This window comes from Loxodonta africana, chromosome 2, assembly GCF_030014295.1.
Source record: "Loxodonta africana isolate mLoxAfr1 chromosome 2, mLoxAfr1.hap2, whole genome shotgun sequence".
Taxonomy (NCBI): domain Eukaryota; kingdom Metazoa; phylum Chordata; class Mammalia; order Proboscidea; family Elephantidae; genus Loxodonta; species Loxodonta africana.
This window is the reverse complement of record NC_087343.1, coordinates 165,467,870-165,539,958: the sequence shown is the minus strand read 5'-3', so window position 1 is coordinate 165,539,958 and position 72,089 is coordinate 165,467,870. Positions and strand designations below refer to the sequence as shown.

Below are 72,089 nucleotides of genomic sequence, written 5' to 3'. Positions count from 1 at the left end.
GAATTGGAGGCTGCCAAAGTTTTCATGAAAGGAGAGACTGGAAGGGCTGACTCATTAGGGGGAGAGCAAGTGGGAGTAAGGAGTAAGATGTATATTAACTTATATGTGACAGACTGACTTGATTTGTAAAAGTTCACTTGAAGCTCAATAAAAGTTAATTAAAAAAAAAAAAATCATTAACATGATTGCGTTGTCTGTGGGGCCAGGGAAGTGACTTGAATAATTTTACTGGCCAATTTAAAATATGTATAGGTATATGTGGAGTGATAAGATTAGGAAAAATTTGAAATGTTATCAGAGAAAAGACAAACGGATTGTAAGGAAGCTTTATGGTCAGCATACATTAAACATCTGATTCTTTTGAGAAATTAAGCAGTCATGACAGAAACAGTCACCACAATCTATGTCTGTATCTTTCTTCTTCCACAGAAATAATACATGGATAATTTTAAGTATTGTCTTAACTGTGTTCTGCATTTCCATGATTGTTTCCTCCATCATGGTGCAAGGAAAACCTAAAAGTAAGTGGATAGCGGAAAGGTGATGATTGTCACATGTGTTTGTCCATTGTGGGGGCCTGGTAGAGTAAGATGATTATCTAGAAGAGTAAAATACTCTGTACATGAAAGAGACTGGCCATGTGAGAAGCTGGAATATGAAGGGTCATATTTTTAGCGTGACTACAATTAGGAATCTTGGCTTTATCTTGGTACTGAATGGAGTGTTATTCTCAGTCTTTTTACTGTGGAAAGATGTTACTTTAAATGACTTCCGCATAATAACGGTATTGACATTACATGTAACAGAAATTATGGGCCATAAGGAATTAAAGAGGAAGAAAGACAGATGGAAAGATTAATCATGCAGAAAAGAGAAAACTAGAGCATGATCATGTCTATTATAACTTAGGTGTAATTGTTGTGAACTAAAAAAAAAATATTTTCGACATTGGGTCTACCACAAAAAGGATGAAGAAAAGTGGTCATAAGTAAGGCAGTAAATTAGTATTTTTCCAGACACACAGTTTCCAAGGTTCTTTTGGGGTACAGTCCTCAAGACGGAAAGTGTATTTTGTCTTTACTTTCATAGACAGACAAAAAGATAGGTAAACAGTTAGGTACATAAATATACAGATGTCCCTACATGTCCTAATTCAAGTTTTGGGTAAGCAGACCAATACATACATTTTTAAATTTATTTACTTATTGGATAGAAGGGTGGATGAGAGTTAAAATATTAAGAGATATTGTTCTCAATATGTTTATGAATATTCATACTGGAATATAAGTGTTGGAAAACTATTGTTCATGGGTCTCCCCATTTCTGCATGTCTTGTGACAGCTTCTGTTCTGAATTATCTTTTCAATGATGTTTGTCTAGCAAACAGCTGGTTTTTCAGAAAGAGAAAAGCTCTGTCTATAAATTTATATAGAAAAGCATAGGACCTAATCTTGACAAAGAAAAAGAAAATTTGAGGGAGGCTTCATATATACCCATAGTAACCAATCGGTGCAGTATTAACAGAGAGACACATAGATCAATGGAACAGAATAGAAGCCATAAAAATACTCCCAACTGATTTTTGCCAAAGATGAAAAACCAATTCACTGAAGGAAGGATAGTCTTTTCAACAAATAGTGTTGGAGCAATTGAGGATCTACAGGCAAAAAAAAGTGAACCTCAACCTACATCTAACACCGTACACAAAAGTGAACTAAAAAATGAATTACAGACTGAAATGCAAAAGGTAAAATTATAAAAACCTTTAGGGGAAAAAAAAAGGAGAAAGTCTTCAGTACCTATGGCTAAATTAAGGGTTTTTAGACTTGACACCAAAAACACAATCCATAAAAGGTAAACTGATCAATCAGATCTCATCAAAATTAGAGCTCTTTCTCTGCAAGTAACCCTATGAAGATGATGAAAAGAAAGTACAGTCTGAAGGAAAATATTTTCAAACTATGCATCAGCCAAATATTCCAATATATGAAGAACTCTCAAAACTCAATAAAAAATTTCAATTAAAAAGTGGGCAAAAGAGATGAACAAATAGTTTACTAAAGAGACCACATAGATGGCAAATAAGCACATGAAACAATGTTCAACACCATCAACCAGTAGGGAACTGCATGTTAAAACATGAGATACCATTACACAACTATTAAGTGACTAAAATAAAAAATACTGACAACAAGAAATGCCCATGAGTATGCAGAGAACCTTTATCCTCTGCATGAGAGAGAACTCACACACTGCTGGTGGGAATCGAAAACTACAGCCACTCTGTAAAATAGTTTGGCAGTTTCTTATAAAACTAAGCATGTGATTGTCATATATACCAGGAATTGCACTCCTTGGTATTTATCCCAGAGAGATGAAAATGTAAGTTTAGAAAAAAACTGTACACAAATGTTCATAGCAGCTTTATTTGTAGTAGCCCAAAACTGAAATAAGCCCAGATGTCCTTCAACAGATGAATGGATGAAAAATCTGTGGTATATATATTTTGTGGAATACTACTCAGCAATAAAAAGAGACAAACTATTGACACACACAACGTGACTATGTCTCCTGGGAATTAAGCTGATTGATAAAAATGTTCTATTGCCCAGAGTAACTTGGTTTCCACAATGGGGCAAAGGAAATGTCCAGCAGTAAAATGTAGGACACCACTGTGTACACTGCAGAAAAAAGTAAAAAAAAGTTATAGGCCTGCAAGGAGAAGTTCACAAATCTACAATTACATCAGATTTCAGTAACAATATTTCAGTAATTTATAGAAGAGAAATAAAATGAATGAGGACATAGTAGATGTAAGACTCTCAACCTACTCCACCTGACATACAACAGTCTACAAAACAACAGCAGAATATACATTTTTCTCAAGTGCACAGAGATCATTTACCAAGATAGACCATGTTCCGTACCATAAAATTAAGATACAGTTCAACAAAATGCAAGGTATGGACCTGGGTTATATGCTCATTAGTATGAACCTAATGGGGGGGGGAAGAGATAAGACAGCGAATGTAACTTAGTTACTGAAATATTAAGGAATGATAGTTAATTTTTGTAGTAATGGTATTATGGATGTGTCTTTTTTTAAGTCCACATCTTGCAGAGATAAATAATGAACTTTTACTGGATGAAGTGGTTCTATGTCTTGGATTTGCTTTATAATAGTTGAGTTTGTGGCGAGGTGAGTGGTGGTATAAATGAAACCGGGTTAGTTATAGTAGAACATGGTAGTGTAAGATAGCAGAGATAAGGGAGCCATGGCGTTCATCATTTTAGTGGTTTCTCTACTTTTGTATATGTTGTAAATTTTTCATAATAAAAATTTTAGAATGTAAGGGTCAGGGTTTCTGTTCTGGTTAAGAAGAAGTAAGAATGACATACCTTGTCTCCCGCCCACTGAATGTAAATAAAAACCCTGCACAGAACGCACGGAGCAGTTTTCTGTGGACTCAGTGAAAATGGCAGCAGGTGGATTGGAGAAGGAAAACAGATTCTGAAGTTCCCCTGAATAGGCATACGTTTCCTTTCTTTTTTTTTTTTTTTTTTTTAATTCCAGTCTCTACCAGTCTGGATTAAAAGGCAGCTCAAATCCCAGAGCTTTACACCAGTTCAGAAAGAAGGAGCTCTAATAGCAGTCCTCTATTTCTGGACTCAGAAACCGGAAAGAGGCCCCTCTGGTTCAAGGAGAATGCAGGAGAGGGAGGAGGATCCCATCTTCATTCTTTCCCATGACCCACACAGGCACCTGAGCTCTGGAGAAAAAGTGGCATCCTCATTGAGCTTTTGATCTCTGTCCCTCATCACTTGATAACGGAGGCAGAAGCATTCGAGGAAAATGCAAAACAGAGCAGAGAAACTACAGTTCCAGCTTCTATTCAGAAGACCAGAAAAAGGGACACCAGGATGGGAGAAGGTGTAGCTGAGATAAGGAAGTTAAAGAATGCAGTCCCATGAAGTTGTGTTTGAACTTCGGGGCTCATCCCCAAACCGCAGATGTGTGACTCTGAACAACAACAACAACAAAAAAAAAAAAACCCAGTGCCGTCAAGTCAATTCCAACTCATAGCAACCCTCCCTAATAGGACAGAGTAGAACTGCCCCATAGAGTTTCCAAGGAGCGCCTGGCGAATTCGAACTGCCAACCCTTTGGTTAGCAGCTGTAGCACTTAACCACTATGCCACCAGGGTTTACTCTGAATAAAATAGTAAACAGAAAATGAAAGATTTTGAGAACAGAGCTATGCAGCAGGCAACCAAACAGGCACCAAACTCTGCTAGGTGGTACAAATCTGAGACAGCTCCAAATAGCACTCAAAAGCTTTGAAAATTAAACTGACAGCCCACAGATGACAGGTAGGAACTATGACTGCACTTAACTGAATCAAATGGAAACTAAAACCAAGAAATCAACATCTCCATTGGGTCTATACAAGACTCAGAGTCTCATAATATTGAAAATGTCCAGAATACAATTCAAAATTACCAAACGTGTGAAGAACTGGGAAAATCATGCCATCTCACAAGGGAAAGATAATCAGTAGACTTTTAAAAAATTAAAAATTTTGTTCTGCAAAAGACATTGTTAGGAATATGAAAAGACAAACTACAGACTGGGAGAAAAGGTTTGCAAATCACGTGTCAGACAAAGGACTTTTATTCATAATACATAAACAACCCAATTTTTAAAAAATAGCCAAAAGACTTAGACACTTCACCAAGAAGATATACAGATGCCAAATAAGTATATGAGAATACATTCAACACTAGGGAAATCCAAATTAAAAGCCACATATTAATACCACTACACAATTATCAGAATTAAAAAAAAAATGACAATTCCAAGTATTATTGGGGATGCTAGGCAAGTGTTAACTGCTGCTGCTGCCCCTTTGTAAGACCTCTGTATGTTTCGAGATCACAAGAGAAAGTGTGTTTCAATTCCCCGCTTAACTCCAGGGAGGAGGCAGGGAAAATAGAAGATAAATTGGGAATAGATTATGGTGCCAGAAAGTGCTCAAGAAAAGATGGCTTGTGAAAGGATCACAGGAGCTTCTAATGGCCAAAGCTTGAATAATTTAAGCAACAATAATATTGGATTATAACCCATAGAACGAAAAAAAAATGTATGAGTCCATGCTGACATAAACAAATAATTGAATAAATAAATAAATGAGAAAGGACAGCTCTTCCTTATAGTAGCATTCCAATTAATACATGTATAAAGAACGAGAGTAAAAAAAATCACCTTAGGCAAACACTGCAGAAGTAATTGCTGCAGACAAGATCCACTGATGAATACTAAAAGTAGTGAGCAAAAGGTTGGGGAGAAATGGGTTGACACATCTCAAAGTATCTCCTCCAAGTGAGCTTCTTGGCTCAAGAAGACACATGAGACTATGTGGGCAGCTCCTGTCTGGAGGCAACCTGAGAAGATAGAGGGGGACAGGAGCTGGCTGAATTTTCACAGGGAGTACAGAGTGGAGAGGAGGAGTGTGCTATCTCATTCGGGGCACAGCATCTAGGAGTACATAGCAAGGTGTATAGAAGTTTTTCTATGAGAGACTGACTTGATTTGTAAACTCTTAAAGCACAATAATTTTTTTAAAAAATCTGTAGGATAATTATTAATTGCAAAGGGAAATATCTTAACAGAGTAGAAAAACCCCTTAGAAATTCCTTTATCCAAGGCACCAAAGCTAACCCCACCAATAAGAAGACATGAACCCCATGATATGATGCCCTGAGAAGGACAGAAGAGTATTTCTGTGGTATTCTTGCCTAAAATGCACCACCTTGGACCAATCATTAAAAACCACTAGATGAACCAAAACTGAGGAACATTCAACAAAACAACTGATCAAGAATCTTCAAAAGTGGAGAGGCGGGGCCAAGATGGCAGACTAGGCAGACGCTATCTTGGATCCCTCTTGCAACAAAGACACGGAAAAACAAGTGAATCGATCACGTACATAACAATCTACGAACCCTGAACAACAAACACAGATTTAGAGACGGAGAAAGAACTAATACGGGGAAGCAGCAATTGTTTTCAGAGCCTGGAGCCAGCGTACCAGTCAGGTACGGCACAAGCACAGAGAGCTGCTCCAACCCCCTGAACTAACACCGGGAGGGGGCCCAGCCGGTTCGCGCAGGCGGCGTGGTGACGCAGCCGGTGTGAGAAGTCCCCGGGAGACAGTGACGGGTCTTGGAGCGGGGAGAGCAGCGTCCCAGCCAGGGAACTGTCCCGCCGGGATTTGGACTGGACGCAGGTACGGTATAAACACGGAGAGCTGCTCCAGCCCCCTGAACTAACCCCGGGAGGAGGCCCAGCCGGTTCGCTCGGGTGGCGTGGGACACAGCCAGTAGGAGAAGTCCCCGGGAGGCAACGGCTGGTATTGGAGCGGGGAGAGCAGCGTCCCAGCCGGGACACTCAGTCACGGCACAAGCACAGGGAGCTGCTCCACTCACCTGAACTAACCCCGGGAGGGAGCCCAGCTGGTTCGTAGAGGTGGCACGGCGACGCGGCTGGCAGGACGAGAAGTCCCCGGGAGGCAGTGACTGATTTTGGAGTCGAGAGTGCACTGTCCCAGCAGGGGAGCCTTGACCCTGGGTGTGGGGCTGGAAGCAGAGGATCTGACCGTGACTCCAGCGGGCGAGACCCCCTGGGGGCAATCTCCACACAGCCAGCATACATAGGCGACGCGCCCGCGGGAATCTCAGAGATAATAGTCATTCCAAGCAAGACAAGCAACTCTGGCTATATCCTGAGGTGCTACTCTCCTATCTCTCTGTTCCCTCCCCCACCCTCCCCAGGCGGCTTCATTAACATCCGAATAGCCTAAGCCAGAGGGAGAACTCTGATAGGGATCTGACTGCATTTTTTTTTTAGCGGATTTTCTGGAAAAACTAGTTTCCCAGTGATGGCTCGGAGACAGCAATCCATATCAAACCACTTAAAGAAGCAGACCATGACAGCTTCTACAACCCCCCAAACAAAAGAATCAAAATCTTTCCAAAATGAAGATACAATCCTGGAATTATCAGATACAGAATATAAAAAACTAATTTACAGAATGCTTCAAGACATCAGAAACGAAATAAGGCAAACTGCAGAAAAAGCCAAGGAACACACTGATAAAACAGTAGAAGAACTCAAAAAGATTATTCAAGAACATAGTGGAAAAATTAATAAGTTGCAAGAATCCATAGAGAGACAGCATGTAGAAATCCAAAAGATTAACAATAAAATTACAGAATTAGACAACGCAATAGGAAGTCAGAGGAGCAGACTCGAGCAATTAGAATGCAGACTGGGACATCTGGAGGACCAGGGAATCAACACCAACATAGCTGAAAAAAAATCAGATAAAAGAATTTAAAAAAATGAAGAAACCCTAAGAATCATGTGGGACTCTATCAAGAAGGATAACCTGCGGGTGATTGGAGTCCCAGAACAGGGAGAAGGGACAGAAAACACAGAGAAAATAGTTGAAGAACTCCTGACAGAAAACTTCCCTGACATCATGAAAGACGAAAGGATATCTATCCAAGATGCTCATCGAACCCCATTTAAGATTGATCCAAAAAGAAAAACACCAAGACATATTATCATCGAACTCGCCAAAACCAAAGATAAACAGAAAATTTTAAAAGCAGCCAGGGAAAAAAGAAAAGTTTCCTTCAAGGGAGAATCAATAAGAATAAGTTCAGACTACTCAGCAGAAACCATGCAGGCAAGAAGGGAATGGGACAACATATACAGAACACTGAAGGAGAAAAACTGCCAACCAAGGATCCTATATCCAGCAAAACTCTCTCTGAAATATGAAGGAGAAATTAAGATGTTTACAGATAAACACAAGTTTAGAGAATTTGCAAAAACCAAACCAAAGCTACAAGAAATACTAAAGGATATTGTTTGGTCAGAAAACCAATAATATCAGATATCAGCACAACACAAGGACACAAAACAGAACGTCCTGATATCAACTCAAATAGGGAAATCACAAAAACAAGCAAATTAAGATTAATTAAAAAAAAAATACACATAACAGGGAATCATGGAAGTCAATAGGTAAAAGATCACAATAATCAAAAAAGAGGGACTAAACACAGGAGGCACTGAACTGCCATATGGAGAGTGATACAAGGCGATATAGAACGATACAAGTTAGGTTTCTACTTAGAAAAATAGGGGTAAATAATAAGGTAACCACAAAAAGGTATAACAACTCTATAATTCAAGATAAAAGCCAAGAAAAACGTAACGACTCAACTAACATAAAGTCAAACACTATGAAGATGAGGATCTCACAATTTACTAAGAAAAACGTCTCAGTACAAAAAAGTATGTGGAAAAATGAAATTGTCAACAACACACATAAAAAGTCATCAAAATGACAGCACTAAAAACTTATTTATCTATAATTACGCTGAATGTAAATGGACTAAATGCAGCAATAAAGAGACAGAGAGTCACGGACTGGATAAAGAAACACGATCCATCTATATGCTGCCTACAAGAGACACACCTTAGACTTAGAGACACAAACAAACTAAAACTCAAAGGATGGAAAAAAATATATCAAGCAAACAATAAGCAAAAAAGAAGAGGAGTAGCAATATTAATTTCTGACAAAATAGACTTTAGACTTAAATCCACCACAAAGGATAAAGAAGGACACTACATAATGATAAAAGGGACAATTGATCAGGAAGACATAACCATATTAAATATTTATGCACCCAATGACAGGGCTGCAAGATACATAAATCAAATTTTAACAGAATTGAAAAGCGAGATAGATACCTCCACAATTATAGTAGGAGACTTCAACACACCACTTTCGGAGAAGGACAGGACATCCAGTAAGAAGCTCAATAGAGACACGGAAGACCTAATTACAACAATCAACCAACTTGACCTCATTGACTTATACAGAACTCTCCACCCAACTGCTGCAAAATATACTTCTTTTTCTAGCGCACATGGAACATTCTCTAGAATAGACCACATATTAGGTCATAAAACAAACCTTTGCAGAATCCAAAACATCGAAATATTACAAAGCATCTTCTCAGACCACAAGGCAATAAAACTAGAAATCAATAACAGAAAAACTAGGGAAAAGAAATCAAATACTTGGAAACTGAACAATACCCTCCTGAAAAAAGACTGGGTTATAGAAGACATCAAAGAGGGAATAAGGAAATTCATAGAAAGCAACGAGAATGAAAATACTTCCTATCAAAACCTCTGGGACACAGCAAAAGCAGTGCTCAGAGGCCAATTTATATCGATAAATGCACACATACAAAAAGAAGAAAGAGCCAAAATCAGAGAACTGTCCCTACAACTTGAACAAATAGAAAGTGAGCAACAAAAGAATCCATCAGGCACCAGAAGAAAACAAATAATACAAAATTAGAGCTGAACTAAATGAATTAGAGAACAGAAAAACAATTGAAAGAATTAACAAAGCCAAAAGCTGGTTCTCTGAAAAAATTAACAAAATTGATAAATCATTGGCTAGACTGACTAAAGAAATACAGGAAAGGAAACAAATAACCCGAATAAGAAACGAGAAGGACCACATCACAACAGAACCAAATGAAATTAAAAGAATCATTTCAGATTATTATGAAAAATTGTACTCTAATAAATTTGAAAACCTAGAAGAAATGGATGAATTCCTGGAAAAACACTACCTACCTAAACTAACACATTCAGAAGTAGAACAACTAAATAGACCCATAACAAAAAAAGAGATTGAAACGGTAATCAAAAAACTCCCAAGAAAAAAAAGCCCTGGCCCGGACCGCTTCACTGCAGAGTTCTACCAAACTTTCAGAGAAGAGTTAACACCACTACTTCTGAAGGTATTCCAAAGCATAGAAAATGACGGAATACTACCCAACTCGTTCTATGAAGCCACCATCTCCCTGATACCAAAACCAGGTAAAGACATTACAAAAAAAGAAAATTATAGACCTATATCCCTTATGAACATAGATGCAAAAATCCTCAACAAAATTCTAGCCAATAGAATCCAACAACACATCAAAAAAATAATTCACTATGATCAAGTGGGATTTATACCAGGTATGCAAGGCTGGTTTAATATCAGAAAAACCATTCATGTAATCCATCACATAAATAAAATAAAAGACAAAAACCACATGATCTTATCAATTGATGCAGAAAAGGCATTTGACAAAGTCCAACACCCATTTATGATAAAAACTCTTACCAAAATAGGAATTGAAGGAAAATTCCTCAACATAATAAAGGGCATCTATGCAAAGCCAACAGCCAATATCACTCTAAGTGGAGAGAACCCGAAAGCATTTCCCTTGAGAACGGGAACCAGACAAGGATGCCCTTTATCACCACTCTTATTCAACATCGTGCTGGAAGTCCTAGCCAGGGCAATTAGGCTAGACAAAGAAATAAAAGGTATCCGGATTGGCAAGGAGGAAGTAAAGTTATCACTATTTGCAGATGACATGATTATATACACAGAAAACCCTAAGGAATCCTCCAGAAAACTACTGAAACTAATAGAAGAGTTTGGCAGAGTCTCAGGTTATAAAATAAACATACAAAAATCACTAGGATTCCTCTACATCAACAAAAAGAACACCGAAGAGGAAATAATCAAATCAATACCATTCACAGTAGCCCCCAAGAAGATAAGATACATAGGAATAAATCTTACCAAGGATGTAAAAGACCTATACAAAGAAAACTACAAAGCTCTACTACAAGAAATTCAAAAGGACATACTTAAGTGGAAAAACATACCTTGTTCATGGATAGGAAGACTTAACATAGTAAAAATGTCTATTCTACCAAAAGCCCTCTATACATACAATGCACTTCGATCCAAATTCCAATGTCATTTTTTAATGTGTTGGAGAAACAAATCACCAACTTCATATGGAAGGGAAAGAAGCCTCGGATAAGTAAAGCATTACTGAAAAAGAAGAAGAAAGTGGGAGGTCTCACTCTACCTGATTTCAGAACCTATTATACAGCCACAGTAGTCAAAACAGCCTGGTACTAGTACAACAACAGGCACATAGACCAATGGAACAGAATCGAAAACCCAGATATAGATCCATCCACGTATGAGCAGCTGATATTTGACAAAGGACCAGTGTCAGTTAATTGGGGAAAAGATAGCCTTTTTAACAAATGGTGCTGGCATAACTGGATATCCATTTGCAAAAAAATGAAACAGGACTCATGCCTTACACCATGCACAAAAACTAACTCCAAGTGGATCAAAGACCTAAACATAAAGACTAAAACGATAAAGATCATGGAAGAAAAAATAGGGACAACCCTAGGAGCCCTAATACAAGGCATAAACAGAATACAAAACATTACCAAAAATGATGAAGAGAAACCCGATAACTGGGAGCTCCTAAAAATCAAATACCTATGCTCATCTAAAGACTTCACTAAAAGAGTAAAAAGACCACCTACAGACTGGGAAAGAATTTTCAGCTATGACATCTCCGACCAGCGCCTGATCTCTAAAATCTACATGATTCTGTCAAAACTCAACCACAAAAAGACAAACAACCCAATCAAAAAGTGGGCAAAGGATATGAACACACATTTCACTAAAGAAGGTATTCAGGCAGCCAACAGATATATGAGAAAATGCTCTCGATCATTAGCCATTAGAGAAATGCAAATTAAAACTACGATGAGATTCCATCTCACACCAACAAGGCTGGCATTAATCCAAAAAACACAAAATAATAAATGTTGGAGAGGCCGCGGAGAGATTGGAACTCTTATACACTGCTGGTGGGAATGTAAAATGGTACAACCATTTTGGAAATCTATCTGGCGTTATCTTAAACAGTTAGAAATAGAACTACCATACAACCCAGAAATCCCACTCCTCGGAATATACCCTAGAGAAACAAGAGCCTTCACACAAACAGATATATGCACACCCATGTTTATTGCAGCTCTGTTTACAATAGCAAAAAGTTGGAAGCAACCAAGGTGTCCATCAACGGATGAATGGGTAAATAAATTGTGGTATATTCACACAATGGAATACTATGCATCGATAAGGAACAGTGACGAATCTGTGAAACATTTCATAACATGGCGGAACCTGGAAGGCATTATGCTGAGTGAAATTAGTCAGAGGCAAAAGGACAAATATTGTATAAGACCACTATTATAAGATCTTGAGAAATAGTAAACCTGAGAAGAACACATACTTTTGTGGTTACGAGGAGGGGAGGGAGGGAGGGTGGGAGAGGGTTTTTTACTGAATAATCAGTAGATAAGAACTGCTTTAGGTGAAGGGAAAGACAACACTCAATACATGGAAGGTCAGCTCAATTGGACTGGACCAAAAGCAAAGAAGTTTCCGGGATAAAATGAATGCTTCAAAGGTCAGCGGAGCAGGGGCGGGGGTCTGGGGAACATGGTTTGCGGGGACTTCTAAGTCAATTGGCAAAATAATTCTATTATGAAATCATTCTGCATCCCACTTTGAAATGTGGCATCTGGGGTCTTAAATGCTAACAAGCGGCCATCTAAGATGCATCAATTGGTCTCAACCCACCTGGAGCAAAGGAAAATGAAGAACACCAAGGCCACATGACAACTAAGAGCCCAAGAGACAGAAAGGGCCACATGAACCAGAGACCTACATCACCCTGAGACCAGAAGAACTAGTTGGTGCCCGGCCACAATCGATGATTGCCCTGACAGGGAGCACAATAGAGAACCCCTGAGGGAGCAGGAGATCAGTGGGATGCAGACCCCAAATTCTCATAAAAAGACCAAACTTAATGGTCTGACTGAGACTAGAGGAATCCTGGCAGCCATGGTCCCCAGACCTTCTGTTGGCACCGGACAGGAACCATCCCCGAAGACAACTCATCAGACATGAAAGGGACTGGTCAGCGGGTGGGAGAGAGACGCTGATGAAGAGTGAGCTAATTATATCAGGTGGACACTTGAGATTGTGTTGGCAACTCTTGACTGGAGGGGGGATGGGAAGATAGAGAGAGAGGGAAGCCGACAAAATTCTCACGAAAGGAGAGACTGGAAGGGCTGACTCAAGAGGGGGAGAGCAAGTGGGAGTACGGAGTAAGATGTATGTAAACTTATATGTGACAGACTGATTGGATTTGTAAACGTTCACTTGAAGCTTAATAAAAGTTAATAAAAAAAAAAAGAATCTTCAAAAGTATCAAAGTTGTGAAAGAAAAGACTTAGATACTGTTACAGACTGAAGGGAGCTAAGGAGAAATAACAACTAAATGTAGTGGGAGATCCTGGATAGGATCCTGCAACAGAAAAAGGACATTCGTGGAAAGGCTGATGACAGGCAAGTAAGATTTTTAGCTCAGTTAATAATATTGTACCAATATTAAATTCCTGGCTCTGGTATATATGTTAGGGGGAGCTGAGTTAGGAATATAATGTAAGATATTTTAACTAAATAAAGGTATACCCATTTTCACCTCTTACATTAGCAATGAAAAGAAAGAATTTCCAGTTGCTGACAAAGAGCACTGGTTACATAACAAGAAAGACAGGCTTGAAATTCTGCCTCTGCCGTGCATCAGCCTGTGGGACTTGTGCAAGGTCCTCAAGTCCTCTGAACTTCCATTCTTTTCGTTTGTAAAACTGAGATGATGATGCCTCACTCATAAAACTGTTGTGAGCACTGGATATGCATGTTAAGTGCCAAGTACAGTGCCTGGTGCATAGTAGGTAAGCAGCAAGACTAAGTTTTTCTTGCAATAGGAGCCATTCAATTCACCACACAGTTGAGTTTGCCTACGTACCATGTCCCCATCCTTATGGAGCTCATAGCCCAGAGAGAAAAACAGCCAAACCAGTCTAATTTTATATGATTCCTTATGGTGCTTGTGCTATTCACAATTTAGCATTCATGATTCTCAGCGACCGGCAAAGAGAAAAACAGAAGTTGTGATCCATTCTGCTACGCTGTGAGCGCCTTGAGGAGAGAGTTACTGTTTCGCTGATCTTGATTCACCACACAGCCCCGAGTACAGGGACTTTCACAGGAAATGTTGAATTAAAAACAATAGAAAGTAAGAAGGGAAGGAAAATCTGTCCACCCACCTAGACTCCTTTGCAGTGGGACTAAGGCTGGTGTGTTGGTGGAAGGAGGAACTGTGACTTCAGCTCCCTGGGCTGCCTAGTGGTTCTATGGCCATCCAAGGACCAGCAGAATAATCATGCTAGGTTTGATGTGTCCAGCCCAGTCCTGTGGTAATGGGAATGCCGTTTATTGAGAGTTCTGCCATTTTCCTTTCTTTCCCTCTAGGCTTCAGCACTGTGTTGGAAGACTCGCTGGCTTCCATTCCGTTTACTCATGTTGCCTTCACTCTGCAAGGTTGGGATGAGGGGTTCACTACTGGACCTTTAGCTGTTTCTACAAGGGGCTTGCGGGCAGTCTCTGCTTCTGCAATCCCCACACTCGAGCTGCAGAGACTAGCGCCTTCTGCTGACATGCTGGAAATGGCCTCTGAGGACAAGAACATGCTTGCAGCACTTGCTACAACTATGTTAAGGACCTACAAGGATATGCTGGAAGTACCTGTCATGGCCGTGCTGGGTCTGCTTCCTCCTGGATCCATGAAGGCTGTTCCTGCCAGTGCTGAGTTTCTTTGGCCCAAGTCTGCACCCTTGGTTGCTGCCATGTCCGTAGCACCTGATGTGCCTGTTGTTACCGCTGCTGCTGCCCCTGCTGCTGCCCATTTGTAAGGCACTGTAGGTTTAGTGATTGGAAGAGAGTGTGCACTTCCACAAATACAATATGGGAGGCATGTTGGATTCCTCCCCACTCTTAGCATAAGCAGAAGAGATGGCCCCCAAACACCTCAGGGGCCATGTGAAGGCTCCTGATGCCGACCTGATCTTCATCCCCTTCTCCATGGAGCTCCATGGCCTATGCCAAGGGGGAGGAGAAACAAATGAAGTACAGAAGAAAGTAAGTGATACGGAAGAGATCTACTCCCCTCTCTTCCTGTAGCTGAACAACTCAAGGGCTCCTAATCAGAAGAACCTTTGAGGTCATCAAGTCCAATCTCCTGTTTGATGCAGGAATCCCCTCTATAGTAACCCCCCACTTCTGCCCCCAAAGGGGGTGCAAGTTTTGCTCAAACAGCTCCAGTGCTAAGGAGGAAGCTATTACAACTCACCAGGGAACATCCTCATACACTTTTATTTTACACTTGTGTTTTCATTTCTGTAGCACAGAGTCCTGGAAGTGAGCCTGCTGGTCAAGGGAGATGCATTTTTACATTTTGATAGCTACCGGCAAAGAATGCCCATGCACACAGGTTTGTTGCATTGCCACTGATGTATACAAAAATCAGGATGTGGCAGTCACAGGGAGACAGATTGTGGCTCAAATAAAGGAGGGACTTTCTAACAGTTAAATATGTCCCACAATGTATCAGACTATCTCAGTCGGGGTAGTAAATGTCTGAAAATAGACTGGATGGTCAGGGTGTTTTAGAAGGCATTACAACATTTGGTGTGAGATTGGAGGAGCTGAAATGATAGGGATCTCTGAAATTGAGCCTTGGAAAAACACTTTGTTGAAGCACTTTCTCAATTTGGAGAGGCCTCCAAATGGTGGCTTCTGTGGCCCTGAGCCCTTGCAAAAAAAAAAAAAAAAAAGGCAGTCGCTTTTCCAGGTAAGCCTAAGAGAGCATCGAATGCTCTGCAGGACCATTTTCAGTTGCTCTTCCAAAGCACCCTAACCCCATCTTCTAGAGTTTCTGCCAAGGCTTACTGCTGCACTGCTCTGGTCTTCTGTGGGTCCTCTGCTTGTCTCCAGCTGGGATAGCCTAGGTGTTGCTGTCACCCACTGCTGGCAGTCTCAGGAGGCAATGAGGTTTTCCCAACAAAAAAAGATATTCTTTTGCATCTGAAGTGGGGGACACAGTTGGAGGTTAAAAGAGCAACAAGCGGCAAGCTTAGGTGGAGATGTCGTTTTTCGCACTTATGGACTGATATCTTTATTAAGTTCAAAGGAAGCATCCTGCAGGGGGCTTAGGAATGGGAGATCAGGCTGGATAAATAGGAAAGAAAAGGGCTCTTAGTCCCTTGGCCCAGCCAGATACGCTCACTTTGGGTTACCAAATCCTGTCCATTCTATCTCAGCTCTATTAATATATTAAGTATATTTATAAATATTACTGATCTCATCATGCCTCAGTTCAAAATTCTTTAATGGCTCCCTAGGAAACACTGGTGGCATGCTGGTTAAGAGATACGGCTGTTAACCAAAAGGTCAGTGGTTTGAATCCACCAGGTGCTCCTTAGAAACTCTATGGGGGCAGTTCTACTCTGTCCTATAGGCTCACTATAAGTCAGAATCGACTCAATGGCAGTGGGTTTGGTTTTTTTGGTTCTGGTACTCCCTATCAAAAAGGTATATATAAACCCCTCATTCACTCTGGCAGACAAGGCCCTCCCACCCCCCTGTCTGGTGTTACTTCCCACAGCCCCCTCCCCCTTGCATTCTTCCCACAATGACCCTTATACAATCAGTGGCCACTTCCTCCCCTCCTCCCCTACCCCCATGGCTGTGTCTGATCTCTCCTCCCTTTGAATCTGCAGCACAGTCTTGCTGAGGAGGCCCCTCTCACTTTGGTTCTATGTCTCAGTGTATTGTCGTATCACTGTCTTGTTTCTGCTGTATATTTCATAAAGGGAGGAAGTGAAACGGACCCACCTGGTGAGCTCTAAGGTTTGTGGCCTCTTTTCCTGGGTGGCCTAGCTACATCTGGCACACTCCTCATGGTCGTGCCAGTAGCATAATGCCAGGTAGTGTGAGGCTGGAGCTGGTGAGAGTGATGCCACAGTCACCCTTCACACAGGGTTGGGCATGTCCATCCCTTCTCCTCCTCTGCTGATCTGCTGTGGAAAAGGATTCTCTGACATCCTTTTGTATCAGGCTTCCTTTTCTCCAACCCTAAATAAAGTGCCTAGCACAATGCTTGGTGTTCAGTAAAAACTCAAAAGGATGTTAGTTTCCCCACACATCCTAGTTCAAGGCCTGGACCACAGCAATAGGTCTGACTCATCTCCCTCTTCAATCTGATCCCACATAGGAGCCAGATACCACTTCCCCAGCCTACCTGTGATCATAGATAATCCCTGTTCACAAGTGCGTCTAATCAGTATCAAAATGACAAATGCTTATCTGCCCTTTAACCCAGCAAGTCCACCTCTGAGAATTCATGCTGTACACAGACACAAATGTATGTACAAGTTTTGCAGCTTTTTCCTATAGAACAGAGGTCAGCCCACTACCTGTTTTGTAAAGGGTGCTTTAGTTGAGAACAACCACATTCTTTCACATGTCATCTATGGCTGCTTGCATGCTACCACCACAGACTTGAGTAGTTGTTTTAGAGACCAGATGGCTCCCCAAAGCCTAAAATATACACTATTTGTCCCTTTACTGAAAGGTTGGCAACCCAGTCTGAGACCTTCATCAAGTTTCACTATGGGAGGTATCATCACTACCTGAGAACCTGTTTGTCCTTTATGTCTCCCACCCCCCACTCCCCACCCCCTACCCCCATCCCCATCCCCACCTACCATTTTCCTGAACTACCAGTGCACATAGTATGTGCTCCTAAGGGCGCAGCTCCTGGGGCCCAGCCGCCTGAGTGTGGAATCCCGCTTTGTGCCTTACTAGCTGCGTTAACCTTGGGTACCTCCCTTCGCTCGACTGAGTCAGAATGGACTGAATCGCAGTGGGTTTGGGTTTTTTCTTAAGATGAAGCTGGTAGTTGTTGCACAGATTACCCAGGTTAACACGCTCAGCATTGAGACTGACAGATCCTACATGATGTTAGGTAGATAAAAGTGGACTTCAGCATCCTCCTCTATATGAATCACAAGGCCTGGGTAGACCCCAGGTACCTAAGCGTCTGTGGATCTACACCCGAGGCAGGAAAAGCTGGGACTCTGCCACCTCCGTCCCCACCCTTTCTGAGTCTGCGACCGGGTCTCCGCCCGTCCTTAGCACACCTGCAAGGTGCCCCGCGCTTCCCTGAAAGGCGGGCAAGCAGTGGTCCTCCACATGCCACCTTTTTGCCTCAGAACCCCCCAAGGGAAGTAGGAAGGGACCCCGAAGCGACTGAGGATGGGGTGGGGGCACGGGTTACTGACCACTCAGCCTGTGGTGCCAGAGACGCCGAGGCTCCAGAACCCAGGCGGCCCCCTTTGGAAGGCGCGGAGCAATGGGGCTGCGCTTGGGAGGGGCCTCCCCTGGCCTGACAGCCCATTCGCTGCAGCCTCTGCTTTTTGATGACGCGACCTGAGAAGCCAACCGCACTTCACCCTGGCAACTGCAGCTCTCTCCCTAAACCTCTGCCAGGACTAAACCGCCCTGCGGGGCCGCTTTTAACCCTCTCCTGCCCATTGTGACCTGTCGACATCACACACTCCTTTGTCCTTGTCCTCCAAACATCCACCCTCTCGGGGCAGTGACACCGTCTTTCCCCTAAACGCAGCACCATCATGCTGCAAATTAGGCGACCCCGCCAAGGGATGTGCAAACCATGAGTCAGCTCTTCCAAGGCTGTGTGGAAGGGGGTATAAACAAAACTGACAAGATGTACTACATTAAATATTTATTCATTCCTCTGCATGAAGCAGGCTTATTGCCACACCACACACCTCTCGGTAGGGTCAGGGTTGGTTGAGGTGAGCACAGAGCTGAGGGGCCTGAAGAGGGACACCCTACTAAAAGGGAATTGCGTGGTGTTGCTAGAAATTACCATCTTACACAGGCTGGAGAAGCACTGAGGACAGAGGATCAGCAGAGGTCAGGACACAGAGGGCTTTTACGGCGGGGGGGGGCAGAAGAGGTTTAAAGCAAAAAGGGGGTCACAAATGAGATAAAGATCTTAGGAAGAGGGTTCTGGTGGTTTTCAGAGAGAGGCCGACTTTAATAGGGATATCAGTGGAATCTGACCCATTAGGTGGATGTTACAATAGTCCAGACCAGAGATGGTGACTTGATTTAGGACGGTGATAATTGGGGGGGGGGGGGGGACAAAAAAAAAATACAACAAACCCATTGCTGTCAAGTTGATTCCAACTCATAGTGACCCTATAGGACAGAGTAGAACTGCCCCATAGAGTTTCCAAGGAGTGCCTGGTGGATTTGAGAACTGCTGACCTTTTGGTTAGCAACCGTAGCTCTTAACCACTATGCCACCAGGGTTTCCAACTGGGGGGTAGAGGAGAAAAACGCCAGATTGAAGAATCATGCAAGAGTTAAATCAACAGGACATGGGGATAGATCAGATAGGGTGATAAGAGCACGGGTCTTGTCTTCCTGGCTTGGGTGACTTGGAAGATGGCATTGCTACCAATTGAGAAAGATAATACAGAAGAGCAGATGAAAAGGGTGGTGTGGTGCTATTGCTTTTATTTTACAAGGGAGGGAATTGAAACCAAAAAGTGTAGGTCTGCATCTAGGATTTCATTCCAAAAACTCTAAGTCCACATCTTAACTGTGGCATGATGTCCCCATAAGCCAATAATACCTTCATGATTTAAAAATCTGGAGAAAATAAACTACAATTAGGACCTTTGTATTCCCTGCTCTATGACCCAGAAATTCTCCTAATCGTTAATTGGGCTAATTGTAGAACTAGCTTCATTTGTCCTGAGAAAGTCCTAAGCTGCAATGGGAGGGCCCTGGGAAAGGACCAGGATGGGGAATGGGATGGCTTGTATCTTCAGCTTTGGATTTCAATATGATGCAATATGATGCATAGAAGTTTAAGGACACAACAATTGGTGGCACAATGGTTAAACACGCTGCTGCTAACCAAAAGGTTGGTGGTTCAAACCTGCCCAGCGACTTTGCAGGAGAAAGACCTGGTAATCTGCTTCCGTAAAGATTACAGCCAAAAAAATACAAGGCAGTTCTCCTCTGTCATATGGGGTCACTATGAGTCGGGATCAATTTGACAGTGCCCGACAACAGAGATAACAGGGTGGGAACATGTTAAAAAGGCATAGCAGGTTGTCTGACCTCCTCTAACTTCACAAGGGGGATAGATAATCAAGATCAACAGCCCAAGGCTGATTCCTATGAGGCAGAAGTCAGATATGCTGCCTTTCTCTGCCATCTTTATCAATTCTGACACCAACCATCCCTCTCACAACATTCTCTACTTCTCTGCTGGGTTCAATAATTCTTTGCAACGGCCACACAGAACTCACAGACCATACTCAACAATTATGGGGTTTACTAGGGAAGTAACAGGTTACAATTCAGGTTCAGGAACTCTCAGGACACAGTTCTGCGATCACGATAGCCGCTTTTCTCTCTGGCCCTTGGCCCCTTGGCCTGGCCTCTGCCTTGCTCAGGCAAGTGTTACAAAGCTCTTTTAGCTCTGCCAATAAGTATGCAGAGGCATCCCACTCCACCATCTTCATCAATTCTGACACCAACCGTCCCTCCCACAGCACTGTCTACTTTTCTGCTGAGTTAGGTAATTCTTTGCAATGACCATACAGAACCCATAGACCATATTCATGATTATGTTACAAAAACTATAGCTAGAAGGGACATAATAAGTAATTCACTGTACCACAGAGCATGTTTCTTCTGGGCACTCTACTTTCTTTCAAGCACAGAATGAAAACCAGACCATTCAAACAAAATGCCAACAACATTCACTTATCAATATTACAAGCCTGGCAGGGATGTTGCTTAAACAATTTCCACTCAGTGAAACTGTTCTCTTCTCACCAGCTGACACAAAAAAGGAAAAAAAAAAATCAACAGGTCTCCATTTCTGTAGAATCCAGTGTTGAGTTGCTCAAAGCAGAGGTGCTTGTCCACCCCACAGTCCATGACAGGAACCAAGAAGACCAGAGAGAGCAGCTGGGAAGTTCTCACTTCTGTCCTAACCCTTGGGCTGTGGCAGCCACAGCAGGACAGGGAGGAGGGGTCAGTAGTCATAGTCCCCTTCCTGGAGAAAATTCTTCAAAGAAGAATGTCTTCCTCCACTGCCCAGACCCTGATAATGTTGATCACGACTAGGGAAACACAAATGACATGGCTCAGGCCCCCTCTTGGGATAAGAGCAAAGATGTGAGACAGGCAGGTTTAACTGTGCGGAGGTTGAACAAAAGAGCCGTTAAAAGATTACCATCTAGAAGTTGGGTAAACAGAAACCCACTCTGTCAACATGAGATAAGATTGAAACAAACCATGAATTACTATCTCCTTTTCTTAGTGTTTTCCTAGTCCTCTCCTCCTTTACAGGCTCCACACGCACAGAAGAACTATGTGTGACCACTGTTTAACCTTCCTTAGCCCTCCAAAGATGGCCATGTAGTGCTGAAGATCAAGTGCACTTTCACTATATCCCATAATAAGTGATGTCAAGGGCTGCCAGAGGGCTCCATCTTGAATATCAGCAGGTTCCATCTTAGATTCCAGATGTGAGCAACCTAATTAACATACACTGCCATTCTGAGAGGTACCCGCCCCTTGAAAGAAGGCCACTAAATATATTCATTACTCTATTGTCTCCTCCAAACGTACCCACATAAGCCCTAGACTTGCTTCCCTTTTTGAGTCAGTCTTTTAGAGAGGCTTAGATCCTCGCTGACTCCTTTTGCTTGATTCAAGCAAAATAAAGCTTGCTGAAGATAAAGTTTGTCTTTCGGTTGTATTCTTACTCGGGAGAAGATAAGGACCCTTTGTGTCAGTTTGGCAATTAGTAACAGATGGAGAGACAGAGGGTATTTATAAGGCTTTGCTAACCAGCTGCCTGCCATCAGACTGCGTCTGACTTATGGCAACCTGTGTGTGTCTGAGTAGAACTGTCTCCATGGCTGATTTTTCCAGAAGTAGATTGCCAGACCTTTCTTCTGAGGTGCTTCCAACCTTTCATTTAGCGCCGAGCACGTTAAGCATTTGCACCAGGAATCACTCTCAATACTCTCTCTGTGGGGAATTGGTAGAACCTCCTCCTCTCCCTCTCCTGATTCTTGTTTCTGGATGGTTGGGCTGAGTAATTCCTGGCTCTGGGGCTCATTCCTGCCAGCGGTTCTGCACCTGTGTCCTATACCTGAACATAAACATACTTTCTAAATTTGTTGTGGAATCTTTCCTGCCTGTCTGTTCTCTGTACCCCAGTGGGGCACTTGGAGCTGCATTTCCTGTGCCCATCCCTACTCCAAGCTTGAGCAACCTCCGTGATACTTTGTATCAGCAAATTCTGTACATGGACCCCCAGATAGGGCATCAGGTACATCTTGAAAAAAAAAAAAAAACATTATGAAAGTACAAACTCAAAAGCAAATTGACAGTGGCTGGGCCTCTCAGGATTGTGATCAGCTCAAAATCTTGTCTTCGGAGGTTGTCATGGATTGAATTATGTCCCCCAGATACGTGTGTATAAACTTGATTAGCCCACGATTCCCAGTATTATATGGTTGTCCTCCATTTTGTGATTGTAATTTTATGTTGAGAGGATTAGGGTGGGATTGTAACACCACCATCACTCAGGTCGCCTCCCTGATCCAAGGTAAAGGGAGTTTCCCTGGGGTGTGGCCTGCACCACTTTGTATCTCTCAGGAGATGAAAGGGAACCAAGCAGAGAGTTGGGGACCTCATACCAAGAAAGAGGCACCAGGAGCAGAGCGCGTCCTTTAGACCCAGGGTTCCTGGGTGAAGAAGCTCTGTTCTGGGGGAACATTGATGAGAAGGTCGGCAGAGAGAGAAAGCCTTCCCCTAGAGCCAACACCCTGAGTTTGGACTTGTATCCTACTAGACTGTGAGAAAATAAATTTCCCTTTGTTAAAGCCATCCACTTGGGGTATTTCTGTTATGACAGCACTAGATGACGAAGACAGAGTTTGTGTACACACAGGGCCCTGTTTCTCCTGCATATTAGGTACCACACAAAAACATATGTGGAGGTAACCCCTGCCCTAAAATGGCCATTGTGGTAGGCTCCTTCACGAAGTATTTTTTCCTAAGAGACCCAGACAGGCTGAGGAAATAGGGAGACACAATTCCTCCTCCCCAGTCTCAATGTGATTTCCTCAGGACGGTGATTTTTCTCTGTCCTGCAAATGTATGGTTTCCGAGGGTGCCCTGCTAGACTCGGCATCACCCTTTCTGCTTCATCACGGAGAATTCTGTCATCTGGGCTGTGTCTGACAGCAGGAGAGCAACTGTGAAGAAAGAAGCTTATGCCCTGGCTTCAGAGACATAATCCTGTGTTTAGAAACTGAGGTATCTATGAAAGATGAACATATTTGTCTCTTTCTACCAGTGCCCTTTGAAAACAGAAAATGGACCTTAGTACATTAGCAAGACAAGCCTTTTTACTGCTAATCAGATTAAAGTTGAGCAATGTCAGGAGAGAATATTTAGAGAAGTGAGTTATCAGACTCAGTTTAAGCTTTGTGACTACCTGAGGTCACACCAGGGGCCATATGTGAGGTTCCGGCCCTTTCTGAAGCATTCAGGCTTTCTTCTTGAGAATTTGGGGGCAAGCCTTCCAATGTTTTGTGGTATTCATGTGTTTGGGGCCCTTTAAGGGGTTGCTGGGGAAAGGCATATCCTCTCTTCTTACAGTTAGTGTGTTGTAAGTATTTTAAGTTTCGTAGGAGGGAGAGTGTAACAACAACAAAAAAAAACCCTCCACATTTAAAAACTGGGGAATGATCTTTTAAAAATCAAAAGTTCTTCATATGGGACGTGCATTAGAAGATAGTTGCTAGTATAAATACATGCAGGAATATAGTTATGAAAATTTTTAATTAATGAAATGAATTCTTGGGAATTTTTCTAATTCACACTTATGACCTTCCATAACTACCCAGTGCTTAAAGAAATGTGTAAAATCATTACACTAGCTTCTAAAATATGCACTTCAGCAAAGTTTTCTCCTACTATGTCATCTTTCTTATCTATCCCACCTCACCTTCTCAAGCCCATCACTAAAGTTTTCCTCACTTGAGCTACATGGATATCTTCATCAGCGAACAAAATCTACTATAGTTACTCTTTACATTACATTTGCTCTTGCCATTCACTCCAAACAGAATGTTCTTTCCTCATCTCTGTTTTCTAATCCTCTCCTTTCTCCAAAGCTGTGTCCAAGCGCCATTTCCTCTTGATGCCTACCTGATACTTTGGGTTATCTCTCTATGTTCTAGCATCTCATCCTTCTTATAATATTTTTGCCTCAGTTACATTTGCCTGTGTGTTCTACAGTGGCACGCTCAAACAAGAAGCAGAACAGCGTACAGGCTTTGATGCCTGACTGCTTAAGTTGAAATCCTACCTGAGTTACTAACGAGCTATATAATTTTAGGCAAGCCACTTAACCTCTTTCTGCCTTAATTTGTTCACCTAAAAATAGGGGTTAATATAGCACCTACTTCAAAGGGATGATTTTAGAATTAAATGAGTTAATCCATGTAAAGCACGCATGACAGTGTCTGACATATGATAAACACGCAAAAGGTTAGCTTTATTTAAGGTTAGAGTCTTTAGGATTTTCTACGTGAATGATTATGCCTGACTAACAGAGATTCTTAAAAAAAAAAAAAAACCTTCTGTAGCTAATAAGAAAATTAAGCAAAGTTGTAGGATACAAGGTCAAAGTACAAAAATCAGTTGTATGTCTACACAGTAGCTACAAACAAATGAGAAAAAAGACCATTTGTAATAGTATAAAAAGATTAAAATGCTTAGGAATAAATTTAAGAAAATATGTGCAAAATCTATACCCTGACACTAAAAAACATTGCTGTTCAAAATTAGAGGACAAACAAATAAACGGAGAGGCATATGATGTTCATAGATAAGAAAATTCAGTATTGTTAAGATTTTAATTCTACCCAAATTGATCTACAGATTGGGTGTAATTTCAATCAAAATTCTGGCCACTTTTTGATATGTGATTACCAATTCTATATAAAAATGCAAAGGATGTAGAAAAGCCAAAAGAATTTGGAAGATTTACACTGTCTTCCAAGATGTACTGTAAACCTACAATAATCAAGACATAGGACATAGGATATATAACGTACAAGGGATAAAGACAGACTAATAGGTCAATGGAGGTGTATAAAAATAGACACAAATATACAGTCAACTGATACTTACAAGATACCAAGTTAATTTAGTGGGGTAAAGAGAGAGTTCAACAACTGTTGCTGAGACAGCTAGATATTAATATTCAAAAAAAAAAAACGAAAAATGAAACTCCACACAAAAATTAATTTGAGATGTATCATAGAACTAAAGGGAAACCCCATAAATGTAAACCTTCTAGAAGAAAACATAGAAGAATAAATATCTTTACAGCCCTGGGGCAGACAAAGTTTTCTTGGACAGAATGCAAAGAATATGAACCATAAAAGAAAAAATTATTCAACTACACTTAATCAAAACTAGAAACATCTGCTGATCAAAATGCCATTTAAAATCAAAAGACAAACACAGATTGGGAAAAAGTATTTGCAAAGCATGAATCTGATTAAGGATTTATATCAGACAATATAAAGAATGTCTACTACAAATTAATAAAAAGAGAGCTTAATTTTCAAAATTGAGGAAAAGACTCTTAAACAGGCACTTCACAAAAGAGAAATACAACTTGCCAATAACCTCATGAAAAAGGTGCTCTGTATCTTTCGTTGACAGGGAAATGAAAATTAAAGCCACAATAATGCATGATTTCACATATGTTGACCAGAACGTCAATCAACGGGAACTCTCGTACACTGCTGATGGCAATGTAAAATACGCGACCACTTTGAAGACCTGTTTGGAAGTTGGTTTTATAATTAAATTTACATCCATTCTATGACCCAACAATTTCACTTAGGCATTTATCAAAAAAGATGAAAACATGTTCACAAAAAGTCTTTTTTAAACAAGAAAACTTATAGCAGCCCTGTTCGTAATAGCCCAAAATGGAAAGCATCCTAATTGTCTATCAACAAGAAGGCTAACCAAATTATAGTATGTTCATACAATGGAATATTGCCTAGCCATACAAAAAATAACAACCTACTGATACATTCAACAACATGGATCTTTCCCAAAGGCAGGAGCCAGACACAGAAGAGTATCTACTGTATAATTCTATATGAAATCCAGACAAACTTATCTATGGTGGTAGAAATCACAACATGGTTGCCTAGGAGATGGTATGGAAATTGACTGGAAAGTAGCACAAAGGAACTTTTGAGAATGATAGAAACGTTCTCTGTCTTTTTTTTAGGTGTTTACATAGGCATACACTATTACCAAAACACACCATACTGAACACCTAAAATTTGTGCATTTTAGTGTACTTGATATATCGAAATTTAAAGTTTTTTTTTTAAGTTGAAAATGTTAAAATACACTAATAAATGATACTTGGTTATTTTAATGATCAATCTTACTAATAATAAAAAAAAATTACAAACAAGTACACTTCATCCCCCCAACACACACACCCTCAAACAGGCAAATATTATATATGAGATTCATAAGCGTCCAGAGGATGGGCACGCTTAATAAATGCTAGTGTGAGGTATGGTGGCACAATATCTCTGGGGAGGGCATTTTGGACATGCGTATCAAAGCACTAAAATTGAACAATACTCTGACCCAGTAATTGTCCTTATAAAAGCCAGCATTTCAGCCCCACATGCCTGCCCCTTTCCTGACCAGGCTAAGAAATTGTCTCCTTTTCTTTTTTTCCCCCCCTATCAGAACGTCAAAAAATCACTACCTTTCCCCAAAAAACATTAATTAGGCAATGGAATAATCTCATAGAATGCAAGTACAATAGTGAAACCTATACTCCATTCTTCTCTCAAAAAAAAAGTATATGTATCTATATTATGGCAGAATATATGACCTACTTTAAAAAGTAGTGTCTGAAATAAAGATCAGTTGTGACAGGAAAAATGTTAAAACTAAGAATTCAGACAGATTCTAATCCCCCCGCCTCCTCCATTGCAGAAATTACCAACCCTCCAGTTTTCTTCTACGAAGGTCTTGTGGTGAGAACTCTCAAAGACCACAACACATTTCAAGGAAGGTACTCTTTACCTATAATTTTATTCTCTTTCCATCCTGAAATAATACTTTTCTGATTAATTTTGAAATTGAAGTTTCAAAGCATGTCTGAGGCATTTGTCTTTTTTAATTCTCATTTTCATCTTCTGGCTTTGGGTATAAAACAGCTTTTTACAAAATCTACGTAAGTTTACCGAAACTTTGTAAGCAGAGACTTTCAACAAATATTTTAAAGAGTATTTCAGCCAGAGAAAGTAGAATAAATTGAGCATTCCAGCTAATTATGAAGAACGATAGAGATTTCCTTCAAGAATGTATTTGGATAAAATATTCAAATCAAGCATGTTAAAAATTCCAGTAATTGCTTAAGGACCAGGGGGATTGTACGATATTGGCCATTTTGTACATTCTTATCTCTTTTCTTAGACATCCTGAGCTTCTATTTTACATGTAGCTTTGGATACTTCTGATCATCAGAATCTCTGGCCTTGTCCCATTCCGCTTTTTCAGAATAAAACAGAACATCTCAAAGGACAGAGATGCCTCCTGCCCTGTCCCTAAGTTTAGACATCCCACCATGAATCGGAATTGACTAGACAGCAATATGTTTTATTTTATTTGTTCGGATTGATAGGAATTCACAGCCTTTGCCAGATTTTTTTTCCCACAGTGCATAGCCTATTTTCTCAAATCTATTTAGTATCCATACTGCAAGACTGAAAAGTGAAAGTTTTTTGTTTGCTTGTTTTTGTTTTTCTAGAATTAAAAAAAACTTCTACTGAAATTAAGAGGATACAGCCTTCCAAAATTCTGTGTAGCGAAGCTTTGTTAAACATCAATGAAAAACCCAAATCTTAGAAGGTTTCTAGGGCTCTTGCCTGGGTGACTTTTCATTCTTTCCATTACGTCATTCTCTTGCCACTCTGCTGACTGAGTTCTGCACATCTCCATGCTTGAGCTACTGATTTTCATTCAGGCTCTTCCATTCTCCTAGATTAATTAATATTTCTGAAGGGAATCTTATCAAAACATTACATCTCATCCAAGGACTTTCTCTGGGGTAAAATATTTACCAAATTACACACATGTACACAAAGGTACATGAGTAGAACATGAGAAGCAGATTAACTGCCTGGAATTGTAATAAATTCAAATATATTCTCTCTCTCACTCCTCTGGGCATGCTGCCTTTGACTGCCTGACAAAGCTGCAGTCGCCCCGCTTAGCTCATATTCTGGCTACCAACCTTACTTTTCTCTTCTCCCCTTTCCTTTTCTAATAGGTATCATGTCATACCTCCTGATGCAGTAACGTTTGCTGTTTGGAATTCTGTAGTCCGCTCATGTAATGGCTGAAAAATTTTGTCATGCCACATCAGCTTACCTTTTGAAAGCGTCAGGCTCCTTACAACTAAATGCAAAGTTGGAATTCATTTAGCTTAACTTAACTCTCCATAAATTCAAAATTATTTAGTACTAAGCATGTAGAAAGAAAAGTTAAGTCAATCTACTGCCATGATGTCCACAGATGGCACAAATCGTTCTGTGGCCAGCCGCTATTCAATTCCTAAAACACAAAATAGCTTTGTTTTAGGTATCATTTCTTTATTACGCATGATCCAAAGAACTGTTATGTAGCATGAGACAATCATATTTTTAAAATAATGTTTGGACTTTTTCTAACAACAAAAAATGTTTAATATGTTTTCTGAGGTGAAAATCTCGTAAAAAGCACTCCAGTACTAGGAAGGCTAAGATCGCTGTGATTGAAAATTCACAAAGAATATATGTCTTACATCCTTGTTGTAAAACTTGTTGTTGAAATGACAAATTTTGGTGAAGTGCATTTGCTTACTCTCTCTCATTTGTATGAGTTTTCGTTTCATTGACACGGAGTTCTGTACACTTCTAAGCTTTTACTGTACAGTAATAGTAAAATCTGTTTTTTCACCAAGACACAAATCTGAGATGAAAAACTTGATCATTAAAGTAAAATAATTGCAAAGAAGAATGTATAAAGAGAATATGAGGATAATAGAATAAATTGAGTTAGGTTTTTACATTATTTCCTAACTTCTCCTTAGACTACTTAGCCGCCTCATTTCTTCCCCACCCCAATCCTTTCTTTTGCACTTCTCACTCTCCTGCTGGTCACCGTGGGAATGTTTCCTGGGGTGTTTGGGTGAACCCAATGCAGTGAGGCCAAGCAGCCAACTTGCCCCGTCCATATCTGTATTCTTTCAGGTAGAGCTAATGATCCTCCTTTGTTTTCAGGTAACGTGTAAGCATTGAGTCCTCACTTCTGGCCAGGCTCTCTATAAATGTTTTACATACAGCACCTCCTTTAATCAATCCCCCAGCAGCACTACTGAGGTAAATATAGCCCCCCACCTTTTATAAATGAGGACAGTGCCATTTTGATACAGTCACTTTCAAAAAGTGGCACAGATATTTGGTCTGCTTGGCTCAAAAGTTTGTGCATTTAAACAATTCTCTGTATAGCTGTAGCTTTCTAAATTTAAAAACTACCCAGTGTATGATTTTTGTAACTTTGTTATAATAATGTTATTATAAACCCAAAACAAATCCATTATGATCGAGTTGATTCCAACTCATAGCAGCCCTATAGGACAGAGCAGAAATGCCCCATAGGGTTTCCAAGGCTGTAATCTTTACAGAAGCTGACTGCCACGACTTTCTTCTACAGAGCAGCTGGTGGGTTTGAACTGCCAACCTTTTGGTTAGCAGTCGAGCGCTTAACTACTGTGTCACCAAGGCTCCTTAATGCTATTATAAACCAAAAAACCCAAACCCATTGGGGTCAATTCCAACTCATAGTGACCCTATAGGACAGAGTAGAACTGTCCCATAGGGTTTCCAAGGAGTGCCTAGTGGAGTCGAACTGCCAGCCTTTTGGTTAGCAGCCAAGCTCTTAACTAACTGTGCCACCAGAGCTCCTAATGTTATTACACCAAAAAAAAAAAAACTATTGACATTATACCAAGTGCCGTCGAGTCAATTCCGACTCATAGCGACCCTATAGAACACGTAAAATAGAAACTTTTCTTACGGTATGTAAATCTTTATGGGAATCGAAGAGCCTTTCATCCACCTCAATTAAATACTATGTGATTTAGGTAGGAGTCCCTGGATGACGTAAATGGTTAAGCACTCAGCTACTAACCTAAAAGTTGGCGGTTCATATCCCCCCAAACCTGGCTCAGAAGAAAGGCCTACCTCCAAAAGATCACAACCATTGAAAACCTATCGAGCACAGTGCTACACTTCACATGAAGCTGCCAGGAATCAGAATCAACTCCACAGCACCCTACTGGTACAGAGGGAGTTCCTGCATTATAGGTGAGTTTGTATTGGATGACCCCTACGTGACCCCCAGAGTCTCTAAAACTAGGAGTGTAAAAATATTGACTTGCTAGAAACATGATAGAGGGTCAGGGAAAACCCTCAATGAGCGGATTGACACAATAGTCAAAACAAGGTACTCAAACATGATCATGAAGATGGCACAGGACCACACCTCAAGTTCTGTTATATGTAAGATAGCCATGAGCCGGAGTGAACTCAATGGCAGTTGGCAACAACAAGGCACGTGAGGAGAATAACTCAAAACTTTCAGCGCTTGATTGCTGCATTTGGAAAAAGAACTGCATCGCCATCTGGTGGACCGCTTAGGAATTCTTTACACCCATTCACCCAAAAAGCGTGGAATGATTTTCTCATTTAATTCTGATACCTTTCATTAGTTCCTCTTTATAAACTAGGAGTCAGACTCAGAAGAGGCTAGGCAGCACACACAGAGCCTAAGTCCCACATCCACCAATTCCCAGCCTACTGATTCTCAGGACTTATATTGTACAAGACTAATTCTATGCTTGTCAATCACAAAATTGTCCAGGTTTTCCTCCAGCAGACAATTAAGAAAAGACTTAAGTAGTAGGCAGCTATCACAGTGGAAACAAACTTCCCTATCTTTGGACATAAAACTTTATCAAAAATGCCAAATTTTTGGCTCTATCGTAGACCTGCTGAATCAGGCTATTTAAGAATCAAAAACCAAACCAAACCCACTGTCACTGAGTCAATTCCAATTCATAGTGACTAGAACTGCTCCATTAAGGTCCCAAGGCTGTAAACTTCATGGAAGCAGACTGCCACGCCTTTCTGCCTCAGAGCAGCTGGTGGGTTCAAACCAACGACCTTTCAGTTAACAGCCGAGAACTTTAACCACTGTACCACCAGGGCTACTTGCCTGACACATAGTAGTCAACAATTTTCTTTAAAGCTCTCCAGATGATTCATGCTCCTTGGAAACTCCATGGGGCAGTTCTACTCTGTCTTACAGGATCACTGAGTTGGAATGGACTCGACGGCAACACATTTGGCTTTTTTTTTTTTTTTTTTGGCCAGACGATTCTGGTGCATATGAAAGTTTGAGAATCATTGCCATAGAGGAAAAACACTAAATTTGTAGAGATGGAAAGCAAAAAAAAAAAACTTTCTACCCACGAATTTAAAAATAATTTTTATTAGTGACAACTAATACTAAATATCATTACTAGAAACGAAAATGAAATGAGATTTGCTTTGCACATATGTGATAGGTAGTACTAGGAAGTTTATTTCCAAACATGTTTATAACCAAATGGGTGGTTAAGTGAATAGCTCAACATGAAATGCTCTATGTGCACTTCAAGAGGCTCACATTACACCTTCACACATACACGTACACACGCATACACATACACACTTCTTAAACTTCATTCCCTTGGACCAGTAGGTATGCATAAGAGGCATGTTGTTGGAATGTTAGTTTCCAAACACGGGTTGGGTTGAAAAGAGAAGTCTGATGAAACCAGTTATGACTGAAATATGATAGCAGAAATTACCCCTGCAGTAAGATATGGTGCAGAGTATCACACAAATAATTTTTATTAATAACAAACTGACAATGCATATATTCATTTCATTACAGACAGTTGCAATAAAGAATCAAACACAAAGAAAAAGTCACCATAATCTCACTGTCCCAATAACGCTCTTTTAACCTTCTCAATGCTCCTCCCAGACTTGTTTTGACACATGTTATTATTGTCCTTAGGTGCCCTCGAGTAGGTTCTAACTTCATAGCGACCATATGTACAACAGAACGAAGCACCGCCTGGTCCTGCACCATGCTCACAATCATTATGCTTGAGCCCATTGTTGAAGCCACTGTGTCAATCCATCTCATCGCGGATCTTCGTCTTTTTCGCTGACTATCTACCAAGCATGATGTCTTTCTCCAGGAACTGGGCCTTCCTGATAACACGTCTAAAGTATATGAGGTAGTCTTGCCATCCTTACTTCTAAGGAGCATTCTGGCTGTACTTCTTCCAAGGCAGATTTGTTCGTTTTTCTGGCAGTCCATGCATGGTATATTCAGTAGTCTTGGACAACATCATAATTTAAAAGCATCAATTCTTCTTCAGTCTTCTTTATTTGCTGTCCAGCTTTCACATGTGATTTTCATATGAGGTGACTGAAAACACAATGGCTTGGGTCAGACAAACCTTAGTCCTTAAAGTGACATCTTTGCTTTTTAACACTTTAAAGAGGTCTTTTCTAAATCCAAATATATTAGCTACTTTGAAATATAATTTGTTGATACAATGGCAGTACTAAATGGTGGGCTAAAGGGCTATGGATCCCCATTATCTCTGCTTGCAGCCCCCCAATTCTTTTCTATGAGCAGTTGACCAGTCTTAGGTTAAGGCCTGTGGAAAACTATAGCAGTTGATGTTGCATTTTCTGACTATCAGATTATCACCCTGTAGTCCATTATATAAAAATTCTGGAGGTGCCACTGAGTATGTGCAATTTTCTGTTTTGCTTTTTGTTGTTTAACATAATAGACGATGTTCGATTGCCATGTTTTATTCCATTGTTTGAATGTACATGTGTACTAGACAACTCCTCCATGGCTATATAAACAATGTAATTGTTTCTCTTTCTTTTTTCTAGTATTTGCCAAATTTGTTAGTTATTACTGGAGTTAGAGGTAGCAGGGGAATTTGGGTTATTATAAGAAATAGTGTTTTGTCTGATTTATCAAACACTGTTTCCTTCTGAAAGATTATTTCTGATAGCCTCAGCAAAGATGTTAAGAGTTAAAAGCAATGTGGAAACATGAACTGACAAATATTAGGAGTCCATGGAAAAATATGTTCAGTTATTGCTCTTACCTATAAGAGCACATATATCCTCTTTGCTTTTTTTTTTTTAATTTAAATCATTTCACAGAATTGGTAACACAAGCACGAATTTCAATAGATACCATTTTGTTTTTTTAGATTAGTAGTTGAGCACAAACTGTTTCCACCACCCAGGAACACATACATTAAAATAAAACATTAAGCACAAGGAATAATTTAAGCATTATTACTTATTAATTGCTTGACTCTCTACTTAAGCTTAACAATTCCGAGTCTTTTTTAGAATCTCATTTTCTTTGTTTCTATTTATTCTTTTTTTTTTAACTGTGCTTTAGATGGTTTTCAGAACAAACTAGCTTCTCATTAAACAGTTAGTACGTACATTGTTTCGTGACATTGGTTACCAACCCCATGACACGTCAACACTCTCCCTTCTCAGCCTTGGGTTCCCTATTACCAGCTTTCCTGCCCCTCCTCCCTTCTGGTCCTTGCCCCTGGGCTGGTGTGCGTGCCCTTTTAGTCTCATTTTGTTTTATGGGCCTAATCTTTGGCTGAAGGGTGAACCTCAGCAGTGACTTCATTACTGAGCTAAAAGGGTGTCTGGGGCCCATACTCATGGGGTTTCTTCAGTCTCTGTCAGGACAGCAAGTCTGGTCTTTTTTCTTTGTGAGTTATAATTTTGTTCTACATTTTTCTCCAGCTCTGTCCGGGACTCTGTACTGTGATCCCTGTCAGAATAGTTGGTGGTGGTAGCAGGGCGCCCTCTAGTCGTACTGGACTCAGTCTGGTGGAAGCTGTGGTAGATGTGGTCCATTATTAGTCCTTTGGACTAATCTCTCCCTTGTGTCTTTAGTTTTCTTCTTTCTCCCTTGCTCCCTACAGGGTGAGACCAGTGGAGTATCTTAGATGGCCACTCACAAGCTTTTAAAACCCCAGATGCTACTCATCAAAGTAGAATGTAGAACATTTTCTTTGTAAACTATGTTATGCCAATTCACCTAGATTTCTCCCGAAACCATGGTCCCCAGACCACACTCAGTCCCTGCTACTCTGTCCCTCAAAGTGTTTGGCTGTGTTCAAGAAACTTCTTAGCTTTTGGTTTAGTCCAGTTGTGCTGACTTCCCCTGTACTGTGTTGTCCTTCCTTTCACCTAAAATAATTCTTGTCTAAAATCCAGTTAGGGAATTCCCCTCTCCCTCCCTCTCCACTCTCGTAACCATCAAAGAATGTTTTCTTCTGTGTTTAAACCTTTTCTTGAGTTCTTATAATAGTGGTCTCCTACAATATTTGTCCTTTTGCAACTGACTAATTTCACTTAGCATAATGCCTTCCAGATTCATCCATGTTGTAAGATGTTTTGGGGATTCAACATTGTTTTTTATCCTTGCATAGTATTCCATAGTGTGAATATACCATAATTTGTTTATCCATTTGTCTGTTGATGGGCACCTAGGTTGTTTCCATCTTTTTGCTATTGTGAACAGTGCTGCAATGAACATAGGTGTGTATATATCTATTTGTGTGACGGCTCTTATTTCTCTAGGATATATTCCAAGGAGTGGGGTTGCTGGATTGTATGGTAGTTCTATTTCAGCTTTTTAAGGAAGTGCCAAATTGATTTCCAAAGAGGTTGTACCATTTTACATTCCCACCAGCAGTGTATAAGTGTTCCAGTCTCTCCACAACCTCTCCAGCATTTATTGTGTTTTTTGGATTAATGCTGGGGGTGAGATAGTATCTCATTGTAGTTTTGATTTGCATTTCTCTAATGGCTAATGATCGTGAGCGTTTCCTCATATATCTGTTAGCTGTCTGAATGTCTTCTTTGGTGGTGCCTGTCCATATCCTTCGCCCATTTTTTAATTGAGTTATTTATCTTTTTATTGTTGAGGTGTTGCACTATCTAGTAGATTTTAGAGATTAGACTCTGATGGGATATGTCAAAGCCAAAAATTTTTTCCCAGTCTGTACGTAATCTTTTTACTCTTTTGGTGAGGTCGTTTGATGAGCATAAGTGTTTGATTTTAGTAGCTCCCAGTTGTCTAGTTTATCTTCAGGTATTTGTGCATTGTTAGTGATGTTTTGTATTCTGTTTATGCCATGTATTAGGGCTCCTAGCATTGTCCCTATTATTCCTTCCGTGATCTATATCGTTTCAGATTTTATATTTAGGTATTTGATCCATTTTGAGTTAGTTTTTGTACATAGCGCGAGGTACAGGTCTTGTATCTTTTTTTTTTTTTTTTTTGCAGATGGATATACAGTTATGCCAGCACCATTTATTAAAGAGACTGTCTTTTCCCCATTTAACTGACCTTGGGCCTTTGTGAAATATCAACTGCTCTTAGATGGATGAACTTATGTCTGGATTCTCAAGGTGTTCCATTGGTCTATGTATCTGTTGTACCAACAGACTGTTTTGACTACCATGGCTGTAAAATAGGTTCTAAAAACAGGTAGTGTGGGGCCTTCCACTTTGTTCTTCTTCAGTAATGCTTTACTTATCCGGGGCCTCTTACCTTTCCATATGAAGTTAAAGTGATCTTTTTCTCTGTCTTGTTAAGAAATGTCATTGGAATTTGGATCAGGATTACATTACATCTGTATATGGCACTTTGGGTAGAATTAACATTTTCACAATATTGAGTCTTCCTATCCATGAGCAAGGTACGCTTTTCCACTTACGTAGGTCTCTTTTGGTTTCTTGCAGTAGTGTCTTGTAGTTTTCTTTGTATCGGTCTTTCATGTCTCTCTTTAGATTTATTCCTAAGTGTTTTGTTTTCTTTGGGGCTATTGTAAATGGTGTTGATTTGGTGATTTCCTCTTCAAAGTACTCTTTGCTGATGTAGAGGAATCCAACTGATTTTTGTATATTTATCTTATATCCTGATACTTTGCTGGAATCTTCCATTAGTTCCTGTAGTTTTCTTGTGGATTCTTTGGGGTTTTCTGTGTATAAGATCATATCATCTGCCAGTAAGGATACTTTTACTTCTTCCTTACCAATGTAGATGCCCTTTATTTCTTTTTCTTGCCTCATTGCTCTGGCTAGGACCTCCAGCACAATGTTGAATAAGAGTAGTGATAAAGGGCATCCTTGTCTGATTCCCGTTCTCAAGGGGAATGCTTTCAGATTCTCTCCATTTAGGGTGATGTTGGCCTTTATTATGTTGAGGAATTTCCCTTCTATTCCTGTTTTGCTGAGAGTTTTTTTAAATCACGAATGGGTGTTGGACTTTGTCAAATGCCTTTTCTGCATCAATTGATAAGATCATGTGGTTCTTATCTTTTGTTTGTCTTCAGACTTTTGGACGATGCTCATATAATTATCTCCCCATTCTTATTTGCATGGTTCCAGAAACTGCCAATCAAGCAAAATTCTCATTCCATGACTACCAACAGGCCTCTCAGACACCTCCTTGAGAGCCCAGTATCTTGGCATCTCTATTTCTCTAAGACCATTTGCCTCCTCATTAACAAGAGCTCTTTTCATACCAATCCTGGATCACATGATGGACTTAGAAGTGGAATTGCTGGGTCTATGACTGATAGGAATTAACAGAATTTCTTCCATCTAGATTAACAAGGCAAACTCTAGAAAAGTAAAAAGGGCTTTAATATAGGGAATTATGTGCTTAAAAATCTTTTTAGTCGCTGTCAAGTCAGCTCTGACACACGGAGACCTTATGTATAACAGAACAAAACATTGTCCAGTCCTCCACCATCTTCATGATCGTTGGTATGTTTGAGTCCATTGCTCTGGCTATTGTGTCAATCCATCTCATGGAGAGTTTCCCTCATTTTTGCTGACATACAAAGTAAGAAAAAGGGTTACTAGAATTCCTCCCAGATTCAACACTGCAGAACTGGCAGTGCTACTTTTGCCACAATCAGAAAGCTAGGGAATAAGAAAGCTATAGTTTAGGGTGTGGACTGTGGGATTGTCACATCTCAACTGCAATCCAGGTATCAGAAAGCTGCTTACTTAGCTCCGGGGCCATGCTGCAGCTGCTGGGTTCATGCCAGCGCCATGAATGCTTCACACTCTGCCATAACTCTCTCAATTCTTTGTTGTTATTGTTGTTAGTTGCCATTCAGTTGATTCTGACTCATGGCTACCCCATGTGTGTAGAGTAGAATTGTTCCATAGGATTTTCAAGGCTGTGACCTTTTGGAAGCAGATCACCAGGCCTGTCTTCGGAGGTGCTTCTGGATGAGTTCAAACTACCAACATTTCTGTTAATATTACAGCACTTAACCGTTTGCACACCCAGCGAGTCCTAGCCTCAGATTAGCAAAATCTAAATCACATCTGAATCTCTTAGTTGCAGTGGAGTTGAGGAAATCTAGTTTTTTCCCTTTCAATATAGTTTTTCACTTTCTAGCCAACCAGGAAGGCACACTAGAAAAAAAGTTAGAATACATGCTGAGCAAACCAATTAGAACCTTATTAAATATGTTTATCTCCCCTAGACCATTTTTCCCCAGATACCTTCCTCCAACTCTTGCCTCTATAAAAAAAAAAAAAGAACCAAGCCAAACCCAGTGCCATCAAGTCAATTCCGACTCATAGCAACCCTATAGTACTACAGCCCTATTCCTAGAAAGGGATTTCTGTTTTCACTGTCCCCATTTCCTAATCTCCCATTCATTCCTCAACCCACAAACTGTGAATGTATCCCTCTCATATCAGCTCATATCACATGACCTTTTCATTCACTTTGCCTTTTTCCCCTCTACTCTCCACCCTTTCCACTTCTCTAGTACTCTGTCCTCAATGGGTTTTATGGGTTTAGTGTTCTCCAAGCCCTGCCTTCAGCACCTCTCTCCTCTCACTTCCTACACCCTGCCTGGGTGATCCTGTCCATTTGTCTGGCATCATCCACCATCTGCTGATAATCCACAAAACCATAACTCCAGCTGTGTGATCTTCCCCAAGGGACAGACTCAGGTTTCCAATTGCTCCTGACCATGTCCACCTGAATATCACAAGGCCCTCAAACTCAACACACCCAAGTTCATCATCTTCCAAATTTTTTCCTCCCACTTCATTCTACAACTGTGTAAACTGTACAACTCTTCACTCATTTATCCAAGCTAAAGCCCTGAAAGGCAATTTGATTCTTCTCTTTCCCTTTCTGTTCCTACATTCAAACTATCTCTGTTGTTCTTCTTGTTTTTGGGTGCCATCAAATCAATTCTGACTCACTGTAACCCCATGTGACAGAGAACTGCCCCACTGGGCTTTCCAGGCTGTAATCTTTATAACAGCAGATCGCCAGGTCTTTCTTTCATGGAACTGCGGGGCAAGTTCAAAACTCCAACCTTTTGGTTAGCAGCCAAGTGCTTAACCATTGCACCACCGAGGCTCCTCAAACATCTCTAAGGCCCACAAATTCAGTGGAAACCTTTTACCTGAGTTCCTGGATTCAACAGGTGCTTTTTAAAGAAGGGCCTCAGATGTGCTCATTCCAGTATTTTATTGGAAATTGGTTGTGTACATCAATGAAATTAGATCACAGTAAATGCATTGTTTCCACACAATAATATTCTTATATCTGTGCTTTCTTCTTAGATAATTTAATAAATCCCAGGATATTCCTGATTTTGATATCAAAGGGCTTGACTTGTCCAAAAATCTCTCTATATAAATACACTTGCCATAGCAACTAAATTAGCCATCGTTGTCTTGAGTTGGTTCCGAAGTTCTAGGATCGTTTCTTAAAGATAAGTGTGTATCTTGCATTGGTGGCAGCATGGGTGGGAGGACTGAGGGGCAGACACATTATACAATTGAGCTAATTATAAGAGAAGCTGAGACTGAGGGGACTGCGTTCCTCTGGTGTGGGGAAACACAAAGAGATAAGGACTAGAGATCCCAAAAGCTGGGCAGGGGACTCAATCCCCTGCATTTTTCCAACACTGCTTGAATGCCAAAGGTAACTGAGATGTGAGACCCTAGTTCAAAAAGAAGAAAGCATATCAGCCCATTGCCCCAGCTCCCTTGGCATTGAGAAGAAATGGCAGAGCCTTCCTCCAGGTTGTATAGGGGCAGAGATTCTGGCACAGAGAAGGTCTTGGGGAGTTCCACCCATCTCCCCAACCCTTCGCCCTGCCATGCTGAATTCTCTCCCCTCTGAGAAAACTAGAGAGATTCGCACCTCAAAGAAAAGAACTTTGAGCTATGTGATGCTGGCCCCTTAGAATAAAGACAGAGTGCCCTTTGCTTGGTTTGACCCGAGGGCACTGGAAAAGGCTGCCCTGCTCCAATGTCACTCTCCTCACCACCTTTAAGTCCACCACCAGCAATCAGGTTCTTTGGTTCTTCAAAGCTTCTCAGCACTCATCAGTAACACCTTGTATACATGTGGTGGCTTGACTGCTCACAAACAGCTTTAACCTCTATTAAGTCATTTGGTTATCACCCTCTGTGAGGTAGGATGGCCAGGGATCATCATTCTCACTCGAATCATAAGGAACCTGGGGCTCACAGAGTTAGGTACCTTGACCAAACTCACACAGCTGGCCAGTGGCAGAATCAAAACTAGAACTCAGGTTTCCTCTCACATACCCAGCTCCAAAGTCCCTCCTGCTGCTTTTCTGAGAAAGCGGCAGAAGCTGAGGGAGGGGATTCCTGTCCTCATCCCTCACCTAGCCCTCTTGGGAGGTTCTCAGACAGCCCCATTGAGGACAGGATGAGTCCGCATGCGATAGATGATGACAGCAGTGGCTGGGCACAGCAACAAGGAGGTCATGATGACAATGGTGGCCAGGATGATGAGGACAATGACCCAGATGTCCAAAACGTGCTTGGGGAGCGTGACATCCACAGGGACCTGGCTGACAGCATCCATGTTGCTTCACCTGCGACAGGAAAAGGGAAATCACTGTTGTGCACCTGCTCTCTGTCTCTAGAGTTGAAACTTACTCCAGAGTCAGAAGCTTGAGTCATTTTACCAGCTGTGTGATCTTTAAGGTCCCTTAATCAATAACAATAATGACTTCATTTATTGAGGGCTCCCCATGTGCCAAGGTCCCTGGGTGGCACAAAGGGTTTATGCTCGACTACAAATCTATAGGTTGGTGATTTGAACCCATCCAGTGGCACCATGGAAGAAAGGCTTGGCAATCTGCTTCCATAAAGATTACAGCCAAGAAAATACCATGGGGCAGTTTTACTCTATAACACACAGGGTCGCCATGACTTAAGATCAACTCAACAGCAATGGGTTTGGTTTTTGGTCCTATGTGCCAGGCCCTCTACTAGGCACTTTATGTGTATTAACTCATTAGTCCTCACCTCAACAACCAACCCTATGAGCTAAGGATTATTGTTATCATCCTTATTTTTATTTATGTGTCCTTATCTTCAACGATTTCCATCTTACAAATAAGGACTCCAAGGAAGTGAACCCAGGTCGGTGGCATTCCAGAGCCTCCATGCTTAACCACTAAACTACCATACTACCAGTCCTGTTCCCTCACCTGTAAGATGGGAAATCTATTGTTTTTGGTGCTGGATCCCTGGTCGTGCAACACTTAAGCACTCTAAGGTTTGGTTGCTAACTGAAAGGTTGGGGGTTCAAACCCACCTACCCACTCTGTGGGAAAAAGACCTAGTGATCTGCCCCAGTAAAGATTACAGCCAAGAAAACCTTACGGGGTAGTTCTACTGTCACATGGAGTCCCGAGTCAGAATCAACTTAACGGCACCTAACAACGATATCTTTCCCCTTCTTCTGGTAACAAAATCCTCTTCTGTAGAACCAGTTGCTGTGAGTTGATTCCAACTCACGGTGGCCCCATGTGCGTCAGAGTAGAACTGTGCTCCAGGGTTTTCAGTGGCAGATTTTTTCAGAAAGTAGACCACTAGTCCTTTCTTCTGAGGTGCCTTTGGGTGAATTCGAACTTCCAACCTTTCAGTTAGCAGCACCACCAGGGACTCTCTTTTTGTGCAGACCCTACCTATTCCATGTCATTTGGCTGGGGAACTCACCTGAGCACACGGATGAATATGTGACCTAGGTTTGACCATTAAAAATCTCCAAAATCCTGGCTACAATATAGGGATGGGAAAGTGACCCACGCTAAGTCAACCAAAGTCCTCCCCAGGGCTTTTATGCACAAGCTATTAGGAAAAATGGTTCCTTCTGCTGAGATTGCTAAATTGAAAAGATGTGAGTCTGGAAAAGGATGGGCCTGGGACTATCTTGCCTCATGTGGAGAGAGCTGTCCTAGTCCTAGAACAGGAAAGAGAGATGGAATCTTGATGACCTCATTTGAGCAGCTGAACCTAGCCGAGTCTGAACATCCCACACATATGAGCCAATAAGTCAGTTTTTGTTTAAGCCAGTGTGAATTTGGTTTCTCTCACTTGCAGCTATGAATTCTGATGGGTAAAGATACAATATAGTTGTCCCCAAACTTTTTTGACTCACAGCACCTTTAGTGTCTTAGTAATTTTTCATGGTTCCCTGGGACAAAAGAAACACCTAGCAGTTCTGTTTATTAGGTAGTTAGGTTCAGTATAATAAGTATTTACGTCCTACCAATCTAAAGTTAAAGCTATGAAGTACCTCCAGCTACTAGTTCCCAGAGTTTCCTCTAAAAATGTTAAAGTTCCCACAGCACTGCTCCCTCTCGCCCCCCTCCATCCCCACCCCTAGCTCATCATGGGACCTCAGCACCTGCATGCACTTGGGAACCCCGGGTGTAATACATTCCCTGCCCAGAGGGCACAGGATTGGCACAATCCGCAGTCCCCTCTAGATCTAAGATCTATAATTTCATGGTTTTAGGTCCCAGGCAAAATTCCCAATTTCAGTCCGATTTCCTGCTCTTAACCTGATCACCAACTCTTCTTTTCTATTGCCTTTGGCTTCTGTTTCTGCTCTGTGCACACTGTTGCCACCAAAAGTAAGGTACTGATCACCATACCCAAAGTAGAGCCCTCAAGGTATGCATACACGGATGCTAATGTCTTCCTTGTTTGTTACAGCAACAGACACAAGCCAAGTGTCCGAGAATAGAAAAACAGGGTAGAAGCATGTAGTGGAATACCAGGCAGCGATTTTCATATATTCACTCATCTAGTTCAACAAATACTTGCATAGTGCTTACTACATGCCAAGCATTGTCCCAAGTGCTTTACAAATATTAACTTGCTTAATAGCTATTAAAAAGAACAGGTGTAGATCTGGATATCTGATCTGTGAAGAGCTCTAAAATATTTTAAGTAGAAAAAAAAGCAAGGTGAGGGATAGTGTGAATAGGATGATTTCTTTGGTTCAGATTTTGTAAAAGAAGCAGGCAGACAGAGAGATAAGGATATATACGTAACCAAACAAACAAAAAAGACTCTGAGCAGAATCACAAGAAAGTGTTACAGTGGTTACCTTTGGGGAGCTGGACAAGCAGTGGGAGAGGCTTTTACTTTTCATTCTGCATTTTTTTATACTGTTGGAATTTTCTAATCACGAGCATGTATTTTAATTTTTACACCATCTGGGTAGAGGAGAAAATGAGCTTTCTGGGTTTTTACTTTATAATTTTCTATTAAAAAGGAATAAGTGCATATAGAAATTTTACTAATTTTATTTTTGTTGTTGGGAATGTACACAGCAGAACATACACCAACTCAACAATCTCTACGTGTATAATTCGGGGACATCTATTACATTCCTCAAGTTGAGTGACCCTTCTCACCCTCCTTTTCTGAATTGTTCCTCTCCCTTTAACATAAAACTCACTGCCCCCTAAGGTTCCCATTTAATCTTTCGAATTGTTGTTGTCAATTTGATCCCATATAGCAAAATCTGAAGAGTATAATGCTCAAGGCAGAATTTTTTTTTTTTTTACTAGTTAAGCTAAACTACCGTCTGGTTTTACAAAGACTTCGGGAGATATTTTTGGTTAAAGTTTAAAGATTTTCTCAGGGCAAGTTTCAAGGGCTCATTCAACCTTCAAGGCTCCAGGAAATCTGGAGTTCATGAAAATCTGAAATTCTGTTCTGCATTTTCCCCCTTTTGATGAGGCTTTTTCTATGGAATCTTTGATCAAAATGTTCAGTAATGGTAGCCAGGCACCATGCAATTCTTCTGGTCTCATGGCAAAAGAGGCAATTGTCCTGGAGACAATTAGCCACACGTTCCATATCCTCCTCTCATTCCTAACTTTCCTTCTTCCTCTGTTGCTCCAGGCAAATGGAGACCGATTGTTGTGCCTTGGATGACCACTTGCGAGCTTCTAAGATTCCAGCCACTAGGCAACGAACTAGGAGGTAGAACAGAAGCACTAAACACATTATTAGGCCAATTAACTGGAATGTCCCATGAAACCATGACCCTAAACCTCCAAAGCAAGAAACCAAATCCCATGTGGTGTTTGGTTACACATAAGCAGCCTCAGCAGCTGCTTTTTTTTTTTTTGGGGGGGTCATTGTTGTAAATTTATCACACAACTCTTGCCAATTCAATTTTTACAGGCGTACAACTTATCGAGAGCAGTTACAATAATCAGCTGTGCAACCCTACCCTTAATCAATGCTATTTTTCCATCACTGTAAACCAAAACTCAGTAATCCATAATTGAACCCCTCCCTTTCCCCCTCTCTCCCACCACTAGTAACCACTAATAAACTTTGGTCTCTGTACATTTGTCTTTTCTTGTCTTTTTATATAAGTGAGGTCATACAATATTTGTCCTTTTTTGATTGACTTATTTCACTCAGTATAATGTCTTCAAGTTCCATCCATATTGTAGCATGTATCAAGACTTCAGAGCCTTGGTGGCACAGTGGTTAAGAGCTCAGCTGCTAACCTAAAGGTCGGCAGTTCAAATTCACCAACCACTCCTTGGAAACCCCATGGGGCAGTTCTACTGTGTCCTATAGGGTCGCTATAAGTCAGAATCAACTCAACGGCAATAGGTTTGGTTTTGGTTTATCAAGGCTTCATTTCTCTTACTGGTTGAGTAGTTGTGGTGTAATGGATTGCTCTTTGTGTGGCCTTTCTAGCCATGGTGTTGTAACTCCCACCCAGGTGATGGGGCAGAACTGTGTGATAGGGTAATTGTGGCCCACCAATGGGATTAGTCAGTTTTGCCATCCTGCTGGGCTTGAAATGAGCCACCCCAGAGGCAGGAAAGGGAAGAGCCCATCAAGGAAGGAGAGGCCAGCAGGAGAGACCCATAGGAGACAGCATAGTGAGCATCCCAGCTCACAGAGTGAGAAAGCTGAGTGCCTTCGGGCAGAGACTGGAGCCAGGGAGAAGCCTACACCTGACCCACGAATTTGGGACTTGCCACCCTCTACAACCACATGAGCCATTTCCTTTATACAGTTCCTGAGTTCTGTGAGATCTTACAGCAAATTAGGGAACCCAAAGACAGGAGGGAGAGTACTGAGGGGAGAGAAAGTAGCTGATGTTAGAGATGATGGAGTGGGACAGCAGCTGGCAAAAGCTGGACATTTGGGACATCTTCAACCTCCACCACATAGGAACCAGCTTTGTTCTGATCCTCATAAAAGAAATTATTGACTTAGTAGTATTCCATTGTATATATTTATCACATTTTTTTTAATCCATTCAACCACTGATAGGCATTTAGGTTGCTTCCATCTTTTGGCTACTGTGAATAGGGCTACAATGAACATTGGTATACAAGTCTCTGTTTGAGTCTCTGCTTTCAAGTATATATATATAATTTTTAAATCAAATAAAATTAGACTATGCAATTGGTGTCACTGAAATGTACATGTGAAAAATGTTGAACTGGTAAAGGTTATGTTATCTATATTTTTACAACAATAAAAAAATTAAGGTAGACTAGATCAGTGGTTATCAAATACCAAGTACCAAGCTGTGCGAATTAGTTCAGGACAGTGTTTTTAAAAAGCTGATTTCTGGGGCCTGTTCGAGACTTACTGAAATAGACTCAAGAGGCGAGGTGAGGGGAGGAAGCCAGGCTTGGGAACCGCTGGACTCCATGATCTCTAAGGTCTCTAGGATCCTTTCTAGAACTGCGATTTGGGAATTGATTGCTAGGTGCTGATAATGTTGACTTTTACCTAAACTCTGTGATTCAAGGTCTGGATTTGTTTTTTTATTTGACAATGCTTTGCAGCCAGGCTGGTCAGATCTGAGCAAGTTTCAGGATGAAAGAGAAGCTCTGGCCAGCTCTCCATGGCCCAGGATTTGCAGGCCGGGGCCTGCAAAGGAGGTATCAGCACAAGCCAGCCCTGCCTCAGCCTTGGAACCTTTGTCACTTCTCCAAGGTCTAAGACACAGAAGCATGAGTCACAGGAGACACACACTGTTAAGAAAAGCCAGGGGTGGGAGAAATTATAGTCTGTGGTCTCCTGATTACATCAACAGCTAGTTTGTTTCAGGCAAAGGAACCCCACAAAAGGCCTTTCCAGTAAATCCATTAACATCAAACAGTCTCTGTGACTCCAAGTGCCAGGAATACATAATCTTCACGGCTGAGTTTCATAAGCAAAACCTGTGATTTACAGGAAGTCGGGTGCCAGGGTTCATCCACAATCAATCACGGAGCATTAAAGCTAGTACCAGCCCTACTTCACAGATGATGAAACTGAGGTCCAGGGGTTCCCCCCAACTGTTATGAATTTAATTGTGCTCCCCAAAAAATATATGTTGAAGTCCTAACCCCTGTATCTGTGAATATGATCCTGTTTTGAAATAGGGTTTTTCTTTGTTATGTTAATGTGTCACATCAGAGTAGTAAAAAAAAACAGTCGCCACTGAGCAGATTCCAACTCATGGACACTCCATGTGTGTCAGGGTAGAACTACGCTTGATAAGGTTTTCAATAGCTAATTTTTTTTTTTAATAATTTTTCTTGTGCTTTAAGTGAAAGTTTACAAATCAAGTCAGTCTCTCACACAAAAACCCATATACACCCTGCTACACACTCCCAATTACTCTCCCCCTAATGAGACAGCCCACTCTTTCCCTCCACTCTTTTTTCATGTTCATTTCACCAGCTTCTAACCCCCTCCACCCTCTCATCTCCCCTCCAGGCAGGAGATGCCAACATAATCTCAAGTGTCCACCTGATCCAAGAAGCTCACTCCTCACCAGCATCCCTCTCCAACCCATTGTCCAGTCCAATCCATGTCTGAAGAGTTGGCTTCAGGAATGGTTCCTGTCCTCGGCCAACAGAAGGTCCGGGGGCCATGACCACCAGGGTCCTTCTAGTCTCAGTCAGACCATTAAGTCTGGACTTATGAGAATTTGAGGTCTGCATCCCACTGCTCTCCTGCTCCCTCAGGGGTTCTCTATTGTGTTTCCTATCAGGGCAGTCATTGGTTACAGCCAGGCACGACCTAGTTCTTCTGGTCTCAGGATGATGTAGACTCTGGTTCCTGTGGCCTTTTCTGTCTCTTGGGCTCGTAATTGCCTTGTGTCCTTGGTATTCTTCATTCTCCTTTGATCCAGGTGGGTTGAGACCTATTGATGCGTCTTAGATGGCTGCTTGCTTGCGTTTAAGACCCCAGACACCACTCTTCAAAGTGGGATGCAGAATGTTTTCGTAATAGATTTTATTATGAATGGCTGGTTTATTTTGAAGTAAATTGCCAGGCCTTTCTTCCAAGGAAGGAGCTCTGGTGGAACAGTGGTTAAGCACTTGGCTACTAACCTAAAGGTCAGCAGTTCGAATCCACCAGCCACTTTACAGGAGAAAGACCTGACAATTTGTTTCTGTAAAGATTACAGCCAAGAAAACACTACTGTGCCATATAGGGTCACTATGAGTGGCATAGTTTGTTGTTGTTGTTGTTTTAATAGGGTCACTGTGAGTCAAAGGGAGCCCTGGTGGTGTAGTGGTTATGAGCTACACTGCTAACCAAAAGGTATGCAGTTCAAATCCACCAGCTGCTCCTTAGAAGCCCTATGTGGCAGTTCTACTCTGTCTTATAGGGTCACTGTGAGTCACAATTGACTAGACAGCAATGGGTTTGCGTTTTTTTTGGTTATGAGTCAGAGAAGAGCCCCGGTGGTACAGTGGTTAAGAGCTCGGTTGCTAACAAAATGGTCAGCAGTTAGAATCCACCAGCCACTCCTTGGAAACTCTATGGGGCAGTTCTACTCCATCCTATAGGGTCACTATGAGTCAGAATTGACTCGATGGCAACAGGTTTGGTTTTTTCTTTTTGGTTTCCTTCCGAGGCACCTCTGGGTAAACTTGAGCTGCCAACCCTTTGGTGAGCAGTTGAGCACTTAACCTTTTGCACAACCCCAGGACTCCACAGCAGAGTAGGCTGGGCCCTAAACCTCATGCCTTCTGAATGGTATCTTATAAAGGGGAGTACAGACACAGAGAGAGACACACACAGAGGGAAGACACCATGTGAAGATGGAGACAGATGCATGCACAAGCCCACCTACTGCCAGCAGCTACTAAAAGCTGAAAGAAACAAAAAAGGAATTTCCCCTAGAGCCAATGATCTGAGTTCAAACTTCTGGATTCCTGAACTGCAAGAAATTAAATTTCTGTTCTTTAAAGTCATCCACTTGTGGTATATGTTGTTACGACACCACTAGGAAACTAAGACATCTGCCTTCAAGCCCCCTCCCTTCCAGAATAACTATTCAAATGCATAAATCTGATCATGTCAGTGCCCGTAACAACAAAAAAAAACATAGCAAACAGATAAATGAAATTTTCAGTAACCTCTGTCCTAGCCTGAACCAATATTACTCTTTCACAAAAGAAATTGTGTATAAAACCCCAATCACTAAAACAGAAGTACAGCTGCTCTAGTGGAAGTGCAGGGAGGGGGTGGGTCCTACCCAGCCAGCCGAAAAAAAAGCCAAACCCATTGCCATCAAGTCAATTCCAACTCATAGCGACCCTAAAGCGACCCAGTCAGCAGGGCAGGATCAATACCCACAGAGGCCCCAAACAGTAGAAATTAAGGTGCCCACCTCCTTCACACATGCAATTTAAATAAAAGCAAATACTAAACTATAATACAAAGAATTTATATGTTATGATGAAATGAAGTACTTTTTCTTATAACTGAAAAATTCTGACAAAATCACTTTTCTCGTGTTCTCTTCTTCTTTTTTTTTTTTTTTTTTTGGTGTCCCTGCTTGACACAGCCTGCTTACTTATTGGTTCAGCATAGCTGCTCAGCTTCCCCTTGACCCATTGGACTGCTCAGAACACAGTATGAAAATCGCAGGTTGCGCCGTATTCCAAGGGCCCTTCCAGAGCTACCATTCCAGGACTCCAGGGCTGGCCATAGACATGGTCAGGCGTCAGATGTCACAGGGAGCTCTATTTCCCTGTTTCAATTCTAAAATATGTGTCTCCGATGGCCTCTTCCTCCCCTATGTCATAGGGGTTCCAGTCACTTCTACCCCTCCCTATGAAAGGAAAATTCTGTCCCCCAAATAACAGCTAATTAAACCATATGCTGAGCATCTTTAATTGTATGCCGGGAAGTTTTTCTTGAGAAAAAGCAGGTCTCTAAGCTTCTGCTAGGTGACTTCTGTTTGACCTCAGTTTGCCATCTGGGTGCACTGGTTCCTTGTGAGTGCATAAAACCTTGTTTCTTGGTACATCTAACTGATAATTATAGATCAGTCTGCTTATCGCTTGCTTCTCAGAATTGTTACTTGTTATTTCTGATTAATGGCCCATGTAGGGGTATGATTTGAGTAATTCATATCACAAATTTAGCCCTTACACTGGTAAGAATATGACCTTTTTATGACCACTGGAAGTAAAGCAGCAGTCAGACCTAAACTCCTATCTCCCATGCCATTTTAAACTGGCAAACACTATCTGCTATTTACCTCATTAATGAATAGTAAACTTCGACATATGTTCAATATAAGTTTGTCTAAGAAACTCTTCATTAACATCACACTGACCTGACCAGCAGAGAAGCCACTGATACCAAACACGCCATCCCATCAGCTACAGGTCTTACACATGTCCTGGCTCCTCCTTAGCCCACAGGTGTTAAGCAATTCAATTTAATGAAAAATAGTCAATAATCCAGAAATGACTATTTCGTATCTGTTGAGAATACTGAGTGTATGCGGAAAAAGTGGTAGCTTCTCCATAGTGGAGAACTCATCACATCCCCCACATACTTCGCCTGGTCCAAGGTAGGCAGGAAAGGGGATACCCTGCTATCTGTTTAAGAAACACCAAGTTTTCCTTCTGGAACCATTTCTCTCAAGCAACTAAAAGTTTGTTTCCAAAAAAATGAAAAACGAATCATTGTTACAGCCAATCATATCATACAGCAAAATTTCTAGTTACAGGAGAAATTATATAAATTTTACAACTAGGATTTCCCACAAGTTGGTAGTTACGGAATAAATACAAGGAAACTAGTGTGAGATATCTATCCATCTTTCAACTGTAAGCCTCCAGGGCAGGGAGGGTGGAGGTATTATTTTACAGGTGTGAAAACTAAAGCTGAGAGAAGTTAACCAGCCACTGATCATAAAGCTAAGTAAAAGTCTGAAGTGGGATTCAAATCCAGGTCTCCCCACCCTATACTTACCATTACACTACAGCTACCTCCAAATAGTCAACAGAGAGCCAGAAGTATGAGCACAAGTATACCATATCCATAGCTCTCTTCTAAGTCTAGGTTAAACTCTTATTGCTTTTGGCCAAAGGCCATTCAAGATTTAGAGAATTAAGGAGAGATACGCAACCCCCAATACTATGGCCCTAAAAACACCCATCTGACCTGGAATTGAAGCCAGTACTGGAGACCACCTTCTAGCCAAACAGCAAGACAAGCCCATAAAATAAACAACACCCAAGAGGAACATGCTCCTTAGAACAACCAATTATATGAGATCAAAAGGACAATATTTGCCCAAAAGCAAAGATAAGAAGGCAGGAGGGGGTAGAAAATCAGGACCAAAGGAAATGGGGAACCCAGGGTGGAAATGGGGAGAGTGCTGACACATTGTGGGGAATGAAGCCAAAGCCATGAAACACTTATGTACAAACTATCAAACAGGAATCTAATTTGCTCTGTGAACTTTCACCTAATTCACAGTAAAAAAAAAAAAAAAAAGATATGCCATCTACAAATATCAGGACTTTCACTTCTGGTAAGTGTCATCTAGACAATTTGGACCAATCCTCTTACTGAGAACTAGACAAGTTTGACAAAAAAAAAAAAATCTGCTTAAAGGCAATGGAGAACTAACAATAAAATGAAGACTCACCAGGCTAAGATCTGGGAAAAGACAGAAATCCAGAGAAAGTGAGCCTGGCATTTGGGGCACCTTTTCTCCTAGAGGTTAGAGACTGAACAGTGTTTCTGACAGACTCAGGGGATTTAGTACATAAAAACTGGAGTCTACAGCTTGACAAAAGAAGGAGGGTACATAATTTAAAAAAAAAACTCTGCACTTTGGGCTTGGACTTCAAAGAGCACCCTTAGTGCTGAGGGTGAACTGGAAATACACCAGTCTTCCCAGAGACTGCAGCCCAGCTTTGAATCATCACAAGCCTTTAAACCGGATTAAGCTTGTCCCAGACTATTAGTGCCTCCAGGCGCCTGGGAGAAGCAAACATACATCCTCTCTAGAAAAAAGAGTATCACCGTAGGCCTCAAATTATTTTTTTAGATACTATGTCTAATACATAATCAAAAATAACCATGAATGCAAAAGACAAGCAGACAAAAAACAGAACCATCAGAAACAAACTACAGGAAAAGACCTAGAAAGGCCCCAGATATTGGAGTTGTCAAAGACTTTAAATAACTGCTTAAGGAGAAAAACAATGTTCATGAAGAAAAACAAATCCAAGACTGAGAATTTTGACAGAGAACTGGAAATGATGAGAAAAGCCACAACAGATTTTTTAAAAGAACCAAATGAAATTCTAGAACTGAAAAAATGCAATAATATAGAAATTTAAAATGCACTGCATGAATTTAACAGATTAGACACAGATGAAAAAAGTTATGGGATATAGGGCAGAAAAAAATACATAAATGAATCAGGGAGAACCAAAAGGATGGAAAATAGAGAAAACAGGATGCATTAGTTTTGTAGCACTGCTGTAATAAATTACCATAAACTAGATGGCTTAAAACAATACAAATTTATTCTCAAAAGTTCTGAACGCCAGAAATCAAGGTGCTGACAGAGCTACACTCCCTCCAAAGGATCTAGGGGAGCAGACATTCCTTGCCTCTTCCAGCTTCTGGTGGCTCCAGGACATTCTTTGGGCTGTGCTGCATCATTCCAATTCTGCCTTCTCTTTTATCTCAAAGCTCCCTCTGCCTCGCTCTGATCAGGATACATGTGATTGTATTTAAGGACCACCCAGATAATCCAGGAGAAACTCCTTAACTTAATCACATCTTTGTCACATAAGGTAATATTCACATGTTCCAGGAATTAGGGAATAAATACATCCTTTTTGGGGGGGGGCGGGGGCAGGGAAGGTGGGGAGGCGGTCACCATTTACCCCACTATACAGGGTCAGAGACATAGAGGAAACAGTGACACAGAGTCCCCCAAAAAGGAGAGAAGACAGAATGGGACAGAAACAGTATTAGATAAATAAAGGTTGAGAATTTCCAAAGCTGATGAAAAGCATCCATTTGCAGACTCAAGGAGCCCTATGAACTCCTAACAAGATAAATAAAAAGAAATTCATAGTTAGACAAGTTATAGTAAAACTCCTGAAAACTGAAGATAAACATAAAGTGAAAAAAATATCTTTAAATGAAAAACAACCAGAATGACAGCAACTTCTCAATAGAAACAATAGAATCTAGAAAACAGCAGAACGATATCTTTAAAGAGCTGAACAAAAATAAGTAACGAGCATTAAAGTCAAAGAAGACATTTTCAGACAAAAACACAGAATTAAATTACTCAATAACAGTAGAAAAATAACAAAGGGAAAAATACAATTAAAGTGTTCTGATTTTCTTGCTGTCTGGGAAATGGAAAAGGAACCAAATAACGTTAGACTTTGTTAAATCAAGGATGCTATTGCAATCTCTAGGGTGGCCATTAAGAGTAGTAAAAGATTACATAACTTCCAAGTTATTGCCCAGGGCAAAAAAAGAGAATGAAAACAACAGCCAACGAAATCTAACAAAAAAAACAGGTGAGCCAAATAGAAAAATGGTAGACTTAAACCCAAACTAACAAAGACTAACAGACTATATATAAAACTAAAACTTCACATACATATATACAAAAATATATCTTTACATACTTTTATAACTTGTCCATACATAAATGCGGAAACCCTGGTGGCATAGTGGTTAAGTGCTATGGCTGCTAACCAAAGGGCCGGCAGTTCCAATCTGCCAGGCGCTCCTCGGAAACTCTATGGGGCAGTTCTACTCTGTCCTATAGGGTCGCTATGAGTCGGAATTGACTTGACGGCACTGGATTTGGTTGGTTTTTGGTTATATATAAATGCAAATATACATTTTAAAACACACATGAGGATTTAGAAAGACTGAAAGTAAAGGAATAGCAAAGAAATACCATCTAATCTTGAATTACGTCAACTAGAAGAACTATCTTATCAGACAAAGTAGACTTAAAAGCAAAAAAGTATTACTAGGATACCAGGAAGGGAGAACTATTTTAATTTTTTATGTACTTAATCACAGAACCCTAAGGAGAAATAGAAAATCCACAATTACAATGGGAGATTTCAACACATTGAACGCTCTGATAGAACAGATGTGAAAAATTGGTTGAAGACAAAAGGCAAAGATTTCTTAAACTAAGTGTTCTGTAATAGATGATTTCAAATAAACAAGTACCAAAGTTAAATATAAAAAGTTAAGATTTAAATGATTTTTTCTGTAAATAACTACACATTTATTTAATGGGATTGGGAAAAAATAACCCTGAATAATTACTTTAGAAGGAAAAAAAAAAACATTGCTGTTGAGTTGATTCCAACACATGGCAACACGGGAAGCATAATATATTGCATTTTAAAAATAAGTTAAAAGCAGTATAGTTTTAGTGTAGGGACAGGTAATTTTTAGATGTGATTTCATAAATGAAGTCACTTGACCTACCCAGAAAATAGGGAACCGGTTCTAGCAAGCTCCAGAAAAAAAAAAAACCAAACCTGTTGCCATCGAGTTGCCCCATACAGTTTCCATGGAGCACCTGGTGGATTTGAACTGCGTACCTTTTGGTTGGCAGCCATAGCTCTTAACCACTACGCTACCAGGGCCTCCGAAAACTCCAGAAACAATTTTAAATAGGATATCTACTGGAAGCAACATGGTGGATGGAATTCAACCATAATCTCTGTTCCTCCTCCCCTAGCCCCATGTTATCCCTATGATTAGATTACATTAGATGGCAAAGATTAAGGGATTTGACAGATATGAGAAAGACTCCCAATCTGTTGACTTTAATCAAAAGAGAGATTAGCCTGGGTGGGCTTGACTTAATCAGTTACAAGTCCTTTAAGAGAGGGCTTAGCTTTTCTGAAGTCAAAGACTCCCTCTTGCTGGTCATGAAGTAGCAAGACACCATGAGTTCTACAACCATGTTGTTGTTAGGTGCCATCGAGTCGCTTCCGACTCATAGCGACCCGATGCACAACAGAACTTAACACTGGCGGGTCCTGCGTCATCCTTACAATCGTTGTTGTGCTTGAGCTCATTGTTGCAGCCACTGTGTCAAACCACCTCGCTGAGGGTCTTCCTCTTTTCCGCTGACCCTGTACTCTGCCAAGCATGATGTCCTTCTCCAGGGACTCATCTACAACCGTAAGGAAGTTAATTCTGCCAACAACTTGAATGAGCTTAGAACTAAATTCATCCCTAGTTAATCCTCCAGATAAGAATGCAGCCTGGCTGCCATCTTGATTACAGCTTTGTGATACACACAGCAAAGAGCCTAGCTAAGTCGTGCCTGGACTCATGACCCATGGAAACTGTGAGATAACAAATGGGTGTTGTTTTAAGCCACTAAATTTATAGTAATTTGTTAAGCAGCAAGAGAATTCTAATACAGCAATACTATACCTTATTAGGTTTGTTGTGTAGAGACAAAACTTCTATAAACTCATGTTGTACTAGGAATTACACTGAATTTCCTCATTATCTAATTTAAACCACAAAACTTATCCCCCATTTAGAGATGAGGGAAATGATGGCCAAAGAAAAGAAACAACTTGTCCAAGGACACACAACAAGCTAATGGCAGAACTGCAAGTAGAACTCAAGCCTCCTAATTTTTGGTGCTCTTTCCAATTCCATCACCATCCTGCTTGAGATGGGAGCTAGGGAAAGAGAGTAGGGTGTTAGGTTGGAGAAAGTGGTGGGAGAGAATAAAATCGCTTGCTGCCAAGTTGACTCCAACTCATGGCAACCCCGTATGTGCCAAAGTAGAACTGTGCTCCATAGCATTTTCAATGGTTGGTTTTCTAGAAGTAGATCACTAGGCCTTTCTTCCAAGGTGCCTCTGGGTGGAGTCCAACCTCCAGCCTTTCAGTTAGCAGCCGAGCGCATTAGCGGTTTGCACCACCCAGGGACTCCAATAGAGAAAAAGCTGATGTAAACAGTGAGGGCTAGGCAAGTTTCTTGACTATGTCTTTGCTATCCAAAACCCAGGAGCAGCGGGGGGCCGGGGAGGGGGGGAAAGGGGTTGAGGTGCTGAGCCCTAAGGAACTTCGTGAAAACACGGGGCAGGTAGTATTACAGGACCAACACATACACACCAGATACATTTAAAAAAAAAAAAGGAACAAAGGCAAACAAATTTCCCATCAGAATCACTGATATATGTAATTCCACCCTTTGCATCTCATTCCTTTGGCTTAAGGCCCAAATGCAAATAAATCTACTGAAGAAGGTAATAGGTAAGCCTTCAAAGTTATTTATTCCTCACCATGGGTGAGAACATCAGAGACAGAAGGAGAGACACTGGAATCCTACTTGCAGTGGGAGATTCCACCACATAGGGAAAAACACACATGTATAGAGGAGGGGTTGGGAAAGGGATGGCAGAAACAACTTCGTCTTGGTTCCAACTCTGCCCTAGCGCTGGTTTTACCCAACCCAGCTCACTTCTGTTTCTCTGCCACGGAATGCCCTCCCTCCCTAGTGACAAGTTGTTGTCGTTGTTGTTGTTAGTTGCCATCAAGTCAGTGCCAGCTGTGGCTACCCCCATTGCATACCGTAGAACTGCACTCCCTAGGGTTTTCCAGGTTGTGATCTTTTGGAAGAAGATTGCCAGGTATGTCTTCCACAGCACCTCTGGGTGGATCTGAACCACCAACCTTTCAGCTAGTAGTCAGTTGCATGCTTAACCATTCGCACTACCCAGGGACTCATTCAGTGGTATACCAAAAACCAAATCCACTGCCGTTGAGTCCAACTCACAGCAGCCTTATAGGTCAGAGCAGAGCTGCCCCATAGGGTTTCTAAGACTAATCTTTACAGAAGCAGACTGCCTGCCACATCCTTCATGCAGCAGATAGTGGGTTCGAACCGCCAACCTTTCAGTTAGCAGCTAAGCACTTTTACCACTGCGTCATCAGGACTCCTTATCCAGTGGCATAGGTACTTAATAAACGTTTCTTAAATCTAAAAATCCCTAAGCTCCTATGCTCCAGCAAGGCCATGGAAACTCTTCTGAGAGGAGAAAATATTTGGAAACAGCAGGGAATGTGGAAAAATTCTTTCCTTTACACTCACACTACAGAGTAGTGTTAAAAGCCCATTTGCTCTGAGGCCAGTCTGCTTGGATTTAAATGTGGCTCTACCACTTTTTAGCTGCGCAACCTCAATTACTTAAAACTTCCTTATGCTTCCATTTCCTCTGCTGGAAACAAAAACAAAAATAGGAAAATAATAGCTTCTATCTCAGAGGGTAAGGAGCCCTGGTGGCACAGTGGTTAAGCACTCGGCTACTAACCGAAAGGTTGGTGGTTCGAACCCACCAGCTGCTCCACAGGAGAAAAATGCAGCAATCTGCTTTCATAAAGATTTACAGCCTTGGAAACCCTATGGGGCAGTTCTAATCTGTCCTATAGGGTCCTTGAGTCAGAATAGACTTGACTGCAGAGGGTTATCTCAGGGGGTTGGGATGACTATGTAAGATAATCACACACAGTACTTGGCAGTGTCCTGACACACAGTACCAAAAACCAAACCCATTGCCCACAAATCAATTCCGGCTTACAGTGACCCTACAGGACACAGTAGAACTGCCTCATAGGGTTTCCGAGGAGCAGCTGATAGATTCGAACTACCAGCCTTTTGGGTAGCAGCCAAACACGTAATCACTGCACCAGCAGGATCTGACACACAGTAAGTACTCTACAAATGTCTGTTGTTGTTATTGTTATCAGTCATTGGCTGTAGGAACTCACTGACCTAAGTAAATATCTTCCCCTCCTTCAGCCACAGTCTGTTAGCATCCCAGACTTGAACATTTCTTTACTTTTTGAACAAAGAGGATCAACCCATGTTAATGATTTTTTTAAATCAACCAGCAGAGTGACTGATTAAACTGACCCATTCATCCCGTCCAAGTATGAAACTGGGATAGTTAACAATTCAGTCTAATTTGGTAAACACAGCTCTGTGCTTACCTGGGGATCAGGAGGGGGTTTAGAGATAGAAATAAATACAGTGCTTGCCCTTAAGACGCTCAGTCTTGTCTGGAGAAAACACACACACACTCTAATTGCAATAATTAATTACAATAAAAAAAATTTTTTCAATCAAGCTGTTAAAGTGCTACACGAGAAGTACAAGCCACATGCTACTAGAGATGAGGAAAGAAGTCAAAGGAGCATGGACTAGGGTTAAGAGGATCTCAATTTGAATTCCGCCTTCCATCCTTACTAGAGGTGTGACCTTCAACAAATTACCTAAAATCCCTAAACCTCAGTCTTATCAGCAATTCGAACCAGGGCTTCGAACCAGTTCATTCCAGTTCACCCCTGAGAAATTTTCATTTCTAACAAGTTCCCAGTCAATGCCAATGATTCCACCCCAGATATACTGGATCAGAATCTACATTTTAACACCTTCTTATGTCATCACGTAGGGGATCTTGTTAAAATGTAGGAGTGGAATCACGTGCGTCAGCTAAAAACTTCTTAGAAATGCAAATTTCTCAGCAGAAGTTCAAACCAGAATGAGCCAGTTGGAAGACCTGGTTCAAACCCACCTTTTCTCCTGTAAAGATTTCTGCCTAGAAAACCCTATGAGGCAGGTCTCCTCTGTTACACAGGGTGGCTATGAGTCAGAATCAACTCCACAGCACACAGCAACAATAACAAAAGCAGTAAAGTGAGACAATATGTAAAGAGACCTGGAACACAGTGTTGTTATGTACTGTAAAGTCAATTTTCGACTCATAACAACCCCACATGACACAGTAAAACTGCCCCACAGAGTTTTCTAGGCTGTAATCTTTTACAGGAACAGATTGCCAGGTCTTTCCTCTGCAGAGCAGCTGGGTGGGTTTGAGCCCCCAACCTTTTGGTTAGCAGCCAAGTGCTTAAACATTGTGCCAGGAGGGCAGGAACATAGTAAACTACAAAAAAAAAACCAAACCCATTGCCATCAAATCCATTTCAACTCATAGCAACCCTAGAGGACAGAGTAGAACTGCCCCATAAGGTTTCCAAGGAGCAGTTGATGAATTTGAACTGCCGACCTTTTAGTTGGCAACCAAGCTCTTAACCACTACACCACCAGGGAACATAGTAGATACTCAAAAAACATTAGTCCTCATGCCTTTGTTTCTACTGAGGCAGGATAGAAGACTTCATAAAGAAGGAGGTCTCAGATGTGGGTTTTGAAGGTTAAGCAGGAGTTCAAAAGGAAGAAATGAGGGGGAAAGCAGAATGAGCAGAACAGATGTCATCAACGAACCCCACAGGTGGGTTGGGCAAGTGGCTTAACCTTTTTGAGCTTCAGTTTCCTCATTTGTAAAACAGGGATAATAATAACTAATAATAGTAGCTACTTCACTGGATTCCCACAGGAGTTAAATGAGCTAATGTGTGTATGGCACTTAGCACAGTGCCTAGTATACAGTAAGGACTTCATAAATACTAAACTGAGCTAGTGAATACACATAGCTCCTAAGTTCAAAAAGAGTTCAGAGGCCCCACCACTAGTTAAGGCATCATGACTTCTCTGTGTCTGACCTAGGAAACCGCAGCGGTAAGTTTCTAAAACAAATAGCCTTTGTTGGCCTGTTCCCTGGGCAAATTTAACCTTCCACCGGAAATGTACACCCTCACCACCTGAGCTGCAGCTAACAGCTAACTTTTGAGAGATTGCCAATGGTTCACTGATGAAGAAGGCAATAAAATAAATGACTTCCTGCTGGCAGGCCAGCGTAATTATCCTAAAGTAGGAGAAAGGCAGATAGAAGCAGGTGGCTTTCTGCAGGTGTGGCCTCAGTCCAGTGCTGCAAGAGTTCTGAGCAGACAGTGCAGTTGCTGTTTCCTTCCCACCAGAGGCAAAGGCCAGAGGGCGAGCAGCTAGAACCAGCTCTGAGTCACGATGCTGGGGGTGTCTGAAGATTCATCACTCTTCAAGCACCTTACAGAATGTGAGCAAAGAGGCTGACAGTTCCCAGGGTAGAGGACTCAGGAGTCAACCACCGTCACCCACCTTCTAGGACCTCTTCTTATGGCTGCACCCTCAGACGGAGAGTGGAACTGTCAGGAACAAATGGAGCATTTAGGCCAGACAGACAGAGTGGGCAATTCAGGTACCAAAAAGGGGCCCCAGTGGCCACCTAGAAGCCTGGGCAACTAATGACCTGCATCACAAGCCTTGGTCCCACTTCAAGACTTTTATGCTTGCTGCTGTTCCCTCCTCCTTAAACGTTCATCTTCCTTTTCAATATCCAGTGTCTCAATGTTCATGATCTCAACTTTTATGACACCTCCTTAGAAAACCCTTCCTGGACACTCCCTCTTCAAATTACCACCCTAATCTACCAGCAATCCTGTCTCATACCTTGTTTTCTTTTATCATACAGTTTTCATAAAGTAAAATGAGCTCATTTGTTTCTTTGGTTGGTTTTTTGGGCCATCTTTGCCCACTCAAATACAAGCCCAAAATGAGCGGAAGCCTCATCTCTTGTCTATTGCTGTATCCTTAGCACCTATTACTGTGCGTGGCACACAGAAAGTGCCCGATAAATAGAAGGTCAGTGAAGGAATGAATACCGACAGACTGAGGAACTTCACATTTAAACTCAACTCCTGGAACTTAGTTGGGGGAGGAGCTGCAGAGAGAATCCTCATCTCTACAGAAATCCCAATGTCCCTGAAAGTCAACAACCCTATCTCCAAAATAAAATGACATCCTCTGATTTGATGGTTATCTAGGCTTTCCATACACTCAGTAAGGATTAGGGGGGCCTCTTTCTTTCACAGCCTACCCTATATGCACCAGTCAGAGGAGGGCTGGCCTTTCAAAATGAAGCCCTCTGGCATTCCCTCTCACTGGCTTGCCTGGGCTGGTGAGGCCAAATCAAGTTTAGGTTCCCTGGGCTCATGAGCTGCATACTGAGGTGGGTGTGTGAAGGTGGGGCTGCTGCCCAGGGTGTAATCTTTCTTTCTTTGTTCTCAGAAAAGAACAGAGGCTGATAAAAAGGGGAGGGGGGCGGTTGGGTTTCTTATGCCAAGTCCTGTATGAGAAGGCCAACCTGGCCTCACATTTACCCTTGGGAAACAGTTCTCCTATTGTATAATAATGCGCCTCAAACATTTACCAACCCAGCACAGAATCCACTTTACCAGGGACCTTTGTTCCAAAGAAAGGCCCAGAGGAAGGAATCGACAGGACACAAATTATCAAAAATATGAAATGAATCAAACTGGAAGCCCTTCCAACGATCCAAGGTCCCTGAGGAGAGCTCTGTTCTCTGTTCTCTTGCCCCTATTCCTCCAGCTGGCCCCTGTCTCATGCAAAAATCCCAACAGGCTAAAGATTTGTTCCCTGATGGAGTTTCTATCTGCTGTACTGTGAATGGAAAAACACTAGGATATTTCAAAGAGATTAGAACACAGCCAGAGCTGTTCAAGACAGCATGTACCATCCAACCCAGCCAATCACAGAGTCTTAGAAATCAACAGAGCCAGGAGAGGAGAAAACCCAGGCCAAATCCACAGCATCTTGTTCTAGCTACGACCATCCATCATTGTTACTTGCTGTGACTAAGTGCCTGCTGTGTCTGGGCTGACAAAGGAGACTCCCCATGAGATGAGCTGTTGGGAGGCTCAGTGGTACAGGCTTAAAGAGCTTTGGGGCAATGCTACCCCTGCTTCACAGTGTGATCCTGGACAAGTCAGTCTCCAAAAGCAGCCCTCACTGTGTATGGTAGGCAGAACAATGGCCCCCCAAATGTATCCAGGTCCTTCCTATTCCCCGTGAATATGAAAAGGGACGAATGACTCAGAGGGCGGAGCCATGAGAACAGAGGCAAAAGTTAAGGACTTTGAGATGCAGAGATGAGCCTGGATTATCCAGGTGGGCCCAATCTAATCACGAGTCCTTAAAAGTAGAAGAGGAAGGCAGAAGAATGGATCAACAAGAGGTGACATGAGAAGAACTCGACTTACTGTCTTGGCTTTGAAGATGGAGGAAGGGAGCTGAGTCAAGGAATGTGGCAGCCAGTAGAAACAGGAATGGCCGTCAGTTAACAGCCAGCAAGATAACAGGGACCTTGGTCTTACACCTTCAACAAACTGAATTCTGCCAACAACCCAAATAAGCAGGAGTCCCTGGGTGGCACAAACAGTTAAAAAATTGGCTACTAACCAAAAATCTGGTGGTTCGAACTCCCCCAGAGGCACCTCGGAAAAAAGCCCTAGGGATCTGTTTCTGAAAGGTCACCGCTATGAAAACCCCATGCAGCACAGTTCTACCCTGCAACACATGGGATTGCCATGAGTCAGAATCAACTCAAAGGCAACTGTTCTGGTTTTGGTCTGCATTCTCACCTAGAGTCACCAGAAAGGACGGCAGTCCTGCCAACATCTTGATTTTAGACTGATGGGGCCCGTACCGGTCTTTTGACCTACAGAACCATAGGATGATAAACGTGTTTTGTTTTAAGCCACTGGGTTTGTGGTAATTTGTTATGGCAGCAATAGAAAACTAATGCACTGTGTGATCTGAACAAGTCACTCTTTCAAATTGGGCCTAAGCTTTCTCATCAGTCATTTGGGGAGGGTAGACAAGGTGATCTCTAAGGGTCTGGCCAGCTCTCACCCTACCTTCCCCCCAGTGGCCTGTCCCCAGTTTTAGCATGGTCTTGGGTTGAAGACTCCTAAAAAGAAAAATAGAACAGTGTGAGGGGAGGAGATAACTCATTTAAAAAAACGCCCCAAGCTGTTTCCTATGATGCCACCCAGGACACTGACAAAGAAAGGCCTCCTGTTTTGCCACTTGCTATTTGCTTGATCATCTGCAGAGAAATGAAGTGGCAAGTCTCTGGGACAGCAAGATAGAAGCTGCATGATGAACCATAGAGGCTGTCCAGAGGGCTGACTAGAGAAGAGTTCTCAGGCCTTGTGGAAGTGAGGTGCGAAGTACTGATTATCGATGTCTGCCTGGGGCAAGGGACAAGGAGTAGTGACAAGTGTGCCAGATGTGTGTCATCACTGAAACTGATTTGGGGGCCCCAGTTTATTTTTCTCTCTCTCTCCTTCTGCCTCCTCCATTTCATTCTCCCCTGTCCTATGTAGTGGATCATCAGCAATTCACATGCCCCATCAGCCAATCAGAGTTCAAATCAACAAAATAGGGAAGATGTATTTATACACAGTTTGTCATACTGTGGTGGCTTGTGTGTTACTGTGATGCTGGAAGCTATGCCACTGGTATTTCTAATACAAGTAGGGTCGCCCATGATGGACAGGTTTCAGTGGAGCTTCCAGACTAGGAAGAAAGGCCTAGCAACCTCCAAAAATCAGTCAAAGAAAACCCTATGGATCACAACAGAATTATCCGATACGGTGTTGGAAGATGAGTCCCCTAAGTTGGAAGGCTCTCAAAACACACAGTACTCTCAAAAATGGACTTGGGCATACCAGCAATCATGAAGATGGAGCAGGACCCGGCAACATTTCATCCTGTTGTACATGGGGTCATCACGAGTCAGAGCTGACTAGACAGCAACTAACAATAACCACAATCTACACACTACTTAGCGATTCAGAGTACACAGTTTAGTCACTGATTCTGTCTTCCTGTTTTTTATAAGACAAATAATTATAACTCTGACCTGTTTTATCCCTTGTCTGGCTACCTAATTCTTAGCCTTTACTCCTACATATACTCCAGTATCTCTTGAGGTTCACCTTGTGGTTCCCTAGTGAGTTAGAACGATACTAGGGTCCCTTGTGATGCACTAGTCCCTAGTGGCTGTCAAATTCTCACTTAACTTAAACACAGGTCATCCTGTAAGTAAGCGACAGAGGCAACATCTGAACCCAGATCCCCGAATTCCAATGAAGTTCAGAGCACAGGTTCTGGAGCCAGGTTACCTGGGTCCAAATTACAGCTCTGCCACTACCTGTGTGATCATGGGTGAGTAACTTACCCTCTCTGGACCTCAGTTTCCTCATCTATAAAAAGGAGGCGATTATCGTACTTACGCTTTAGGATTAAACCAAAAACCAAACCCACTGCCTTTGAGCCAATTCCGACTCACAGCGACTCTATAGAACAGAGTAAAACTGGCCCATAGAGTTTCCAAGGAGTGCCTGGTGGATTCAAACTGCTGACCTTTTGGTTAGCAGCCACAGAACTTAACCACTACCACCACCAGGGTTTCCCCTTTAGGATTAACCAAAAAAACCAAACCCATTGCCGTCAAGTCAATTCTGACCCATAGCAACCCTAAAGGACAGAGGAGAGCTGCCCCACAGAGTTTCCAAGGAGCACCTGGTGAATCTGAACTGCTGACCCTTTGGTTAGCATTCATAGCACTTAACCACTACACCACCAGGGTTCCCCCCCTTTAGGATTAACTCATTTAGTCTTTACTAACCCCTTTAGGATTAGTAAAAACTAAATGAGTTAAAATATGTAAAATGCCTTGAATAGTGTCTAGCTCACAGTAAGCACTCAATAATTGTGAAATATGATTACTATTACATCATTCAGGTTACCTGGATTATCAAAGTGGGAGATGCAGACTGTGCTAATGACATTTATTCTAATGACAACACTTGAGTGTGAGTGAAAAAAAAAAAACAAAAGCAAGCAAACCAGTTGCCATCAGTGAACTCCAACTCACGGCGACCCCATGTGCGTCAGAGTAGAACTACACTTCATAGGTTTTCAAAGCTTTGACCTTTTGGAAGCAAATCGCCAGGCCTTTCTTCCAAGGCACCTCTGGGTGAGTGCAACTGCCAACCGTCGGATTAGCAGTTGAGTACTTAACTGTTTGCACCACTCAGGGACTCCATGAATGTGAGTACATGTGCATAACTTTGATATCATTGCCAGTAGTGGCAGTGTAAGACAGGCCAAGATAAAGATCTTTTTTCGAAACTTACTTGAATTGTAAACTTTCACTTAAAGCACAATAAAAAAAAAAAAAAGATCTTCTTTCCTTGGAGATATCTTCTTTGTATGCTGCAATCCACAGAGAAGAAAAAGAAGCAAGTTTTTTAAGCAAGGGTCATAATGTGGCTGAGAAAGCATCTGAGGCTGTGACCTCCTTAATCTGTCACAGTATCCGAACTGGGCTATTCCCAACCACAGGCCCCCAGAGTCTCTAGTTTGGTTTGTGTCTCAGACACTTCACCACAGCTCAGTGATTCACAGGCTGTGCCAGGGAGGGGAATCCCCTGACCTTTCCGCATGGGGCCCACCACCCAGAGGTCAGATTTGATGGAACATGACTCGTAACCCTGAGACAGCTGGAGACAGGAGCTTGCTGCCGGAGAAGCGCTCCCTCTAGGCTTCTTTCTTTGTCACTGTAGAAATACATGATGTCCTGAAGCTCCGCGGGGCTGTCTTGTGTGTGCTCAGAGGGGTGCTGAGTGGTCTGCACAATCCAAGGAGCACATCAAGTGGGCTCAACCACAGATAGACTTACATATATGTTCCACCCCCATTTCCTCATCTTACAGGTGGGATGGTGAGGTCAGAGAGGGGAAATGCCTCAGAGGTCTCCTGACTCCTGGGGAAATGTTCTTCCCACACCCAGGCTAATCAGGCATTCACAGTGACTTCCTGACTGTTTACCGACTGCAGGTACCATGGGTTATAGCAGATACAGAGGTGATGTTCAAGAAACCTTTGACAGTCAACCAGTTGAGTGGCCTCCACCACTACACCTGGAGCTTTCAGGAGTTTAGTATTCACTGTCTATAGACAATGAGAAGGCCCCTGGGAGGTACAAACGGTTTGCACTTGGCTGCTAACCAAATCCAGCAGGACCGAGGGAGAAAGGCCTGGTAATCTGCCTTTGTAAAGATTACAGCCAAGAAAACCCTATGGAGTTCAGTTCTACTCTAACACATGAGATCTCCTAAGTAGGAACCAACTTGACAGCAACAGGTTTGGTTCCGGTTTTAGAAACAGCAAAGTTCTGGGAGGTACAAACTGTTGATGTGCTGAGCTACTAACCAGAAGGTTGGTGGTTTGAAGTGATCCAGAGGTGCCGGGGTAAAAAGGCCTGGCGATCTGCTTCTGAAAGGTCACAGCCTTGAAAACTGGATGCAGCAGTTCTGCTCTTGCAGTACACGGAGTCGCCATGAGTCAGAACCGACTCAACGGCAACTATGCAGCAAAAAACAAGTGAAGCTGCCATGATTAAGAACCCAGCCTGGCCCCTCTCAGTAAAAATGGCCACCCCTGACTTTCATGGAGCACATCTTTCACTCTAGTTAAACATGTATTGAGTGTACACTATTTGCCAGGCCCTGTGTGGAATGCTGAAGATGCCTCAGAGATCAGGACAGATAAATAGTCCCTATTCTCAAGGAATTTACATGTTTGTGAAGGAGGAATGGAGTACAAGAAAATACCACAATTCCAACAATTAAATTATAAGTGAAGAGACAGATACCCCAGAGGAGGAGGGAGCTTGGAAGGAAGGTTTCTCTCCAAGATACTTTTCACACTCCCTTTCTAATTTGCGTTCTGTACACAAAGGTCTTCTTTCCACGTATGGGGAAACGAGGATCGGAGATGCGATGCTCAAATAGCCACAGAGCCAGGGCTGGAACTCCTCACTCCAGACTCCAAACTCCTGGCTCCCTCTACGCGGGGCTGTGAGGACAGATAATCCGCTGCTCTGAGCGGCACAAAGACTCCAACTCCCAGGGCACCACCCAGGCGGGTGTCTCGGGCCGGGGAGCTGAGATCTGACGCCCTGCCTGGAGAGCAAAAAGGTGGCAGAGCGTCTTGGAGGAGGGGGCGCGCTTCCCGACAAGGCAGAAGTAGGGAAGCCGGAGAAAAGTACGTCTCGGTGTGTGTGGGCTTACTCACCAAACTCCGGCCTCCCTGGAGGCCCAAGGTAGCTGGAACTTAGGGGCTAAGAGCGAGAGAAAAGGGGGGCAAAGGAGGGAGCGGGAAATGCAAAAGTGAGGAAGGGGTAGAAATGGGGAGAAGAGAGGGCGAAAAGAGCACTGGGGTAAAAGCACGAGGATTTGGTCCCGAGTCCGTACAGCTCCGCTCAGCCGGAGCCCCACAAACGATACCGGACGATCCCACAAACGATACCGGACGATCCCACTCACCCTAGAGCCACAGGACTGTTTTAAACCCCGCGGGTCCCTCCGCAGTCGGATCGCGACAGGTCCGCGGAAAGTTCCAGGGGCGGGGACCGCCCGCGCGTTTCTCGAGGCCCCCCGGACAGCACCGGCTCCAGCAGCGGGAAACAGCCCCTAGTCCAGGAACCCCAGCCCCTACCAGCGCCCAGACCGTGGCCGGGCTCCTCCGAGCCCCGGGTATGCGGGAGCGCGCAGGCGAGCGCGGGACGCACGGCTCCCGACTGGGCGCGCTCCCCTCGAGTGGCTTAGGAATGCGCGGCTGCCAGGAACCGCCCCGGAAAGCCGGGCCCCGGGTCCGGGTAAACCGTGCTCAGCTCCTCCCCTGACTTCCCCGCGGGTTGGGAGGAAGAAAGCGGCCAGCTAGGAAAAGAAAGCGAAAAGTCTCGGGTTCACCTCTCACTCTCCACAGACTCGCCGTGTGGCCTTGGGCAAGCGGTTTTGCCTCTCAGAGTCTCCGCTCTTTGTGTTGTAAACCGATGGGGTTGGCCTAAAATGTGTCCTACAAGATCCTTTCCAGCTGTAGTCTGTTCGTGGGAAAATACAACAAACAGATTTGGCTGGAGCAGTCGGGACTTGGCGTTCCTGCTTTGCAACTCACTGGGGGGCAAGATCCTTGCCTCTCTGACTCTTTCATTCTCTGAAAATTGTAAGGTTAAGGTCTTTGAGTGGTGCAAGCATTTTGCTATCTGCTACTATGAGTCGGAATCGACCCGACGGGAATGAGTTTGGTTTGGTTACTACTCTAAAAGGTTGGCCCTTCAAACCCACCCAGCGGCACTGCGGAAGACCAGTGAAGTGTTTCTGTAAAGATTACAGCCAAGAAAGCCTCCTGTGGGGCAGTTCTACTCTGTAACACATGGGGTCGCCATGAGTCACAGTCCATAAAAGTGAAAAACCTGTCTCTTAGCCCCGGTGAGAGTATTGACTTAGAGGACCAGTGTGAATCGGGTTGTTTGTCTGCTGTAATACGCCTCTAAACATCCTTTTTATTTTGTGGTAACAATTAAATGGGCCAATTCAAGGTGACAGCCCATTGGAGTTCAGCATCTAAGAGGCTTCCCGTGTCCTCTGAGGCCTAACTTCCAGACAAAGCAATGCCAACCCTGCCATCCACTGCCCCTTTCTTATATGCATAGAGTGATGGGTGGACTCCAGTCCCATCCTGACTGCCACAATGTTTAACTCAGCAGTAGAGCTTTCATCTATCTTCTCTTTAAAAAAAAAGGGCGGGGGGGCAGGCCTTGGCCTGCTATCAGCTGGACCTTGACATCTTGGATCCCAGTGGTGTCTCAGTTCCTTCTTTTGTCCAATGGATATGGTAAAAGCCACATTGCCTTCCTCACTCAGGCCTCACAGTGACAGGGTATCACATCCCTGAATTTACTCCCCTACTGTTTCCTCTAATTTATGTGTGAGGTCAGCAGAGATGACTCCTAAATCATCATGATTTAGGTTTTTAGAGGGAGAATGAAGGGAACTGATATGGGTGATTTGACAAAAATTCTAGCGTTGTCTCCCAACGACATATTTTAATCAAAAGGGAAGTGTGAGATCTTAAAAACAAGTACACACAAGCACACAGACAAAAAAACAAACCCATTGCTGTCCAGTCAATTTCAGCTCATAGCAACCTTAGAAGACAGGGTAGAATTGCCCCATAGTATTTCCAAGGAGTGGCTGGTGAATTCAAACTGCCGACCTTCAGTTAGCAGCCGTACCTCTTAATCACTACACCACCAGGGCTCCAAGTACTACACAATTCTGAACAATTAAGTCCAAAACTCTCATTTAAAAGAAAAAAAAAAGTTAAAGGAGAACAGTCTCAGGAAGGAGGGTGGGCTTCTCCCGCTGGACAACTGGTAACTCCACATGCCCTGAAGTGAACATTGACATTCCTGGGAGACAGTGTAGAGCCAGGCTTAGTCTGCCTTTCCCACTTAGCAGTGTATTGGTATCTCCTTAATATTGATTTGCCCTGAGAACCCAAAAGTAAACCAAAAAAGAAAGTTCAAATACTCTATGGAAACGGTATGGCATTAAGCCTGACATTTCAGCTGGACTGATTTTCCTAAGAAGGCATTAGGAGGGAAGAGTAATGGACACCCTGTTGGGGATGATCCCCTTGTTGTGGAGTTGATTCGAACTCATGGCACCCCCGTGTGTTACAGAATAGAATTGTTCCATAGGATTTTCTTGGCTATAATCTTTACTTTGGTTTGGTTTTAATCTTTACAGAAGCAGGTTGCCAGGACTTTCAAATTCTGCAGCGCCTCTGGGTGGGTTCCAACCATCAACCTTGAGATTAGTAGTTAAGCGCAAACCATTTGCATCACCTGGGGACCTGCTGGTGAGGTTGTTGTTGTTAGGTGCTGTTCAGTTGATTCTGACTCATGGTAACCTCATGTATACAGAGTAGAACTGCTCCAGAGGGTCTTCAAAGCTGTGACCTTTCTGAAGCAGATCGCCAGCCCTGTCTTTTGAGGTGCCTTTGGGTGGGTTTGATCCATCAACCTTTCAGCTTTTTTTCATGCACTCATGCCATTCAGGGAGCCATTCGGGGAGGTTAGGAGGAAACAAATAGTCAATTTCAGCAACGGGCTTTTGTTAGAACTAAAATCAGGAAACAACTCATAACTCATTTACTGGGTCTTCAGTAACAAGTACTCCAAATAGAATACCATTAAGAGCTAAAAAAAAAAAATAAGTAGTACATACTGGTGGACCCCTGAGAGTAGAGGAAATTTATATAGAAGAAGTGAAGACTATTGACATTGGCTTCTTTCAAAACACTGCCTAAAGGGGCCCTCACTAGGATACAATCCATATTAGGTAACTTCTCTATGAATCGTATCTACGCAGATATTTTTTCCTTTCATTTTCACTTGTACAAGTATATTTATTTAATTGTGGGAATGATATAGTGTATTGAATTTGAAATCAGGAAACCAGAATGCTGAGTCTATCACTTAATAGCTAAAGGATTACTAATGCTTCAATTCTTCATTTATAAAATATAAAATGAGGCTTATCCCCCAGTCTGATACAATTATTATAAGTACACATTTCATTCATGTAATCCTGCATTCAAAATTCTTCATTGAATGCCTACTACATGTTCTAGGCACTGGAGATACAGCAGCAAGACAGACAAATTTTCTTTCCTCATTGTGCTTGCATCTATCCACACCATACCTGTTGCTGTCAAGTTGATTCTGACTCATAGTAACCCTATACGATGGAGTAGAACTGCCCCACAGGGTTTCCAAGGGAGCAGCTGGTAGATTTGAGCTGCCAACCTTTTGGTTAGCAGCCGAGCTCTTAACCACTGTGCCATCAGGGCTCTGTGCTTGCATCTAGTGGGAAAATAATCACAGCAATAAGTAAACAAATAAATAGGCCAGATGATATCAGTTTGTGATAATTATGAAGACTATAAAACAAAATGGTGTAATAAAGTGATGGGGGGTTATCATGACAAATTTGCCCTGAATTTCCTAAATTTTTTATATCATCAGTAATTGTCTATATCAGCTTAAACATAATTTCCAAGGTCTTTGACTTTAAGAGGAAACTCTGGTGGCATAGTGGTTAAGAGCTACAGCTGTTAACCAAAAGGTCAGCAGTTCGAATCTATAAGGCACTTCTTGGAAACCGTATGGGGCAGTTCTACTCTGTCCTATAGGGTTGATATGAGTTGGAATCCACTTGATGGCAATGGGTTTTTTTGGGTTAACTTTAAGAACTTAGACTGATATTAAATCAGGTAAATTGGTAGATAATCTTTAGATGCCTGGATAAATTCTAAGAAAGACATAATGCAAAATATTAATCACCATGCAAATGTTGGGGACCTTGTAAAAAGAGGAATTCACTCATTTTTATAGGGACTACAAGTGAAACATGATGGAGATTAATTTCTTGGCTTTGGTTGTCTGGCATTGGAATAGATGAGCAAATAAGAACAAGTAAAAAATATCAATCATTAAGTTAATTGAATGTTACACTCGAAAATATTCACTTAATGCAAAAGAAAGTAGAAAAGGAGGACTAAAGGAACAAAAAAGACATGTGGAAATGCTGAAATGGCAATTTCTGTGATATATATATATTCACCATGATAAAAACATGAATGTATTAATTGAACGACATGTGGCATATGGAAAGTAAAAAGTGAAAGATGTAAATCCAACTATATCAGTAATAACATTAAATGCAAATGGACTAAACAGGCCAATCAAAAAACAGAGATTGTCAGAGCACATTAAAAAAAAAATCCAACTACATGCTGTCTACAGGAGATACACTTTAGACTCAAAGATACGAATAGGTCAAAAGCAAAAAGATGAAAAAAGATATACCATGGATATATCATAGCAAAGCTGGAGTGGCTATACTAGTATCAGACAAAATACACTTAAAAATATTACTTGAGACAAACAGGTACATTTTATAATGATAAAAGTCAATCCATCGAGAATATATAATAATTATAAATATCTATGTACCTAACAACAGAGAGCCCCAAAACATGTGAAAGAAAGGCTGGCAGAATTCAGAGAGAAACAGTAAATTAAACAACAATTGTTGGAGACTTCAATACCCCATTTTCAATATTAGAGAGAACAACTAGGCAGAAGATCAATAGTAAAGGCAATGAATAGCATTATATACAAACAAGACCTAAAAGACATATATAGAACACTCTTCCCAACAACAGAAGAACACACATTCTTCTCAAGCACACATAAAACATTGTCCATAATATACCATAACCAGGCCATAAAACAAGCCTCAATAAATTTAAAAGAATTGAAATCTTACAGGCTATGTTCTCCAATCACAATGGAGTGAAATTTGAAAATTAATAACAGAAGTAAATTTTGGAAATTCACCAATGTGCTAAACACACTATTAAATAAAAAATGAGTTAACAAAGAAATCACAAAAGAAAATACTTTAAGATGAATGAAAAAAAAAAGATACAACATACAAAAATCTATGGAATGTAGCCAAAGCAGTACGTAGAAGGAAATTATACCTATAAATGCCTACATTAAAAAAGATCAACAACCTAATTTTTCATCTTATGGCATTTTTTTTTTATGGCATTAGAAGAAGAGCAAAATAAAATGAAAGCAAGCAGAAAGAATGAAATCACAAAAATTACAATGGATATTAATGAAATAAAAACCAAAACCAAACTCACTGACTTCAAGTCAATTGTGACTCACAGCAACTCTAGAGTACAGAGTATAACTGCCCCATAGTGTTTCCAAGGAGCGCCTGGTGAATTTGAACTGCTAACCTTTTGGTTAGCAGCCAAACTCTTAACCACTACAGCACCAGGGTTTCCATGAATGAAGTAGAGAATAGAAAACCAATCAAGAAGATCAACGAAATTTGAAATTTGTTCTTTGAAAAAGTCAGTAAAATTGAACGACCAAGAAAAACAAAGAGAAGGCTCAAGTTACTAAAATCAGGAATGAAGGAGGAGACACTACACTCACTCCTCACTTATCAACCTGGTTAGGTTCTGAAGACCAGGTTGTTATGCAAAAATTGGCATTATGCAAAAATGGAGGATGATTACATCAGGTCACAAAGTGGCAGAAGACTACATCATTACCTAACTGCCAAACCACTGAGAATCATGGCCCAGCGAAGTTGACATATAACCTTAACCATGACAGCCAGTGTTGCTGTCACCTTGCACCTCGGCATTCATTACTGCCAGACATATGTCACTAATGTGCAAAATAATAGATTTTTTTTTCCAGATAATGAGATAGCTGATAAGTGAGGAGTAGGTGTACCATCGACCTTTCAGAGATAAAAAGAATTATAAGGGGATGCTTCAAATGACTCTATGTCAACAAATTAGATAGATGAAATAGACGAATTCCTAGAAAGACACAAACTGTCAAAACTGACTCAGAAAATCCGAGTACAGCCATAACCAAAAAAAA

General features: G+C 41.8%; 1 protein-coding gene across 3 annotated transcripts; it reads right to left on the bottom strand.

Moving 5' to 3' along the window:
* Nucleotides 1-13,321: 13,321 nt before the first annotated feature.
* Nucleotides 13,322-66,360, bottom strand: SMIM3 (small integral membrane protein 3). Of its 3 annotated transcripts, XR_010319792.1 has the most exons (4): nucleotides 66,091-66,360; nucleotides 39,988-40,200; nucleotides 15,834-15,968; nucleotides 13,322-14,981 (listed from the first exon to the last, which is right to left on the bottom strand). XR_010319792.1 is itself a non-coding variant. In XM_064278377.1 (3 exons), exon 2 carries the CDS (start codon nucleotides 40,188-40,190, stop codon nucleotides 40,008-40,010), a length of 183 nt encoding a protein of 60 aa, XP_064134447.1. In that variant the 5' UTR covers nucleotides 40,191-40,200; nucleotides 66,091-66,360; the 3' UTR covers nucleotides 24,649-32,663; nucleotides 39,988-40,007. The 3 variants fall into 3 exon arrangements, 2 of the variants coding, with proteins under 2 accessions (XP_064134447.1, XP_010590242.1); XM_064278377.1 differs by lacking the exons at nucleotides 13,322-14,981; nucleotides 15,834-15,968 and adding an exon at nucleotides 24,649-32,663; XM_010591940.3 differs by lacking the exons at nucleotides 13,322-14,981; nucleotides 15,834-15,968 and having other exon boundaries at nucleotides 35,560-40,200; nucleotides 66,091-66,356.
* Between the last annotated feature and the right edge of the window lie 5,729 nt (nucleotides 66,361-72,089).

Excerpts from the sequence above, each read along its gene's own strand:
- SMIM3 (XM_064278377.1), bottom strand. The coding sequence starts at position 40,190 with ATGGATGCTGTCAGCCAGGTCCCTGTGGATGTCACGCTCCCCAAGCAC.